General features: G+C 36.0%; 7 protein-coding genes across 11 annotated transcripts; 5 read left to right on the top strand and 2 right to left on the bottom strand.

The window, feature by feature from the left end:
- Window positions 1–291: 291 nt before the first annotated feature.
- On the top strand, window positions 292–7,267 carry LOC104113826 (NADPH-dependent diflavin oxidoreductase 1). 4 transcript variants are annotated; one of them, XM_018776871.3, is made up of 12 exons: window positions 292–476; window positions 695–772; window positions 875–979; window positions 1,422–1,513; window positions 2,453–2,637; window positions 3,016–3,137; window positions 3,615–3,689; window positions 3,772–3,882; window positions 4,723–4,860; window positions 5,080–5,199; window positions 5,853–6,069; window positions 6,169–7,267. In XM_018776871.3, the coding sequence occupies exons 1-12, from the start codon at window positions 330–332 to the stop codon at window positions 6,696–6,698; spliced, it is 1,920 nt and encodes a 639-aa protein (XP_018632387.1). In that variant the 5' UTR covers window positions 292–329; the 3' UTR covers window positions 6,699–7,267. The 4 variants fall into 4 exon arrangements, with proteins under 4 accessions (XP_018632387.1, XP_009622418.1, XP_033516588.2 ...); XM_009624123.4 differs by having other exon boundaries at window positions 3,043–3,137; XM_033660697.2 differs by lacking the exons at window positions 292–476; window positions 695–772; window positions 875–979; ... (3 more) ...; window positions 3,615–3,689; window positions 3,772–3,882 and adding an exon at window positions 5,336–5,489.
- Window positions 7,268–8,179: 912 nt separating this feature from the next.
- On the top strand, window positions 8,180–9,892 carry LOC104113829 (small ribosomal subunit protein cS23-like). Its single transcript, XM_009624125.3, has 2 exons — window positions 8,180–8,649; window positions 9,030–9,892. The coding sequence occupies exons 1-2, from the start codon at window positions 8,401–8,403 to the stop codon at window positions 9,318–9,320; spliced, it is 540 nt and encodes a 179-aa protein (XP_009622420.1). The 5' UTR covers window positions 8,180–8,400; the 3' UTR covers window positions 9,321–9,892.
- Window positions 9,893–10,606: 714 nt separating this feature from the next.
- Window positions 10,607–12,472, bottom strand: LOC104113828 (uncharacterized). The gene is made up of 5 exons (XM_009624124.4): window positions 12,012–12,472; window positions 11,812–11,915; window positions 11,509–11,680; window positions 11,253–11,415; window positions 10,607–11,167 (listed from the first exon to the last, which is right to left on the bottom strand). Exons 1-5 carry the CDS (start codon window positions 12,270–12,272, stop codon window positions 11,106–11,108), a joined length of 762 nt encoding a protein of 253 aa, XP_009622419.1. The 5' UTR covers window positions 12,273–12,472; the 3' UTR covers window positions 10,607–11,105.
- A 1,057-nt stretch (window positions 12,473–13,529) lies between these two features.
- On the bottom strand, window positions 13,530–25,371 carry LOC104113830 (ubiquitin receptor RAD23d-like). The gene is made up of 12 exons (XM_070195155.1): window positions 25,049–25,371; window positions 24,078–24,239; window positions 23,836–23,889; window positions 23,388–23,470; window positions 23,218–23,274; window positions 22,931–23,108; window positions 14,893–15,045; window positions 14,745–14,810; window positions 14,623–14,670; window positions 14,428–14,534; window positions 14,200–14,278; window positions 13,530–13,859 (listed from the first exon to the last, which is right to left on the bottom strand). The coding sequence occupies exons 1-12, from the start codon at window positions 25,112–25,114 to the stop codon at window positions 13,743–13,745; spliced, it is 1,170 nt and encodes a 389-aa protein (XP_070051256.1). The 5' UTR covers window positions 25,115–25,371; the 3' UTR covers window positions 13,530–13,742.
- Window positions 25,372–27,750: 2,379 nt separating this feature from the next.
- Window positions 27,751–35,181, top strand: LOC104093727 (probable dolichyl pyrophosphate Man9GlcNAc2 alpha-1,3-glucosyltransferase). Of its 2 annotated transcripts, XM_009599524.4 has the most exons (6): window positions 27,751–28,287; window positions 28,383–28,566; window positions 28,668–28,775; window positions 29,735–29,896; window positions 34,262–34,514; window positions 34,621–35,181. In XM_009599524.4, the coding sequence occupies exons 1-6, from the start codon at window positions 27,890–27,892 to the stop codon at window positions 35,058–35,060; spliced, it is 1,545 nt and encodes a 514-aa protein (XP_009597819.1). In that variant the 5' UTR covers window positions 27,751–27,889; the 3' UTR covers window positions 35,061–35,181. The 2 variants fall into 2 exon arrangements, with proteins under 2 accessions (XP_009597819.1, XP_070051257.1); XM_070195156.1 differs by lacking the exon at window positions 29,735–29,896.
- A 19,417-nt stretch (window positions 35,182–54,598) lies between these two features.
- LOC104093726 (3-ketoacyl-CoA synthase 5-like) lies at window positions 54,599–56,713 on the top strand. The gene is made up of 2 exons (XM_009599522.4): window positions 54,599–56,010; window positions 56,350–56,713. Exons 1-2 carry the CDS (start codon window positions 54,744–54,746, stop codon window positions 56,571–56,573), a joined length of 1,491 nt encoding a protein of 496 aa, XP_009597817.1. The 5' UTR covers window positions 54,599–54,743; the 3' UTR covers window positions 56,574–56,713.
- Window positions 56,714–68,364: 11,651 nt separating this feature from the next.
- On the top strand, window positions 68,365–69,631 carry LOC138904624 (uncharacterized). Its single transcript, XM_070193128.1, has 2 exons — window positions 68,365–68,764; window positions 68,856–69,631. Exons 1-2 carry the CDS (start codon window positions 68,365–68,367, stop codon window positions 69,629–69,631), a joined length of 1,176 nt encoding a protein of 391 aa, XP_070049229.1.
- The last annotated feature ends 736 nt before the right edge of the window (window positions 69,632–70,367 follow it).

Here is a 70,367-nt window from a genome sequence, read left to right on the forward strand (position 1 = left end):
CTTAGGAAAAAATTATTAAAAACACAAAGAGTCATAGCAGGAATCATTCAAGTGATTTTAACGCAATAGAAGAAGAAGAAGAATAGGAAGAAGCGCAATAGAAGAAGGGAGCAACGGAATGGCTAAAATTTAAATATTCTATAAACGTCGGTTATAATTTTAACAGCAGCCTTAAAAGTGGCTACTGGTGCACATCGCTCTAGAACGCTGTCGTTTCGTTAGCCCAATAGCCTCCACGCCCATGCGCATGACACTTGTGACTTGACTTCCTTTAATTTACAATTTACAAAGACTCCATTTTTATCTCTTCAATAGCAGTAACCAAATCAATGGGGATGGAGGAGAAGCCAAAGAAGATATTGTTTTTATATGCATCTCAGACAGGTAATGCCATAGACGCCGCTGAGCGTGTTGGCCGTGAAGCTGAACGCAGAGGATGCCCCGTCTCTTTGCTCTCCATTGACGATTTTGACCCTGTAACTTCTCCTTTACCCTAAACTATTACGCCTCAATCTTAAACTAGTTAAAATTCAGTTTTGTAATAGTTGTTATTTTCTTAGATTATTTTTAGCTGACTGTCAATCTACCGGACCCAATGCCAAGTTCATGTTTTTTTTTTTTTCGTTTTCTTATTTGAGCTTATAGATTGTGATTAATGACTTATGTGTGACTAGTTGTTAATAATTTTTGTTAGAGTTGTCTGCCGGAGCAGGAAATTGTAATATTTGTGGTGTCAACTACAGGTCAAGGGGACAACCCTGATTCTATTAAGGTTTGTTTGTCAGTATCTCTTTTAAGCTTCTCCTGTGTTTATCTATAGACATATGTGTACATATTTTAACCTTTTTTGTTCGTTTTATTAACTTGCTTGTAGGTGTTTTGGAAGTTTCTCTTGCAAAGGAATCTAACCCAGAATTGGCTTGCCAGTGTCAGCTATGCTGTGTTTGGTTTGGGTGATTCCAGCTACCAGAAGTATAATGTATGCGCTGACTCTACCTAATAAATTCTATTTCATAGTTTCACTGCCACTTAAGCATAAGATTCTCTGAAAGCAACTCACTATGATCCAAAAAAGAAAAAAATCAACTGTTTCAAGTCCACCAGAGGATCTTGATGTCCCTAAGCTTTTACTACTCCAGCTTTTTCTTAAATATAATTCTGGTCTATGCATTTCTTGTTGGGGTTTTAGGCTTATCAGTTCATTATTAGGAATTGCTTTTCAACTTTGTCTTTCCATAAGATATGTTTAGTCCCTTTATTGCAAAGACGGGTCAATTTCTGTACTTTATGTGTTTCTAGATGATTTTTTGCTTGTCGTTTGCTTTGTCGTCCAACCAAATATTTAATCTAGAGAATATATTAGCTTTATGTAATTATGTATTCCATCTTTCAATGTTGATGTATGAATTTTATTTCTGCAGTTTGTTGCAAAGAAACTTGACAAAAGACTTTCAGATCTTGGTGCTACAGCAATTGTGGAAAGAGGTCTTGGAGATGATCAGCACCCTTCAGGGTAATGTTATGGTTTAATCTTGTAGAGAAATAGTTGATTCATTTAGTCAGTGAGGTGCACGTAGGCTGGCCCGGACACTACGGTTATCAAAAATAAAAAGTATGGATTTTGTTGATAGTGTACGGCACTAAGATGGTGCGACACTTCTGTACTGGTATAGCAAAAAGCAAAAGTATTCCCTTATATTTCTGTAGGGATTCCAATTCCATGAATGCTAACGGTGATTCAGCCTCATTTACAAATTCCTTTCTACACCAAAGTAAAACAAAATTATGCAATTAAACTTGATCTTTTTGATTGAGTTAGCACTATCTTCAAAACACCTTATGTTTCCTTCTGTCCAAACTATCTTATCCACCAGATGCTGTTGTTTTCGTCTTTTAAAGCTGTTAAATAGGAGAATCCAATTTGATATGCAGGATGATTATTTGCCCATTTATTTGTCCAAACCATAGGGATTGGATAGCATTAAATTTCTTCTATCTAATTTTTCAGGAGACAGATCTGAAAGAATTATAGGATCATGAATCTTCCTAGCTTTGTAAGAAATGGTGTTTTATATATCCCGAAGGTTTTGCCATCAAGGTGATTGAGGTGGAATACATGTGTTGAAGCCTCTTTACTTTAGGGCTAGAATAGCTTTACTACTTTGGCAAGGCTCACCTACTTATGTTGAATACACCTCTTCCCTCGCCTCTTCTAAAATTCTGCAAATACTCGAGTGGAATTTCAGGTTAAAGGATGAGGGAGGTTGAAGGAGGTAGAGGGGCAGGACCATTATCCACCGAGTTTCGATGATGAAAACAGCGGATTACTTGGTTATCATAACAAAGAATTTTGTACTTTATAATGCTGTTGGTTATCATGGCACCTGAAGAGTGTCTTGTTAATTAGCAGTTGTTCTAGTAAAAGCTCTAATAAAAAAAAATCTTTTTGCAGGTATGAAGGTGCTCTGGATCCTTGGATGTCCACCTTGTGGAAGGCATTGTACCAAAAAGATCCGAAACTATTCCCTAAAGGTCCAGAATGCATGACTTCAAATACGAGTTTGATGGATCAACCTAAAGTACAGATTACATATCATGATGTTGATGAAGGGGCTTTACAATTCTCATCTATCCCAGGTAACTTGCTAAATTGGACTTCAGCAATCAACATCATTTTCTCCTTCAGGTCATTGTCGGTTCAGAGTTCTGGCTGATAGTCAATAAAATATCAATGCATGAAAGCATTTACATGCATGGATTTATAGAGAAACTTACCCCTAAAAGTAAGGATCAATGTCCCCCTCTAAAACCTTGATTGATACAGAAGAGAACTCACCCATAAGTTTATCCTGAGATTTTTACTTTATGCTTTCACTATGGAGCTTTGGAAAATCATTTTCTTGATATCATTTTGATGCACAAGTGCATTTCAATATTGTTCCTTGTGCTTTTCATATTTTGTTGTATGGTTTTGTTGGCCGAAAGGTTTTCTGCCAGTTGTCTTCCAACATGTAGTAGTGACGAAACATCTGAAACTTGCAGATTTCAAACTTCTTGAGATGCAGATTGAGAGCACGCGCTTCATATTACCAGGAAAACTTTCTGGAAAGCACCCACCTGATTGCTTCTTAAAGATGGTAGGTGATCTCCATTTACATTTCTTTTGTTATGTGTCAGGGCATGCAATGGAGCTGTTGCCTGCAAAAGTTAAGGAACTCCTTCCCTCTGAATCAGGGAGTTCGGTTGTGGATCCACTTGTGGTTTATACCAAGCAAAAGTGGAGTTCATTACTCAAACGCATCTATTCGTGTCCTTAACCAGGAAAGTCGATAGTGGAAGTTAAGTGATGTGACAAATTGATAGTATCTCACTAGAAGTAGCACATATACTGAACATCTCTAAGCTTCCACAGAAATGAGATGTGAATGTATCATAACTAGAAGAACAGTTTCTGAAATGAGTCCTCTATTCTACAAAGCACTGGCGTATATTGTGCATTTTCAGAAAGGCTGCTTTTATGATCTTACTTGGAGGTGTAAGATCATTCTTCTCGTCAATGCGATGGTTGTGATCTAGGCATTGACATGTTTTTCTTATTAACTCTATTGATGTAGGGTAAAAATGATCCATTAAGTAAAGCTGATTGTGGAAAAGATGTCCGCCATTTTGAACTTGAAGCTATTTCATCTGTAAGTCAAGTTGTACATTCTTATATCTCTTTTACTCCTTCACTTTATACAATACATCTAATGATTTCCTTTGTAATATCAGTCTATTGAGTATGAGGTTGGTGATGTTGTTCATATTCTCCCTGGGCAAGATGCTGCAGCAGTTGATGCTTTCATAAAGCGCTGTAATTTGAACCCTGAATCATACATCAGAGTATGTACTTGTCTTACGTTCTTGACAGTTGACTCTCTTGTTGTCACTAGGACCCTGCTAATCTTCAAATCTTCCTCCTAGATATTATTTTGTGTTCATGCATCTTTGAAGGTTATTATTGTGTAAAATTTCCGTGGAACATGATTCGTATGGTTTACATTTCCATGTTAATATGGGTCTATTGTCCTAATAAAAAAAATTATCATGTGGATTGAAAAGTACTCTGAATTGTTAAGTGTCTCTGGAAGGAGAAGTGTACAAGTATTGCAAAGCTTTAGGATGGGAGGGATACCCTAGTGGTAAAGACCCTCCACCTCTAAGTTGGGTTCTGTAACCAAGGGAGCAAGTGGGAAAGAACCATTATTGGGCTCCCATGAGATGGAACCTCTTTAAAGTTGAAGAAATCAAAAATAGATAGGTAAGCAGCAGCAAAAACTGTTACAACAGAGGCACCACCAAGACCTCCCTTGTAGGAGAGCTGATATAAAGAGATTTGGGGGGTGGGTGGGGGGGGGGTGGTACTTCTTGCATGGGTATCATATCGAAAAAATCGGTAGATTACTTCAACATCTAGGATAAGTTCCTGAGCACCAGAATCAAGGCCTTGTTAGTAAAAGCATTGAAGTACCTGAAGCTCATTTGCTTTGGTTTAGTTAACGAGAACATGTATACAAATCTGTTTTACAATGTCGAATTTGAGATTTGTTGTCTCTTTTCTTTTATACCTTCTTTGTGGTGAGCTTTGGATCTGCAGTGTTGGCTATTACATCAATTGAAAGGGCAAATTTATCATGTATCAACTCTTGAATTCTTATATTACTAATATGAACTTTTTTTCAGGTTGAGCCTAGAGATAATAAAGAAAATGGACAAAGTCCTGACTTGAGAAATACATTGAAGGTCCCCATAAGATTAAAAACTTTTGTGGAACTGGCAATGGATGTTGCATCAGCTTCCCCTAGACGATATTTCTTTGAGGTAACACAATGGAGTGTGTGAATTTCTTGTCTTTCAAACAGTAATATCCGATGACATGGTATATTTGATATTTTCTGCTGTTGTCTTTATTATTTGCCTGTACTTCACTGATGCATGTTGTGTTCATCTTCCTTGTTCTGCTTGTGTAGTAGCACGTTATGCATGATCACCACATATCAGAGTAATTTAATAAGCCATTTGGATCGTTCATTTCTTCAGGTTATGAGTTATTTTGCCACTGCCGAACATGAGAAGGAGAGGCTTCAATATTTTGCCTCTCCAGAAGGAAGAGATGATCTTTATGAGTACAATCAGAAGGAACGGAGAACTGTACTGGAGGTGATGAAAATATTTCCACTCTTTGTATAGATTAATGAAGTTGCCTTTGAGTGGTCACTGACATTTTCCTTTATTGTTGGATTCTTCAATAATATGGTTTCTCTTATGGTAGATTTTTGTTTCATGAAATGTATAGGTACCATAGTTTAAGAAGACATACTAAGACGCAAGAAGTTGGCCCAGTTCTTTTGGAAGTGAAACTGGTTAGCCAACACCAACTCTGTCATACGTTCACATTACAGCATCTTGATTGTCAAATTAGAAAACTAGTCTCTATAAATGTGAAATCTGTAAGTGAGTATCTTGCACTAGTCCTTTTACTTGTAAGCAATAGAAGCTTGATACCTTAGTTAGGTTACCAACACTACGTTTAGCAAGCTACAGAATTCTAAATTTTTTGCTTTTTGAAATTATGGAGGCCCCTGGTCTTCTCCAATGGAATGATCCTTCTATTAACCAATAATGCCTTTTTATGGTTAACTAATAATGCCGTTTTATGGTTAAGTTATTGATTCACAGGAGATAATTTGGAAATGAACTGTAAAACCGTTTCTGCTGTTATCTGTTACCTTCTTCGGAAAAAACTGTTTCTACTGTTAATATCTCATTTTCTTTCGTTGTTTGATTTTTATACTTTCCATATTGCAATGCAGGTATTAGAGGATTTTCCATCCGTTCAGATGCCATTTGAATGGTTGGTTCAGTTGGTACCTCCACTTAAAACTAGGGCTTTTTCCATCTCTTCTTCTCACTCAGTTCATCCAAATCAAGTACATTTAACAGTTAGTGTTGTGTCATGGACAACACCTTATAAGAGGAAGCGTGCAGGTCTTTGCTCATCATGGCTAGCTGGAGTTGATCCTCAGAAAAGTATGGTTTTTGGAGTAATTTATAATTAAAATGCCTCATTCATTTACTCATGCACCTCTTGTAGCTCTCTGATGATGGTTTTTGGATTATGCTAAACAGGAGTCCTCGTACCGGCTTGGTTTCAAAAGGGTTCTCTTCCTGCCCCTCCGCCTTCACTTCCGGTTATTGTTGTTGGACCTGGCACAGGATGTGCACCTTTTCGTGGATTTGTGGAGGAAAGAGCCCTGCAGAGTCAATCGGGTCCAACTGCTCCCCTTCTTTTCTTCTTTGGTTGTAGAAATGAAGAAAATGACTTTTTGTACCGAGATTTTTGGTTGTTTCATTCACAAAAAGGTGGAGTCCTTTCTGAAGAAAAAGGTGGAGGCTTTTTTGCTGCCTTTTCCAGAGACCGACCACAGAAAATCTACGTGCAACATAAAATGAGAGAACAAAGCGTTAAGATATGGAATCTATTAACTGAGGGTGCAGCTGTGTATGTCGCAGGCTCTGCCAACAAAATGCCTTCTGATGTGCTGTTGGCATTTGAAGAAATTGTATCTAAAGAAGGCGGGGTTCCAAAAGAAGCTGCAGTAAGGTGGCTTAGGGCATTGGAAAAGGCAGGCAAGTATCATGTTGAAGCATGGTCTTGAGCACTCCTTGGTATTTTTTCCAGTTTCACCTTAAAATCTAGGGATGATTAGCCAAAAAACCGTGCCCTTCTCAGTCATCTTATTTCTACATGATTCTTTTAAACCATATTCGTTAGTGAAATTTGTTTCTAGTGTTCTCAGAAAGAAGCTGGCCTATTGAGAGAACAGTCACTAGTAAGACAAGTCAGTTATTCCCAAGGATGAGGTCTCTTATCAATTTGGAGAGGGTTTTTATCTGCTTGTTGGAATAAGTTCAATATGGAGTTTCCAATAGGAGCTCTAAATCGAGAGCAAACCTCAGTATGGTGCAGCATTTATGTTGGGGGAGATTATTTATGATATGAGTATTTTGTCTGTGTGAGATTAAGAGATTTTGAAGATGTATTTCTCTGGCAGGAATCCAGAGGCATAAAAGAAATAAGATTGAACCGATAGAAAGTATCTCAATATTTTCAATTGGCTTGGTTGATTTCTTTAGCATGATAAGAAATGTAGGAGGATTTGGCTAAATTGTATAATTGATCTACTATTTGGTCATTCTCCTCTTCCTATTTTCAAGCTTAAGACTACTTGACAGATTCTTTTATTTGATTAAGAATGAAGATATATGAAGCACAGTTTGGAGAGTGATTAACAATCATTTTCTTTAGAGATAGGGTGGTCAAGGTTACAAGTTAAATTGTAACGCACGCTTATTGGATGTTGAGAAATTTTTGGGAGTAACAGGTATTATCGGGAGAAATTCAAAAATAGCTAGATTTATAAGGGGTAATTGAAAAATAGCTACAGTTTCAAAATGAATCGAAAGTTAGCCACGTTTCATGTAAAGATAAATTTGAATGTAAACACTGTTCAAAATTCAGAAAATATTCTAGTATAATATACTGGAGTTCCAGTATAATATACCGGTTCAGCATAATATGCTGAAAGTTCATACGCAGGTGCTCCAATCTCCAGTATATTATACTGGAACTTTTCGCGTGTTGGACTTCCAGCATAATATGTTGGAAGTTCATACACAAGTGCGTCAATCTCCAGTATATTATGCTGGACCGGTCCGTGTTGCAGTAAAATAGTGGCTATTTTTCAATTACTTTTCAAATGCCGGCTATTTTTAAATTACCAGTCTGAAAACTGGCTAGTCCGTGCTATTTTTACGGTATTATCCAGATGATGAAATATGTTAATAGCCGTCACTAATTGTAGGGAGAAAGTTTATAATAATATTAGTATTAGAGGGTATTTGGATTGACTTATTTTAAGTATTTATTGGCTTTTAAGGACTTTTTTAGTTTTTGTGGTGTTTGACAATGATAAAAAATGCTCAAAAATATTTATTTTTTGGTATAAAAAGTACAAAAATAAGCCAAAAGACAAATTGGGTATTAACAACTTATTACTTTTGTTTTTTTAGCTGATAAGCTACTTTAAGCCAATCCGAACACCCTCTTATTTAACTTGCCATGCCTATTCGAATTCTTTTTATAAGAGAAACAAAAATGCAGTTCTCAAAAGACTACAATCTAAATCGAAATATTGCAAAGTATTGCGCTTCAGTTAGGTACTTTAGGTTGTCATTGTGGTAGAAGGGAAACTGAGCTCTCTTATCCAGAATTCCCAAGTCTCAACCAGAGGTTTCCACTCTCTCTTTCTCTCTGTCTGAAACTTACTGATCAACAGATAAAAGCGGTCAAGACTAAAGATGATGTTATCAGTAGCAACACATCCCAAAGTAAACTTGGCTCACTGTGCGTTTTCTTCTCACAATCTTTTTCCATCCAAAAATATCATCTTTCCCAAGCCCCGCTCATATTCTCCGTCATTCCATATCTCTGCCTTGAACCCCAAAAGAAATCTTGGCGTTTTTGCTTCCAAAGCTGCCGGTGCCGTAGCTTTTGCGGAAGAAACCTCAGCTGATGGTTCTGCCCCCTCAGCTCTCCTTCAGAAAGAGGTCTCTCTCTCTCTCTCTCTCTCTCTCTAGATACACATACTTCATCTGAAATTGCTTGGCATTGTTTGAATGGACGAAAAGATGATGACTTTGAAATCATAAAGTTATGTCTGCATAAATCACCATATATATTCTTGTACCAAACAATTTGTTTTTGCAATCAGTTGGACCTTCAACAGCTTATGTCTATGTCAAAATGTGAATGTGAAAATTAACTTTTTTCTAACTATAAAATGTGCCAATTTTGAGGGGACAGAGTGAACACACACATTGTGTGTGCGTGTGTATAATATATATGTATATATCTTATAAGTAGTATAATCTAGTATGATTCATTTTGCTGCTCTTGGTATTGTTGTTATAACTGTTACAATCTGTAGGATGTACATAAACTCGGGGTGATGGTGAAGCCAATGGAGAAACCTAGGATAGTGTTGAAGTTTATTTGGATGGACAAGAACATTGGAATTGCGCTGGACCAGGTAATTCCTGGTCATGGTACAGTTCCTGTGAGCCCTTATTATTTCTGGCCTAGAAAAGATGCTTGGGAGGAGCTTAAAGTTTTGCTGGATAGTAAGCCCTGGATATCCCAGAAGCAGATGATCATTCTTCTTAACCAGGCCACTGATATCATCAATTTGTGGCAACAGAGTGGTGGTGATTTAGCGTAAGCTGTCATCGAACAAGATTTATCTTGCTGCCACTGAATGTCATAATTCTGTTTGTTGTAACTTATTTCACTTAAAAAGGTTAGTACCTATTAAAAAAAATCACTTAAAATGTTAGTCAATCGTGTGCAATTGATTCTTGTAGATTTCCTCAATTCTTTTCATATTATGAATTGCAATTTAGACCTTGTAATTGATGATGTTACAGAGTTTTTGTAATCCCAAGATGATTTCTTTTTTCCTATGTGGTTACTGCTGGTTTTAATTCTACTTCATGAAGATTAATATGAAACACACAAGGATAAATTTATATTAATTTACAAATTTGGCTGTAACCGCTGTTGCTGATTATATTAGTGATAACAGATAAGATTACCTGTTGCCTCCTGTAACTTTTTGTTTTGCTTTTTATTAGGGTTCTGTTTTGGTGTAAGTAGTATGGTCACCTATTGGTGATAGGGTTCTTTTATAGTTGTACTGGTTGTTTTGTAAGCTGAATGTGGTCGATGCTTGTTTCAGAACTTCTGAAATTTGCTCTATTTCAATTAATATTACTGACTGATTCAGTTTTAAAATTTAAAATCATCAAAAAGGAAGGAAGAAGAGTTTCTCTTGGCCATTTTAGGTGCAATTACATCTTCTATTTACAATCAACATTAGTAAAATCAGCGAGCCTTAAACTTGTATTCACTATTCACCAAGTACTTGTAATATGTTGCTTAGATCTTAAATGAAGAAACTGTTTGCGTGAAACATCTAATTGTGAATCTTGCTTCTGTTCTTTTGGATTTCATTATGATCTATTTCCTACATGAGATCCCCATCTGAGGAACTCTTACAAACTTAACTAACATCAAACCCTAATCCCATAAGTGGGGTCTGGGGAGGGTAGTGTGTACGCAGACCTTACCCCTACCTTATAAAGGTAGAGAGGTTCTTTCCGATAGACGCTCTGCTCTCACAAACTTAACTATCTTTCAAAATTTCATGATGTTACTTATCTGATTGGAGAAAATCTAATTGCATTTTCTTTATCCAAAACTTGCTATTTGATTCACTTATGTTCCAATTGATTGTAATCATTGTGTAATACTCTCATGTTAAGAAGGATAACTAGACGTCAATTCTGATGCGCCAAACAAAAGATGAGAATGTAATAAAGGTATTATCTCAACTCTAAGTCTGCAGAACGAATGTGATTGTTTACTGATCTATATCTAAAGTATGTCTGTCTGCAGAAATGATCTAGTTTAAACATAAAGCTAAGATCTCCCCCCCAGATCCCCCCCCCTCAAAGCAAGTTCCGATCCTAAGAAAAATAATATGAAGAAAGCTAAGTGCTCAATGTAGCACCAATGAATAAGATGATTGGAGCTAGTAGTTCATCCCTGAATAGCTTCTGCAGAAATGATCTAGTTTAAACATAAAGCTAAGATCCCCCCCCCTCAAAGCAAGTTCCGATCCTAAGAAAAATAATATGAAGAAAGCTTGGTGCTCAATGTAGCACCAATGAATAAGATGATTGGAGCTAGTAGTTCATCCCTGAATAGCTTCTGTCGCATGCAGCTGCTCTATTGATGTTTCCCTAGGAACCTTGTCTGATGCTGCTTTTTTCTTTCTGGGCCCTGTGGCATCTCTTCACGACTCTGTCCCTACTGAAAATGTATGGTTGCATGATTGCAAAGATGCTTGCCAGTCAACCATGCCTTAATCCTTGCTCTTATTAGGCTTGGATAGATCCAAACAATTCTTGCTGGTAGTGCTGCTGATAGAGAAGCATCAGGCATTTCATACTATCTGACTTTTCTCCAATATGATCACTGAAGCTGCTTCTGTGCCTCCCTCTTCACCTATAATAGTAAGAAATCTCAGGCCATTTGAAGTTTCAATCATAATTAGTGATTGCCATTAAAATAGTTCTTTAAAAAAAAGTACCTTGAGAACATTCCTCTTTGCTGTTAACCTTAACTTCGATTATGATATCTGAAGTTTCTTCATCCTCTGCACACAGAGTGACACCACAATGGGCCGCAATATCATGAAGCATATTCCTTCTTTTCCCTGATCCTGTATGACGTTTCGATAGCTTGGGTATCATCTGGAGAAATGTCATGATCAGATTAGTTTGAGAAGTCAATCTCCTGTAGATTTTAGGGGCAGGGGGATAAAGTGCACATCATTCAGCTCCTACCTTAGGATGCACGCTACAATTATTTCTTAATTCAACACATTGAGCCGCAAATTCATTCCCATATCTCGAGGTGAAAATCTCTCGAAGTTCATGCAGCTCTGGGAATTCTCCCCATCTTGAAGCTGCAAAAATCAAGCTTGAGATTGCCTCTGCGAGCTCCTCAGGACATTGCCTGTTTAAAAATTGGCGGGTACATCGTCAAGCATTGTAAAAAAAGGAGGTAGGATTCTTCTAGTAGTGGATAGCCATCCGAGAGAGGCCCAATCTAGTTGTAGATCTCGATAAGATAGGAGAAGTACTCACCCTTTAGTTTGTATCAGCACCCTTTTTTCGATTAGGAGATGGCAGTAGATTTCCATCATTGCAAGTGCATCTAGTGTGTTCTGTTCCTTGATAACATGTTCGACCTGTGAAGTAAAATTGATGAGAAGTTGAATTGCTTGAGCCTTGAGAAGAAACCATCATGCAAGAAAGGGGGAGTAGGGTATATCATTAGAACCTACTCGATGAAGGGCATCTTCTTGGCGACCAAGATGGAGTAGTTGGATAACGTCAGAACGGGTAAGTGAGCACCTAACTTGGTGTTGATTTTTGAGAATGGCAATCCTTGAGATGGCAAGGTTAGACAGTGTTGTAACTCTTGATGCCTTGAATTTTCTTCCAAAAAGTCCCATGTTTGTTCTTTGTTTCGTTTGTATGAAGCTCTTGAGATAGGCTGCTGATGGAGTGAAAGCTTGTTTATATATAAGCGAGCACGCACACATGCAAATTGAAGGAGTCTTATTTAGGAGAAGCAGCTGTTGTGGACAAGTTGATATCTTAATTCCCTTTGTTTGATAACGTATTAGACTCTATTATTCCAACCTTTGAAGTTGTCAACGACATTGTTCAATTCATGGATGATCGACGGCTGTTGTGGAACATGTCAAATACTTCAATTCGATAGCCTTCCATTTGATAAACTAAAACTACTACTATTAAAGAACAGGCGAGTGCTAGAAAGACCTGGCAGCCTTTTTACACTTTTTCCTGTTTATTTTTTGATTAAGACGTTTTCATGTTTATTAACTAATCCAACAGCTATTTCGTGCTGACTTGTTCAGCATCATTGGTATCGTTCTTTTTTCAACTTTTCACTTTTCCAGTTACATTTTTCTTTCTTCACTCAGAAAATAAATGTTCTAGAAAATTATTTTATGATAAGAACCATGTAAAAAGCAACCAATGGGACTAAAAAATCTAACCAGGTATCTAAAATTTCGAATGCACAGCCAAAACTATTTAATGATGTCTTCTTTTTCCGCTGGAGTGGCCATTAAGCAGGAAAATATTGGTCTGTGTTGCGATATACGTTTAAATTGAAACTTGCAACCATTCACTTTAGATGCACATTACTAAAAGTTTAAAGTGAGATAAGTTGGTTTCAATAGTTTCAGTCAAACTTTTAAGCAATAAAATTTGACATAACGGGAAAGACAGTGGATGTAACAACATTCCCACTTTGTGAAAAGCAACAGAAGAACAGACGAGATAAAAAAGGACCACAATAATGCCACTTTCCGTGGAGACCAGCTTGTCTTCCATAGTAGTTCTTTGATTAAGAAGTTGAGAAAAACAAAGAAATTTGATTGTTAAAGGCAATAGAGATGCTCTTGTTATCTCACCATATTCTGTAAACGAGAACATTCTATTTCGTTTAACGTTTATACATTTGATTGGATAGTTAAGAAAAAGGACTAAATAGTAAATTATCCACCAATGTTTTTCTCCTTTCACTTTAGTAAAAGGTTATTTATGTACGAGAGAATTCTATCTGTTTAAGGGGAGCGAATTCTCGTACACCTTCCTTGCCCCGGAAGTAGGAATAATAGTATTGTGGTCTCATGTCCCAGCCAATTAGTTAAGTAGCTATCAGCATTTGAGACGATGATATTTTTTTCTACAAGGGACATTCTGTAAATTAAGCACAAAAGATACCGAGGTAAGGCAAGAGCCGATTTGGCAACTGGGAAAAAAGTACCTAGTCTAACTTTAGGGCACGATTTTACTGATATAATATCCATTATACAAAAGGGTCCGAGTATCCAAGATTTGCCACTGGGAATGAGGAAATAAAATGTACTCCACACGGCAAGATATATAGGAAGGAAGTCACACACATTTAAAATGAAGAGAAGAAAAACAACGTATAATGGAAACTATAACAGGTCAAATAGCACCCAGTTCAATCCATGTCATTCGTCAAACTCATGCATGTGATCTAATAGATAGTTTGCAGCCAGCTCCTCATTTTTGTTGCACGCAAAGTATACTTCCAATACTAAAGCTCGATCAAACCCCATAGCTTCAAGCTGCCAAAATAATATCACTAACCGTAATAGACAATACATGAAATTTATATTAGCTGACTATATATCTTGCATAGCTGGTCCATCAGCATTTTCAGCTATCAAAGTAAAAACATTCGCATTAAAACATCAATAATTGCAAATGCAATCTTTCTCAGAATGATTGTGACACAATTCAAAACCCAACTCTCAATATGGCCTAGTGTTACGTCAAAACATTTGCAACAGTTAATTACCCATTTAAGTTCCCCGTGACATTTTAACCTTCTAGATTCTATTATGAAATAAGGTCTACCATTGACGACTTATTTGATGAAAGCTAAAGGATAACTAAATAACTTACACGTTCAATAGCCTCACGCTCTTCAGGTGTAACAGTCACCGCTTGTGGTATTGCTCCTGCCATCTGCCCGAGCGCATTCCTTGATACACCATATAGTGAGAAAATCAGTCTTGCATACATGCTCAAGATGGTAAAGAAAGGATCTAGAATAGATTGACTAAGACACATATAGAACAAGCTCTAAAATGCAGAAAAACAGTTTAGGCGGGTAATAACAGATGTTCTCACCCCTCCCCTTCAACAGGTTCATTGATGAGGCGCAGGAAGTCGGGTTGATGCTCTTGAATAAGCCGCATCAAATGCGGATTTTGCTTACCCAACTCCTGGAGCATAGGCTGCAGATAAACAAATGTCATGGTTCTAGCAAGTCTGAAAGTACTTGGAGCAAACAAACAATTAGTCATAGCATGTATAATCCAATACCTGCAAGATTTGTGGATTGGCTTGAACCATTGCTCGAAGGGCCTGGAACTGTTAATGGAGAAGGATATAAAATTATGCTTTCAAATTTATATAATCTATTTTGGAGAAAGTGTATAACCCACCTGTGGACTATTGCGTAGAAAATCCAAATTTCCAGAACCGGCATTTGAACCCACATTTGGTAGACCCTGATTGGGTAAATACAAATTTAGGATAAGGCCAGAACGAACAATAAGTAAGCAAATTTAACCTTCCAGGTATACTTACTACCTGAGGAAACAGATCCAAAGGATTAGCATTTGGCCCACTGGAAGGAACTGTGGGTAGTGAAGCCTCTTGCGCTGAAGGGTTTACAGCCTGTCCGCTGGCAGGAGCAGCAGCTGTAGGGGCAACAGGCGGAATTTCGGCTTGTTCAGGAATACCCTGAAAGAAAATCATGTGTTTTCAGGATAGGCTAAAGATGCAACCACAGAAAATAAAAGAACATAGCGGTGTACACTTTAATAAGACAACAAACGAGGACGGAGGACCATATAAGATATTTTCTTAATTCATTTATTAGTCCCATTTCCTAAGCATAACAGCTTAAAATGGATATTAAGAGCCCGTTTGGATTGGCTTAAAAGCTAGTCAAACCAGCTATTAAGCACTTTTTAGCTTTTTGGAGTGTTTGGCAAAAGAAAAAACTGCTTAAAAAAAGCCAAAAGTTGGCTGAACCTAACTTCTCCGTTTTTAGCTTAAAAGTCATTTTATTTTGACCAACGAAATTACTTAGAGCCCGTTTGGATTAGCTGGAAAAAAGTAGCTTATTAGCACAAGTGCTTAAAAGCAGCTTTTAAGTACCGGAGCTTGTTTTATAAATAACCAGTTACCTGTTTGGATAAAAGTGCTGAAACATAAAAAAAATTGTTGAAGTGTTTGGTAAACAAGTGCCGGTAAGCACTTTTTTCTATTAAAACGACAGAAATATCCTTAAAGTTGTTTAACATTATAAAAGAGCTGATTTCTACAATATATTTAATTTTGAATTAATGCAAATAAATAATAATTTAATTTGATTACTTAAGATAATTTTATAAATATAATTCTTGAACACACATTTTCCACCAAGTAAACTTCCATAAAATGAAATGAGCTCATTGTTCTTCATAAATAAGAAACAACAAAAATGATGCATTCTAACTTCTTGTTCTGAAACATTTCATAAGTTAAAGCTAACACTTCAAATATATTTTTAAATTGATTCAAATAATTACAAGCATCAAGCTTCACAAATTTCATTAGCAATCAAATCACGAAGACCCATCCAAAGGAGATCACTTTGTTCTTCTACATTTCCCGCATCTATATTGTTATTAGCTCTTGAAGATGTACCAATATCAATAGATGGAACACATCTCTCATTCTCAGCTGCTCGGAACATTGCATTTTTTTCTAATATAGCTGTGAATGCCATAGTAGCCAGTACGATGTCTCTTTGAGTGTCTGTGAGAAGGCACGGGAGAAAATATGTTATTGATATTAGATGAACAATACAATACAAGAGGTCCTTATTTATAGCTATACTATACAAGGACATACTACTCTTCTACCAATGTGGGACAATACTACACTATATACATGCTGTAAACTAACACTCCCCTTCAAGCAGGTGCATACAAATCATATGTACCGAGCTTGTTACATATATAACCAATACGAGGACCAGTGAGAAACTTGATAAAAATATCTGCAAGTTGATCATTCGACCTCACAAACTTTGTAGCAATCTCTCCTGAAAGTATCTTTTCTCTGAAGAAGTGACAATCAATCTCAATGTGTTTAGTTCTCTCATGGAACACCGGATTTGATGCAATATGAAGGGCAGCTTGATTATCGCACACAAGTTCCATCCGACTGATTTCACCAAATTTCAACTCCTTGAGCAATTGTTTGGTCCAGACTAGCTCACATGTTGCCATAGCCATTGCTCGATATTCTGCTTCTGCACTAGACCGAGCAACTACATTCTGTTTCTTGCTCTTCCAGGACACCAAATTTCCTCCTACTAAAACACAATATCCAGACGTAGAACGTCTATCAGAAGGTGATCCTGCCCAATCAGCATCTGAGTATCCAATGATCTGCTCATGACCTCGATCCTCAAAGAGTAACCCTTTGCCTGGAGCCGATTTTATATATCGAATAATGCGGACAACTGCATCCCAATGACTATCACAGGGAGAATTCATAAACTGACTTACAACACTCACAAGATAAGAAATGTCGGGTCTAGTCACTGTGAGATAATTTAATTTTTCAACCAGCCGCCTATAGCTTGCAGGATCGCTAAGCGGCTCCCCCTGTCCTGGCATAAGTTTAGAATTCGGATCCATCGGAGCGTCAACAGGTCTGCAACCTATCATCCCCGTCTCCTCAAGAATGTCTAAAGCATATTTTCTTTGAGAAATAACAACACCTGAGCTAGACTGGGCAACCTCAATACCTAGAAAGTACTTCAATCTGTCTAGATCCTTAGTTTGGAAGTGCTGGAAGAGATGCTGCTTCAGATTGGTAATACCATCCTGATCATTGCCAGTAATAACAATATCATCAACATAGACTACCAGATAAATACAGAGACTTGAAGCAGAGTGCCGATAAAACACAGAGTGATCAGCTTCACTACGAATCATGCCAAACTCCTGGATAACCGTGCTGAACTTACCAAACCAGGCTCGAGGAGACTGCTTTAGACCATAAAGTGACCGACGCAAGCGACATACAAGGCCACGAGACTCCCCCTGAGCAACAAAACCAGGTGGTTGCTCCATATAAACCTCATCCTCAAGATCACCGTGAAGAAAGGCATTTTTAATGTCCAGCTGATAGAGGGGCCAATGACGAACCGCAGCCACGGATAGAAAAAGGCGGACTGAAGCCACTTTAGCCACGGGAGAGAAGGTATCACTGTAATCGAGCCCAAATATCTGAGTATATCCTTTAGCAACAAGACGGGCCTTAAGTCGATCAATCTGTCCATTGTATTGGTTATATATGTAACAAGCTCGGTATATATGATTTGTATGCACCTGCTTGAGGGGGAGTGTTAGTTTACAGCATGTATATAGTGTAGTATTGTCCCACATTGGTAGAAGAGTAGTATGTAAGACCTCAGATATATCATGGTGGTCAGCAGAGGTAAATAAAGGTTTAGACTCAAAAAATGTGACGTCAGCTGACATAAGGTACCTACGAAGATCGGGAGAATAACAACGATATCCCTTCTGAATTCCCAAGAGCTAAGTTATGAACAAAACACATGCTCCCAAAAACACGAGGTGGAAGAGAGTATAAGGGTGACTGGGGAAACAATACTGAATGCGGAATCTGATTCTTGATGGGAGATGAAGGCATCCGATTAATCAAATAACAAGCTGTGAGAACTGCATCGCCCCAAAAACGCAGCGGAACACGAGATTCAATTAGAAGCGTGCGAGCAGTCTCAATAAGGTGCCTATTCTTTCCCTCAGCAACTCCATTTTGCTGAGGGGTATAAGGACAAGATGTCTGATGAATAATTTCTTGAGAAGTCATAAACTGCTGAAATTGAGAAGATAAATATTCTAAGGCATTATCACTGCGAAAAATGCGAATAGAAACACCAAATTGGTTTTTGATTTCAGCACAGAAACTCTGAAATATAGAAAATAACTCAGAACGATCTTTCATTAAGAAAAACCAAGTACATCTTGAATAATCATCAATGAAACTGACAAAATAACGAAATCCCAAGGATGAATTGACTCTACTAGGACCTCACATATCAGAATGAACTAAGGAGAAGACAGACTCTGCATGACTCTCAACACTACGCGAAAAGGAGGCTCGGGTATGTTTCCCAAGTTGACACGACTCACAATCTAATGTAGACAAACTAGATAAACTAGGCACCATCTTCTGAAGTTTGGATAAACTCGGATGTCCTAAACGTCTGTGGATTAGATCTGGAGGATCTGTAACTAGACATGTTGTGGAAGGACTGAGTGAGTTAAGGTAGTAAAGGCCTTCCGATTCACGTCCTGTACCAATTGTCTGTCCCGTACTGCGGTCCTGCATAATAAAAGAATCGTCAATAAAATATATACCACAATGGAGGGCACGAGTCAAACGACTAACAGATGCAAGACTAAAAGGACAGCCAGGGACATAAAGAACGGAATCTAGGGTGATAGAAGACAAGGGATTAGCTTGTCCAACTCCTTTTGCCTTAGTTTGACATCCATTGGCTAAAGTAACAGTGGGAAGAGACTGTGAATATACAATATTTGACAAAAGTGATATATTACCAGAGATGTGATCAGAAGCGCCGGAGTCCATGACCCATGGGCCAAGAGTGCTAGACTGGGAAACACAAGCAAAAGAATTACCAGTAACAGAAGTATCAGTCTGAGCAACTGAGGCTACTTGTGGAGATGTCTGCTTACTTGCTCGATACTGAAGGAGCTCATTATATTCTTCTTTAGATAAAGAAAATCCTTGGTTACCTGGAGTCTCGGTCTGAGCAATGTAAGCATTTTTGGGTGGACGACCATGTAAGGAATAACACATTTCACGAGTGTGTCCAAGTTTGTGACAATAAGAACACTTGGGTCTAGATCTTCCAAAACGACCTCCTCCTCGTCTATGCTCCATAGTTTGAGATGCCCGAACATCCATTGTCTGGGATGCAAGAACAGAGGAATCAAGTATCTGTGATGAGATCACTGGTGGACTTGGTGCTGCAGCAAGGCGGAGTAATCGAGAGAATAATTCATCAACTGTCGGGACAGACGGACTAGCCAAAATCTGGTCGCGTACTGAATCAAGATCATTAAGAAGTCCAGCGAGGGTAAGAACGAGAAACATCTTCTGTCGCTGCTCTTGTTGTTTTTCCACACTAGCAGAAACTGGCATCAACTTCTCAAATTCCTCCATGACTGCCTGTACTTGACCCAAGTAAGTAGACATATCCAATTCCTGCTTCTTTAAGTTTGTCATCCGTGATATCACATCATAGAAGCGAGATATGTCATTAGTGTATAAGGTGCGTGCCTTTGCCCAAACCAAATAACATGTCTGGAATGGACGAAACAAGGGCATCAACTTGGAATCAATAGATCGCCACAAGATGCTACATAACTGAGCATCGATTTTTGCCCAAAGTGCTATTGTCTTTTCATCTCCATCGCTAGACTGTTTGATTAGATGATCTTGAACACCTTGACCTCTACACCATAACTCGACAGATGAAGCCCAAGCTAAGTAGTTTGAACCTCCCATTAAAGGTTCCGAGGTAATAATAGCACTAGAGCTTCCAGAACTCATGTTTCTAAACCCAAAAGCATCAAATCCCAAAGACATTGTTGCAAATTATTACCAAATAGGAGAAAGAATCAACGGTAATCCACTGAAACAGTGTACGGAAACACAGAAACAGAATACAGAAATATTGTAGCTGCCGGAATCTATTGTAGCTATCGGAATAGTACTATAGCTGCCGGAAAAAAACTCAACGTTGTCGGAATGAAATGAAAACAGTAGGGGTAGGATCGGAATTACCAGGCGACCCAACTGTTCTGAAGGAAGATTTTCAAAAAATGACCGGAAGTGGTCGTACGCGCCGGCGCGTGAGCTCACGCGCGTGAGCTTCTGGTGGCGCGTAAGGAGGCTGCTGCCGGAGTTTTTCATTGGGGTTTGGTTACCGGACAGTGACGACTCTTGTGGTAGTGTTGGATTTTGCACAACACTGACAGAAATGAAGCAGATAGAAAATAGCCTTAAAAAAAGTACTGATTTCTCTTTCCCGGAATCGCTGAAATTTATGCACAGCGATTTCTCTTTCCCGGAATCGCTGGAATTTATGCACAGCGATAAGTCTCTCACAATTGCTCTGATACCATGTGAGAAGGCACGAGAGAAAATATGTTATTGATATTAGATGAACAATACAATACAAGAGGTCCTTATTTATAGCTATACTATACAAGGACATACTACTCTTCTACCAATGTGGGACAATACTACACTATATACATGCTGTAAACTAACAGTGTCAATATGATAGAAAGGCTTGTCTCGCAAAATAGACCACCTTGCTTTCTATACCCCAAATGTGCGCTCTACAATATTTCTACAAGAAGAATGCAAATATTTAATTTAATTCGTCCTCTTGGTTCTCGCAATTGTCGTGTCGCACCGTGGCGAAATTATGCTAGGTGGCATCTCACATTATCTCCTTTGTGTGAAGTCATATATCCTTTCATGTGTGGATATCCTGCTCAAGCCATGTAACGGACGATATCTCCCTTTCTTTAAATTAAGGAACAATCGTTACACAAGTTGAAGGGATATATAGCTCTATATATCCGCACATGAAGGGATATATGGCTCCATACAAAGGAGATAATGTGAGATACCACCTAGCAGAATTTCGCCGCGGTGCGACACGACAATTGCGAGAACCAAGAGGACGAATTGAAAATTTAACTATTTGCATTCTTCTTGTAGAATTATTGTCGAGCGCACATTTGAAGTTTGGAAAGCAAGGCGGCCTATTTTGCGAGACATGCCTTTCTATGACACTCAAAGAGACATCGTACTTGCTACTATGGCCATTCACAACTATATTAGAAAAAAATGCAATGTGGATGATGCATTCCGAGCAGCTGAGAATGAGAGATATGTTCTATCTATTGATCATGATATTGGTACATCTTCGAGAGCTAATAACAACATAAATGCGAGAAATGTAGAAAAACAAAGTGATCTCCCTTGGATGGATCTTCATGATTTGATTGCTAATGAAATTTATGAAGCTTGATGCTTGTAATTATATGAATATTGTATTTGAGTCAATTTAAAAGTATATTTGAAGTGTTAGCTTTATGTTTTAGCTTTAATTTATGAGATGCTTCAGAACAAGAAGTCAAAATGCATAATTTTTGTTCTTTCTTTTTCTTATTTATGGAAGACAATGAGCTCGTTTCATTTTTATGGAAGTTTACTTGATTGAAAGTGGTGGAAAATGAGTGCTTAAGAATTATATTTATAAAAACTATCTGAAATAATCAATTTAAATTGAAATTAAATTAAAATATAAATTATTATTTATTTGCATTAATTTAGAATTAAATATATTATAGTAATCGGCTCCTTTATAATGTTAACAGCTTTAAGGATATTTCTGTCTTTTTAACAGGAAAAAGTGCTTACCAGCACTTGTTTACCAAACACTTCAACAGCTTTTTTTAAGTTTCAGCACTTTTATCCAAATAGGTAACTGCTTATTTATAAAACAAGCTACAACACTTAAAAGCTACATTTTTCAAGCTAATCTTAACGGGCTCTAAACCCTAGAAATGAATAAACTAGAAAGGCAATGCAATACACAACGTGAGAGAGTGCATGTTTTGGATGACCTAGAAAGAAATGCAACAGAAATTTGAGGAGTTGGAAAAACTCAATGCTACACAGTAAGAACATTATGTTATTTTTGTGTATGTTTGGAGTACACAGCAAACCCCATGTTTATATAGATGATTGGATAGGATTTTAGAAGCTGTTTTTGTATAGTGAACTCTCTCTTGTATACAACTTGTAAATCGGGGCTTTCAATAAAAGCCTCTTTTGTCAATAAAAGCTACTCCCTGTAATTTCAATTTATCTCTCTCTTCATTTTAGGATGTTCCGAAATGTTTTGATGCTTTTCCATTTCTATCTATCTTTCACAACTTCCATGAATTCAAATCAATTTGATATGAGCTTTTGTTATTTTTCGCAATAGTTTACCTAACACTCTATTGGTTTCATCCACTACGACTAATATACCACACAAGTCAAAATGAGTATTATAAACTCCATGCCCAGTCAAACACCGTTAAAAAAATTGAAAGAGGGGATAACTCATTAATCAAAAAACAAATGCACAAAATGAAGAAAAGGGAGGGAAGGTTCTCTCCAAGGTCAAGAAGGTGAATTAATCCGCATCTCTCACATTAACCAGACAACTAGATTCATCATTTTAACCAATTAAGTGAGAAATTGCAGAAGAAAAATATCCTCGTGGAAGACAAACCAGGGAAAGAGAAGGATAACATAGAGAGAGAAGGAAGGTGATCATGCAGAAGGAGAAGAAAATCAACACTGTACTACATGATACACAGATACTCCTGCACAACCAACTACCACGTAAGTTTGAATTTACCACATAGAAAGTCCAACCAGGAATGAGGTGCAAGAGAATGAACATGGACAAGGATCTCAAAAGCAAAATTAGCTGCAGACTCACAGAATACAAGTAGTCAACAGCTCTCTCCGGATTGTTATATGCTGCACGTAAAGCACGCACAACTGTATCCCTATCCCAACTTCCACCACCCATATCAAGAATTTGTTGAACTGTGGCCTCCAAGTTACTTCCAGCAACAAGGTTTGACGCTGCTAGGTCATACACATCTGTTACAGTACTGTTTGACAGAATGGAGTAATACTCAATAAAGACAAGACTAATCACATAGTAAACGCGAGCATAAATAAAAGGGAGGTCCCTAAAACAATCATGTCATATGTATTCACCTAGCATCACCAGGCACAGGGGCAGGAGCAGTAGCAGACTCAGAAGTAGATTGTGGACTGCAAAGCAAACAAATCTTAAAACTAAACCAACAAAAACAACAAAAGGGAAAAGAAATTTCAAGTAAAACCTACCAGTGACGAAACCAAAGATACCAGGAAGAGAAACTTACGGTGCAGCACTTGCAGCGGGAGCTTGAGGTGCTGTTATTGTCTGTCTAGCTTGGGCTTGCCCAGTGGAACTAGCTGGTTGTGCCTAGTCAAACAGTTGTTATCAGCTCTCAAAATCTAGATTGACATAACCATCTTTCAACTGCTTGAATAAAATATTGTTACACTTGCAGTGCTACACGGAAATGGCATGGGAATCGATATTCTACAAGAGAAAATGAAAATATAGCCATTACTCAAAGCCGTATCTCTTTCCGCAATAAGTTATGTGGCAAAAATTACTTAAATGTAGTCTCAACCATCAAACCAGGGCTGAAGATCGCCACACCAAGCAATAGATAGAGGTGCATAAATGCATCTAAAGCGAAGATATATTTTATTCTGAAAGCAAAGAGTGTGGTGGTGATGCAAGCAAGAGAAGAGAAACTTAGGAAGGTATTAAGCTCTCACCGTATCTGAAGGAGCTGCTCGAGAAGACGAGGTTCCAGTTGATGAGGCCTTATTCTACAATAACCACGAAAATATGGACAGTACCAACATCAGCCAACAAAACAAAAGACATATTCACACAGCTCACAGAAGAAGAACTGCCCTTCCAATTTCAAGCCCCTCCCCCTAAACTTTTCTCAAGTCAAGCTAAACAATAGAAGAGCCTATTGCTCAGCACATGCTTGTAACTGCACAGTTGGTACCTTGGAAAGCATAATGACCACGAAACTATTTTCAGCAACTTTGTTTTCCTCAAGCGTTGCAGTGTCCTTTAGAACTTTACCCTGATGAATAAGCATCTGTTGTGCAGCGGGGTAGAAATCTTGTCCCTGAACTGATTCTATGTTTTTCTTCACATCCGCAACCTGAATAATCAGCCATTTTGGTCATCAGCTTATGCAAAGGAAAGGGCAAGGGAGGGAAAGGAGGGGAAAAGAGGGAACATTACCAGAGAAATGATACATAATGCAACACTAAAACTAATAGTAGGATTAATACATTTATATTCAAACATATATCCCCTATTTCAACTAAGTATGATATGGCCGCATGACATGCCTGATCAGGCAACTTGATATAAGAAGTCTTAAAACCAAAACACCTATATCCACAACCACTGTCCCCAGCAAATATAAAAAAGCTAAGTAATTCAGATCACCTCCCTCCTCCCCCCCCCCCCCCCCCAAAAAAAAAACCCCACACACACACAAAAGAAAAGATAAACTATATCGAAGCTTGCACCTCTTGAACAAACCACAAGTTGAAGCACTTTTTGCAACCCAACTTTTATGCAACTAGTCCAACTACCATGGCCATTATGCAAAATGGTACAGGGAACATTTTACAACACCAGCAACAAGTAATTGATCGTCAAGTACTGCAATATTTGCAGTACAACAATTAAAAACTAATGAGAAGTAAACAATTATTCGGGAAACGCCAAATTCAAGTACTATTTAAGCAGTAACATAAGCATGACCCAAAATATTTACTAAGCAGCATTCAAACGTATACTGAAGTGGTTCCCTAAAACAACATGAGCTGCAACTAAAACCCTAATCAGATTACAATGCCGCTAGAGCTAATTAATTTGACGCTCAAATTAGATTGCTAAAAATTAAAATTTTCGAGCAGCGTATACGATATAAAATAAGAGAAAAAGGTTGATAATTACGGTGTCTTCCGGTTTCACTTCGATCTCAAAGTGAGTGCCTTTCAAAGTCTTCACAAAAATCTTCATCTTCAAGCTACTGTTTACCCGTTCCTCTACTCTCTTTTTTTTTTTTTGGAACCGGCACGTGCAACTTCCGGCCGCCGGCCGTCGCAGGCGGAAAGATTGCAGAGGGAAGAAAATCTGAAGTCGGAATCACAGTGAAAACCGTAGCTGACTTCTCTGTCGTGCTTTATATAGCCGATGGAAAGGCAATTATTTGGTGAACGCCCAAACTTGACAGCTCATATTTGGCCAATAATATGATGCCGTGTGGAGTGCAGCTTCCGCCAGTTTCTTCGGTTTACTGTTATCCGCAGTATCTACAGTCTTCTAATTTGACAAAAGAGGATCCAAGAAAATAAAAAAGACCAAAAGAAAAAAAGAAAGATAAGCAAGTCTTTTAATTAAATTTAAGAAATTGTAGAGTGCTCTATTTTAAGCACTTCATATGTTAAAATACTTCTTTGGTGTTGCACGTACGAGTGTTCATAGTTCGGTTTGGATCGATTTTTCTCTAAAAAGAAACTAAATCAAGTAAGTTGGTTCTTTAAATACTGAAATCAAACCAAATCAATTAAATCGGTTTTTTATCGATTCGGTTTTTGTCGGTTTTTCGATTTTTCGGTTATTTATTATTTTTTTTCTTAAATATGAGACATATACTACCAAACACATATTTCGGTGACTACATTTTCAACGTAACACTATCAAACCAATTGATCTTTGAGAAATCTATTATTTACCAAGATATATTGATGATAATTGAATCAAATAGTGATGAATAATTTAATTACTCAATTAAAAATCGATTATTTTTAACATGAAATAAATTCTTGTACTTAGCAAAAGAAAAATACAAATCAAACTAGAATGTAAAAGCAAAGAATTAAATTATTATAATAGCAAAGAACTAGACTAAAAATATAAATGACTAATATGTATCATAAAATTTTAGTAACTTTATATAAAAAGATACATATATATATGTGTAATAATAAATTTAAATAGCTACTTCTATAGTCGGTTTGGTTCGGATTTTTTCGGTTATTTATTTTATTAAAACCAAACCAAACCAAACTTGATCGGTTTTTAAAATTCAAAATCAAAACCAAACCAAACCTAAAAAGTATCGATTTTTTTGTGGTTTGGTTCGATTTTCATGACACCCGTAGTTGCACGAATGTATCTTGTTGTAACAGTACGGTGATTCCTATTCTTAATGCTACATAGTAGTGAAACAAATTGTCTCTTATTTTCTTGTATACTGAATTTTTAAAAATTAAAATTAAACAATATATGTATATATAGAGAGAGTTTTCTTAAGATAAAGCAAAATCGTCGTGCAAATAAGTTGCTATTAAGTGCATGGCATCTTCTGTATATGTAGAGTAGGTTTTAGCTGCCATAATTGAGTCGACTGTATGCGCCATATATGTTCGAAATAATTTTATAGTGATTTAAGTTATTATTGATTGTTTTGTGACTTGTGCAAATATTTTATTTTCAGTTGGGATATTAACAACCTACTGTCTTCCCATCCAAGTGATTTGTTAGATAATGAAAAACGAATTAGAGAAAATTCGAAGATAATGTGATACCACCTATTTAATTTACATATATTAATAAGCGTAGGATTTGTTTGGTTGGTATACTAAGAATATTTAATTTTCATACAAAATTTAACATTGATTAATTGTTGCGTCGCTGTTACTTTATTTTTCCAATAAATAATATGCGAGAATTTTTGCTATTTTTTGAGGGATAAATGCAAAATAAAATGAATAGCACATGGATTAAAAGCACTAAGATGGCAAATCTAATCCTTATAATAGTAAATAAAGTTTTATTCTATTAAAAAAGTAAACACATATTTAAATTATAATATGTATACTAATTAGTATTCTCTTTGTTTAATTTTATGTGATGATATTTGATAAGTTACGAAATTAAGAAATTAAAGAAGACTCGTAATATATATGTATACGGGTAAATCTGTGTAAATATTAAGGATATGGTATCCTTAACATTTACATTGCACACGTGAAGTTAAGGAGGTCATGTCCTTAATATTTACACTGCACATATGAAGTTAAGGACATGATGTCCTAAAGTTTAACAATGAAAGGTATAAATACAGGATACTTTGTCCTTAATATTTACACAACATTCATGAAGTTAAGGACACCATGCCCTTAATATTTACACAACACTCATAAAGTTAAGGACACTATGTCCTTAACATTTACACTGCACACATGAAGTTAAAGACACCATGTCCTTAATATTTACACTGCACATATGAAGTTAAGGACATGAAGTCCTAAAGTTTAACAACAGAAAGTGCAAATACAAGTTAAGGACGTCATGTCCTTAATATTTACACAGCACATATGAAGTTAAGAATATGATGTCCTAAAATTTAACAAAGGAAGGTGAATATACAGGACACTTTGTTCTTAATATTTACACATCATTCATGAAGTTAAGGACACTATGTCCTTATATTTACACAATATTCATGTCTAGCACAGGGGTATTTTCATCCGGATGGATAAAAATTTATTAAATACCGGCTAAAGATTAAATACATTTTAAATAGTGGCTAAACAGCTAACTGTGCACTTCCCCCTCATTATACAAAAGTCCGTCCCTTTTTATTTACACGAAAGGAGCAGCCCGAATTCCTTTTCGGGGTGATTGAATTCTTCCCCCCTCCGCCAACCGATTGCGCTCTCCGTCTCCGCCCAAATTGAGTATTAAGCTCCTATATTTTTTCTCTCCGGTGAAATCTCTCAGAGTAAAATGGAGAAGAAGAAAAAAGCAACGTATCCAACAAGTGACGATTCCGAATCCAACCTCTGGTCTTTTCTGACTCAAAGGGGCACTACAGCTTCCTTCGTTTGCATCACTCTCTTTGCAATTTTAGTCCGAGTAGCAGTATCAATCCACCCTTATTCAGGCGCTGGAACTCCTCCCAAATACGGAGATTACGAAGCTCAGCGTCATTGGATGGAGATCACACTCAATCTCCCGGTTAAAGAATGGTACCAAAATAGTACTGTCAATGATCTGAAATATTGGGGTCTTGATTACCCTCCTCTTACAGCGTACCAAAGCTACATTCATGGTCTCTTCCTCAGATATTTTGATCCACAGTCAGTTGAACTCTTCACTTCCCGTGGCTACGAGTCTTATATTGGGTATGACGTGGCAGATTAAAATCAAAGTTCTGGTTTTTTAGGAGTATCTACTGGAAGATGAGATAATAAAAGAATTTGATGTGTTTTTTATGCAGAAAATTGTTGATGCGGTGGACAGTGTTATTATCCGACGTCCTAATATTTTTTCCCGCTGTTATTTATTTTGTTACTGTTTATTACTCTGGTACTCATGACGGGCCGAAAAGTGGTAATATGTGGCACTTTGCCATGATTTTGTTGAATCCATGTCTCATATTGATTGATCATGGTCATTTTCAGGTACTATATCTCTCGTGGCCTGTGATTTGCCCCTTAGATTTTGAAGTTTTTGTTCATTTGTTCGAAAGCTTTGATTTTTGATTTCAATTTCTTTGATGCAGTATAATTGTATTAGCTTGGGGTTTACTGTTGCTGCTGTTTCTGCAATCCTATCTGATAGAGACATTTTTGGTTCTATTTTGTTCACTCTTGCTCTTAACCATAAACAGGTAATATATCTGTCTGTGCATATTTACCTCAAAGCAAATCTGAATATGTACTTTGTGCATATCTTTTCTTGTATAGTTGTATAAGGAAGTACCAAATTGTCACTTGCGGGAAACTCCTTGCCGAGGGCCTGTGCACCCCCGGGATTAGTCGGGGCTCAAAGAGACTCGGACACCCGGTACAAAATCAAAAAAAAAAAAGGAAGTACCAAATTGTGGGTGTTCACGTTTACTTTTCATTTCTGGTGGAAAAGCTATTTATGAGTGGTGACTGAATGGCTATGCTAATTTATATTTGGTAGTATCCCGTATGTCTTAGGAAAAAATGGATCTTTGACCTAACTCCACTCCAAAAGGTAGCTTATGAGGTGAGTATTATCCAATACCACGTAAAGAGAACCCATTCACACCCTCAACCAATGTGGGGCTCTAACAATATGAAGCCAATTTTAGAGATGAAAAGGATAGAGTTGCTAAAGAGAGGGAGTGGGGCCATTCTCGAGAGATGAAAAGGACAAAATTGCTAAAGTGAGGAAGTAGAGTCATTTTCCATAGATGAAAAGGACAGAATTGCCTAGGAGAGGAAGTAGGGTCATTTATGAGTTTGATAGATCTGAATACATTTATATGTCCTCAAGCTGACTGGTTGACACATCAAAATCTTCATACTTAGTATACCTCCTTGTACGAAATTGAATGGTATGGTAATGACAAAAGTATGCTTTGAATTGTATGGTAATAATTACTTGGAATCATATTTAGCTACGCGCTTTTAAGTTTGATGGTGAATTTATGATATCTTGCTTGAGTAACTTAATGTGATTTTAAACTTATGCCAAAGGTTTGTTATCATGATTGACTATCTACTAGGTTTATTGGGAGTTACTCTTTAAAGTTATTGATGTGTGGTTCTTAGCTCTGATGTATTATCAAATATTACTTACAGATCATGATTTATGCAGATGAGTGCCTATTTTGCACCTGCATTTTTTGGCTATCTCTTTGGTAAATGCTTAAGGCGGCAGAATCCTTTTCTTGAGGTCTTGAAATTGGGCTTGGCGGTGTTAGGAACGTTCATTGTTCTTTGGTGGCCATATCTTTATTCTTTGGAAGCACCTTTGGAGGTAAAAGAATGGTGCTTTAAATTACAAGTACATTGAATCATGATTTACGTGCTTTGGGTTACTGGCTCCATTGGTTTGAAAGATGACATCCAATATCCTAAAATCTCCTCAGTTAATAGTTGGAGGAGTTACGATTATTATATTTGCTTTTTCAAAATACAGTTTCAGGACTCGTGCTAAGGCTTGCCTTGGTGAATGGCGAGCTGAAATTGCTTGAGGTAAAGCAAAAGCCTAAGCAAGTAACCTTTTGGCCTCAATTTTGTTAAAAAATAATGAAAATAGATGATACACTTATGTTGAAAATCTTTTTGAGAAAAAAGCGAAATGGGAAAAGAATTGGGTGAAGACATGAATTCTTATGTCTTACGATATCTTTTTATAGGCACATTGTACAATGTGTATAGCTATGTTTGTGACATCGGAGATTAACACTATATGAACATATGAGTATTTTACACTTTACTATCTAACAATCTTATCATAAACATTTGCTTTAAGTTTAACTTTTGGTGAAAAAGGGGAGAGCAAAAGAAAGTCACGATGCCAATATTAGTGTCTAGGTTTATGTGAAAATGGAGCTTTTCTTTCTAAGATTGATAATTTTTTTGCCATTTAATTGATTTCTATGAGAAAAGAATAATTTCATGTAAAAAATTATTTAATTTAACATAGATTCTTTTTCCCCTAGGGCTTTGGTCTAGTGGTAAGAGCGCAACACGTGATGTGATGTGTGGAATAGGTGCATGTCACGGGTTCAAACCTTGCCACAGACAAAAGCTTGGTATTTTAATGGCAAAGGGTAGAAGAGTGGACCTATTATCCACTGAATTTCGAATCGTGCATCAGAGGCGGACCCACAATTTTTACGCGACGGGGGCACATTATTCTGCTCAACCAGTGCCTTTTTAGTATTCAGGGTGCCAACTGCTTTAAATTAACCATTTTCAAGATATATACGTATATATATATATACGGGATTTCGGCCGAAGTTTACGGGGTCCGGTGACCCCTCACCCATACACATGGGTCCGCCTCTGTCGTGCACCATGGGCCCAAGGGAATTTCTCGGTTATCAATAGAAAAATTTAACAAAGATTCTTTAGCAATGATGAGCATTATCTTGTTTCTAACCCTTTTTGGTATTTTTTCTTATTGAAATAGTATCACTGTACTAAATATATGCATTTTTAAAACTCTAGGCTGTCACGCCTCTTTCCTTAGGGTTTATATCCCTGCAGATAGAGGTTTGCTTTTAAAACAATGATTTTACCTTATTGTCTTGAATTTGCTTATTGCATTTGTAGAACTTGCATGTACAGTAAAACAGTTCAGGATTATCCATATTGATTACATTATAAATTCTTAATTACATACTAAAGATGCTTTAGCAGTTTTTTATTGCGCTAAATATCATTTTCGGTTTTATAAAAGAAGTAATGTTAGTGCCTCACAATGACGTTAGAGTGGCAACTGCAGATGTTACCATACCACCCAGAAGGGTAGGGATGGGAATGACTTATGCTGAGATGGGGTAATTTCACGCCCACGGTGGAATTTGCATATAAAAAAGAACAATTGATTTCTAGTCATATCTAATAAACGAATAAGGAAGACTGAGTTAGTGTTGAAAGGTAAGTAAACTTGATACTCTATAGTTACTATTTTATTTATTTTTTATTTCTATCAAAATATTCCATGACGCCAACTTGTTTATATCCAAAATAACAATAACACATTTTAGCAAAAAAACAAAACAAAAAACAATAACACATAAGAGGACATAAATCTTAATTCTTACCCTCCATTACATGGTATCAAATGATTTCGACCATTGTTGTGTACATTCGAACCCACAAACACTAACTTAAAGTTATAAGGGAAATTTTCGTAAATACAAGATTTATAAGAGTTAATTATATAAACTATAACTAATACATATATTATTTTCTTCGTCCTAATTTATGTGGTGTTGTTTGACTTGGTTGACTTTTAAAATTTGTGGTCTAAAACAAGTCTTACATATGTGTAGCTATAATTCATTTCATTAAGGGTAAATTAAGAAGTTTAAAGTTAAATTACTTCCAAATAAGAAGGCGAAATACATAAACGACCCCTTTAAGTTGTCCTCAACGATCAGACAAATACTTCAACTGAACCCTTTTTCATTTTAACACTTCAAGTGGCTATTAAGTAGGTCAAGTAAACACCCGAGTACAGCAGACCATATGCATGAGTTGCACTTGCCAATGACATGTCAAATGGACCAATCAAAAAATGACACGTGTAATTTTACCATAAGAATTTGACACATGTAATTACTAAAAAAAGAAACCTTCTTTTCCTAAACTAGCGCTCCCCACTTTCCCCTCCCCCCTTCTCCTTCTTCTTCTTCTGCCCGTCCCCTCTACTCAAATCCACCAGATTGTCCCAGAATAAAATGCATTCGGCGAAAAGATAATAGACTAAAACCAACAAATTGATAATTAAGAACCAATTCCCACAAATTGATAGACTGAAACTAACAAATTGATAATTGATATTTAAAAAACTGAATCTTGAACAAAACCTCCATCATAAATTCTCTTCTTTTATAATTCTTTGACTTGAACCGATCTTGATTTTGGATCTTGTGATTTCCTCAAAATCTTGTCTTTCTTTGAAGGGGGCAGAGAAAATGTAAACCTCCAGTAAATATATTGAAGAGTTGTATTAGCAAGTAGTTTCTGTTCAACCAGCTAGTGTATGTTGAATTGTATACTGAAGTGAAGGTATGGTGGAAAGGAATGAAACAGAAGGAAATTAAGCACGAGAAAATGGAGGCAGAGGTGATTTAGGGTAGAGGAGGGTGTCGATTGGTGGAGGATAAAATTGGAGGAGAAGGAGGTGTGAAAATTAGGTGGGGTCCACATTATTTTAGGAAAAGAAAAGAGAAAAACTTAATTTTAGGTAGGCAACTCATGTCCCATTTCACGCGATGTGGGCTGACATGGTCAGGTGTTTAGTTGATCTTCCTTTGTGAACAAATAAAGTGTCTATCTGGAAATGGCCTCAATTGTGGTGTTCAGTTCATCGATGATGACAACTTAAAGGGGACGTTTATGTATTTCGCCAAATAAGAAAGTACGACATTCTTTTTTGGACAAACTAAAAAGGGAAGTATGACACATAAATTAGGACAGAGTAATACATAAATTATACAACTAAAATTTTTACACATATTCCATTTTTATATACTATAATCAATATTGTTTCCATGAATAAAAATATAGAAATAAGGAGATTCCGTATTAACCCACCGTTTCGACTAATCATTTATATAACTACTGTTTACATTCTTCCTTTTCTTTATCCGTAAAATATAGGAGAATGAGAATGACTATAGTAGGAGCATATAGTGGGCTTTCTTATATTAGATAGATGAGTTACAACCTTTTAGAGGTAAAGTACAGGAGGAAAATTCCAAAAAGAGGTTGAGTGAATGAGAACACTAGTAAGATGATCATATACAGGGGCTACTGATTTGAGGTTTTACTTGTCTATGTAAACTTCTGCTGATTGTTTCATCCTTCTTGCCTTCTGATTTCTCATGAAAGTTCACCTAGTTGGTGAGTTTCTCTGTCTGAGGTGTATTTTCTTGAGGTTCGCAGGGAGGATTTGGTGGATAATACATGAAAACATTAAAGAACTAAAAGTTAAACTGAGACGTAACTGTTGTGATTACTAGGAGCAAGCATTGTCTCTCTTGTAACTTGGTAGATACTCCATTCGACATCCTCTCGACCCACTTAGTTCATGTCAAAATCAAACGCACAGAAGTCACAAAAGTCAAGTTAACATACCATTGAAGCCGTTTACCAATTTATGTTTTTCTTGAAAATGGTGATGTCTGTTTAGCTTGCGCCACCTAGACTATTCCACCGGCTACCTACTACCTCCCACCAGCACTAGTATCGGGTAACTTTCCCCACCAAGGGTTATGCAGATCGAAAGAAATCACCTAGCCTTTTTGCCTATGTTGGGATTTAAACTTTGGTCTTCCATGATTTTCATCCTACTTCATTGACTGCTAGGCGGCACCCCTGGGTTATCAAATTTATACAATGACCAGTAAATAATTGAACTTCAGGAATTTTGAGCTATACCTTTTAGTTTATAAAAAGTTGTTTGGGAAATTGTTAACAGTGCTAATACACTCTCATAGTCACAATGGCCCTAAAGTTGTAACCTGATTATATTTATATCTTACTTTTCTGAATAGAAATTGCCAACTTGATTGAGGGTTGAGTCCTTGTCCATCTTGTTTGACAAAGATTTCCATCACCATCTGCGAGATTATTAATCAGTTTCTTTTGATACTTGATGCAGGTTCTCTCCCGCCTAGCTCCTTTTGAGAGGGGCATATATGAGGATTACGTGGCTAACTTTTGGTGTACCACTTCAGTCATTGTGAAGTGGAAGAGATTGTTCAGTACGCAAGCACTAAGGATGCTTAGTCTTGTTTCAACTGTTTCCACATGTCTACCCTCAATGCTGCTGCTAATATTGGCGCCGAGCAGAAGAAATTTTCTGTTTGGACTGCTCAGCAGTGCTTTATCATTCTACTTCTTCTCATTTCAAGGTACAAAAAAATTAGTTTGTTTCCCTTATCTGCCTGTGTTTCTACTTATATGTGATTGGCGTCTTTCAGTATAACGTTAAATGATGCTTTTTTGGCCAAATTACAGTTCACGAGAAATCTATTCTGCTGCCTCTTCTTCCAGCAAGCTTCTTGGCGATAGATGAGCCTCTTATTTTTCGCTGGCTAACATATTTTGCCTTGCTCTCTATGTTCCCTCTTCTAAGGCGTGATGAACTGATTCTTCCATATATTGCTTTATATGGTCTCTTCGTCCTCCTGTACAATGCGCCTGTTCAAAGAAAAGACATAAGGGAGACCCGCTCTCGTTTTACAACTTTAAAATATTTTCTCATCGCCTGCTCTATTCTTCTGCATATTGTTTACTTGATGGTAACTCCACCAAGAAGGTACCCTTTCCTCTCTGAGGCAGTAATGATGCTCCTCTGCTTCTCTCAGTTCTTTTTTATTTTTATGTACACAAACATGAAACAATGGCAGTTTCTGAAGTTTTCTAGTCAAACAGTTGGAGAAAAGAAAAATATATAGTACTTTGGTGATTTTCTTGGAGTATATTTTTGGAAGGGTCCATATAGTTGTTTTGACAGAGAATTTGTAAATGAAAGATTTTAGTTTCACTTTCAAATATGAAAGATGCTTATAATTTCAAGTCTGCGGAACACTTGTGATTTATCTTGTACTGCTGAGCATAGAAGAACTAGTAGGAGGCCACTCTCTCCTATTTTAGCCCATTTCATGTGGATTTTGATTGGGCCTAATCTTAGTTTTCATTGTTTTCGAGTTACCTTTATTTCTTTGACCCCTACTCCTGCTCTCTATGATTGCACCACCTTTGTGTGGGTATGCTTGTTATCTGAATGTCATAAGAGGGATGGATATCCAGTAAGTGGTTCTCTTGTGTCTGACATGATTAACTACGTTTTCTACGTTGTTTTCTTATGTCTAAAGTGAAATGTTTGGTGACGAACGTTTTAGCTTCAAAGAGATCAGATACTTGGTGATAGAAAGAAACGAGTACCCCTTAATTGAATTAACCTTTCCCCAATGCATTGATCATGGTCATGGCTGGTCTTTCCTTCAATATTTGTGTAACTAAAGCATAAGAACGAATAGAATAGGTAGAGGGATGGATATCAAGTTCGTAATTCTCCTTTATTTTATTTTATTTTATTTTTTGGTGAGCGTAAGGCAGTATTGTCAAAGGCGTGCTTAAACCCTGAAGCGCAACTCAAAACATGTTGAGCGCTTTGCCTTGCTTTACGGGCGCTTCAATGTCGTATCAAGGCTCTAAGGCATACTTTTCCTGAATGTAATCTTGAAAGGGCGACACTAAATAATTGATATTACACTTTATCATAATTATTTTTTTAATTTTTTTGTCCATATATTTGTTATTTATGCTTATAATTATTGGTCTTGTACTACATATACATATTTTTATTTTTTCTCCAGTTGCACATTTTTTCATTAAGGCCCGCGCGAGGCGTTATCGCTGTTTTGTGCTTTTCGCCTTTGATAACACTGGCGTAAGAACTACTTGCCTAAGCTCTCTCACTTGCTCAGTTGCTCTATCCAAAATGTTTATCTCCTAGGAAAAACTGTTTGTCATTTTTATGAGCAATTGAAAATCCTGTGCTATGGCTTCAGATTGATATTATCATATGACGTAATGGAGATATAGTGCTTTGCAGAATTTTGAACTTAATGACAATACGAATAATATGTGCGGTAATAATATGTTACTCCTTTTGCTAAATTGTATCCACCCTCTCCTTTTTTCGGGAAATGGCTACAAATCACAAGCAAGTGATATATTTGTGGCGGGAGTCATTGAGGAGTTTGTGTTTGTTTCATTGTCTCTCCTTTTCTAGTTTTTTGAGGGATTCAGTTGGTTTACTGCTATAGTCGTTGTAATTGACTAATTGTATGTGTGAACGTGTGTAGCCGCTCACACTTTGAAGTCAAATTGAGGTGTCTTAAGTGAACAATGACAGCAGTTTCTTTGAAGTCCAGTTTGGTTTAGCCGTTTAGGTCCTTTTCCATTTTATTTCATATACCAATCAAGTTAATCAATGCTCCAAACTGTATTATTAGGAAAGTTGAAAAGTTAGGGGCTTTGAGGAGGAAGCTGACTTTAACTCTTCGTCCTATTCAGACCTTTTAGTTGAGAAGATTATTCTGTTTAGGGATTGTTTCATCTACTTCCAAATTTATTTGTTAATTTCATATCGAAAACATGTGTTGTGAAAGTTATATCTTAACATGATTCTGGGGTCTAGGGTTGTTTGATGTAGCAAAGAAAGCATGGTAGAAGTTGTTTGCGACTTGTTTTGACCCATTTGTTTGATGTAGCAAACAAAACATTTAGGCTAATCATTTTTTAACCCTTTTTTTCCTTGTGATGTCGTTTTTACACACCGTCAAAATGTGAAATTCCATAAAAGCTTTTTAGTAGTTGTAAATTTATGTACACTCGCGGAAAGGGTTGACTTGATTGAGATACCAAATATGACAAAAGAACCCCGTGGGGGAGGGGCAATAAATATGACTACCTATTGCCTACTCTATTAGCTTTATGATTGAAAGTGATCGTATTTTTGTATTGTACAGAAAGGGATATAAAGAAAAATGACGATCACGTTAAGTGGTTGGGAGTTGGATACAAGTCTAGAATCTCATTTTGGATGTGAATTACTTGATCTAATTAGCGTTGACATGTCAAATCTTGCTACTCTACTATGTCCTCTGCTCCCTCTCCTCTAAGCAGAAATGACAAGGGAGAAGGAAGATTCAAGATTTTAAATAAATGTGTGCGGTGATAACAAGATAGTTTAAATAAATACTCATGTGATTAAATTAAATGTCTTTCTTAAAGAGGGTGTGCAATAACATTGAAATACTCATTTGGGCCGTACGTGAATCGGGTTGGTTCGATTTTTATCAAAATCAAATCAAACCAACTATATAATGGTTTGGATTGGTTCAGTTTTGTCGGATTTTTCGAGTTTTTTGTTATTTAAATATTATTTCAATGTTACTTTATTAAATTCTTTATAAGTAAATATATATTTAGTAAAAATATAAAAAATTGACAAACATATTATCTATTAAAATTTCTTATGGGAAAATTTTCTTAGTAGCACATAATAGTTATTTTTTTAGTCGTCTGACAATAATTTTTCGTTGATGTACACTTTCAAGGTTAACCAAATTTAGTAATTAAACATAAAAATCAATATGATACCTAAATAATAATAATCATTTTACAAAATTCGAAAAAGATATAATAATTTAATAGATCTTAACATATGATATGAATATTGAAGAACAAAGAGATTGACGCATTTCAGTAACATTTGATGAGAAAGTGATCATACAACCCATTATTTAAGGTTAATAAATATGGAGCACTTCATATACTATTAAATATTATATCACGCAAGAGAATCCCAAATATTTCTAGACATTTTTTTTAGAAAATTCTATATAAAATCTTAAAAGTATATATAAAAATTATATATATTTATATGCGATTTGGTTCAGATTTTTTTATTCAATACCAAACCAAATCAAATCAAGCATAGTCAGATTTTTTTAATCGATTTGATTTGGCTTTTCGGTTTGATGCGGTTTTTCGGTTCGATTTGTACACGATTATATGGACTAGAAGGAGTCTATTTTGTGACAGTGGCTGCAACTTTAGTTATTCTTCTGTGCAGTAGATATATATTTTATATAAATATATATTAGAAATTTCTTCAATAGTTAAATTGGGACTCGCCCAGTTTGGTAGACCATCATATAGCAGCATGCATTTATTGGCCAGCAAATTTATTTATAATTCATTCATTTAGTTTTATATGGTGTGTCTTCTGTGTATATATATATAGCAGTATTTATGTGGCAATATATGCTACGACTGCCATTAAATGTAATGAAAGCATATACAGCAAATACTGGTTTGTTTACTTGCTTTTTTTCTTCTTCTGTAGGCCTTTACTGCCTTGCTGTTGTATTTTAAAACCACAACATTTGTGTCTTTGTTTGTCTTCCAACTGTAAATACCGATTGCAAGAATTGAAGTAGTAGAAAACTTGATGACACTAACTAAAGTAGTGTCCGTGGAAGAGAGGACAATGACATTAAAAGAAAAAAGGAAAAGGTATATTTAGCTATTTCAAATTCTATTATAATCAACTAATATCCTATTTTCTCTGGGTATTGACTATTTCCATATGCTAAGGAAAAATTAATTGCTAGATATTGAAAACAATTTTCTTTTTCTCATTTTACTTTTAAATGGTAAAGGAGAATGATATCATCCAGATTAAGAGGATAAAAATAATATCATACGACTTTTCTAAGCTAAAAGACAAACATAAAGAATATTCTAAAATTACATATAAGAAATTTAAGGGGAAAACTAACAAAAAAAGATATTTAAGAGCATTGTTCAAATGATTCCCGCTGCCTGGTTTCGAACCCGGATCCCGTGATTGATATTGGAATTGCCAGTGCTACAGCGGAACATGCTGTAATGAATCTGCAGAGAATTCTAATTCTTCTTTTTCGAAAAAATAATTTGGGAACGATTATTGGATTAACAAGTCCCTGCGGGACATCCGATAAAAGAAATTTGATTAAAAAATTCATCTTCTTATGTGACTTAAAAATGTTTTGATAGAAACGAAGAGTCTACCAAACAGTATAGAGAATCGGGTTCTCTATGAGTTCACACAGTAACACAAGCATTAAATAAAGAACACACGATATTTACGTAAAAAACTCTATTCTCAAGGGATTAAAAATCACGACCTACCCCGGTAGGATTTCAACTCCACTAAAACTGAGCAAGCTTCAGATTATAACCTATTGCAATTTAGGAATTAAACTTATAATCTCTCACCCCTTACAATAACTCTATTGTAACCTCTTTGCAATAACTCTATTATATAGCAACACTCTTGACTAACTCTAGTCAAACAACCAAAACAATAATGGTTAAAAGTGGTCCTACGAAATACTTTTGAAAAGTTGTGCAGTAATACAAGTAAAGAACAAAAGACAAAGACACAACAAACTTAAGGACTCAAGACATCTTCAGTATTGGAATCTGGTCTTTGGTTTGTAGCAGCTTTGTTCTTGAGTGCACTTGGAGAAACAATGGCTGTTGACGCTTGAATGATAGGGTTTTTCAGATTCTCAAGTATTAGGTCAAACCTTGTATAATGATGTTTATATATGAGAGAGCATGTGTAAAGAGATAAGGACATTTCAACTTTTGGTTTGGCCTCTAGCAGCAGCGACTGTGCCGTTGTACCGCTGCCAGTCGGTATAGTGAAATAACTTTTACAGTTGTAGAGTTGACTGTACGACAGTTGTGGGAACTGATCCCATCTATTCTCTTATCTATTCCTTTTTCCGATTTTTTGAGAGTTTGATCAAACAACTTAGCATGTCCACCGGGCGCAAAGGAACTGATTTGTATCAGGTTCCTATATCTAGTTCCTCAACGAAGTTTGACAAATCATCAAAATCATAATCACATAACTTATCATGTTTTTTGGAGCCAATTGTCGATTATACGATTAGCTTGGACATCAATATTATTTTCATTAGATTTTTATGTCGCTCAACCTGGATAATGCGCCTCTTCTTTTTTTTTTTTTCAATGAAGGGATAATGTCTCTATTCAACCCTATCATAACAAATATTTCTGACTTACCGTTTTAAAAAATCTTAATCATGAAATTCAAGTAGCTAGTTGGTTTAGATGTTGATTTTGGTTTGAATGGAAAGGAAAAGAAAGGAGTTCGATCTAAACAAGAAGAAAGTGGGATAAAGTTATTTACACTTAGCATAAAATAGTGATGGATATGAAATATTAAAATTACGGAATTAACAAAAAAAAGGGTAATCTACTTGAATTGATCAGAACAAATGTTTTAAGCACCTCTAATACCTTGTGTTCTTTTATTACTACCTTGGATGGCCATTTAAGTAATTAACTCATTAAAATGTATCTCCAAATTCTAATTCTATTTTTTTCTGCCTTAATAATTGACTAGTCGCAGTCATAACCCTTGATATGCATGTGACTCGGTCTCCTTTCTATGAAATTGCAAAAGTCTAAGTCAACTGAGTACAAACCACAAGAAAATCGAAGACAGAGACTTACTGGCTATTGCTGCACGAAATTAAATGGAATACAGATACTCACAGTAGTAGTACGTTACTTAGCTTACTTCATTACTCAAATGGCACGTATATACATACATATATATACATACATATATATATATATATATATATATATATATATATATAATATATATATCATCAGATCAAATCAGTTGAAAGATAAAGAGCAAATAGCATTGGTTGGTTTTTTCTTCTCGTAAATAAAACAACTTTGAAGATTGAAAATTTCAACGCATTAGGTTACTAAACATATGCATGCCTCAACAGAAAAAATTAGAAAAGAAAAATAAAATGGATTGACTGTATCAATAAAAATTAAGTGGATTGACTGTATTGTCAATTGAAAAGAAAAATTAGAACATATAATGACATAAAACGAAGTATATAAAAATTATATTAAACAAGTTTAATTTAAGATATTTCGTTAAGATTTAATTTTAATTCATCCATTCAATTGATCCGCCACCTAAGCAATTACATGTGAGATAGAAATACCCCTTTCGCTAATTTATTTATTTTCTTCTCTGGAGTGGTTAAGGGTAGGCAAAGGAAAATGGTAAGCTTAGAGGACCTTCGAGTTCAAGAACGAACCCTGATCATTGAACCAACCCCTTAAAACCCAATGGGTCATATACTTGTGTAAATTGATGACACGTGTGTAAGTTAATTAACAAGGTGATCTCAAACATCATGCAAGTTAGTGCATTTAGAACATTTTTTTATAAATAAAAGAATTTTACTCCCATAATAAATAGTTGTTTTTGCCATTTTTTTTGGTCCACGATAAGTGACCTTTTACATAATCTAGAAGAAATTAACTTTATTTTTTTTAAATTTTGTCCTTATTTACATATCCCAATGTGTTAAGTTAACAATATGCAATATTATGGGTAATTTAGTCAAAAAAGTTTTTTTTTTTCTAGGAGTTAATATTTTATTAAGGGGTGTGTCAAAGAATAAAAAATCACTTATTATAAACTGGAAATAGTATAAACTAATGAAAGAACTACAAGCAGAGAGAGAAGAAAATGCCGGAACCCTGTATCACAGGTACAACTACAAACAACACCATTACTACTCTAACTAATATTCTTGATTACTAGTTCTAGGCAGGGTAGAAATTCATAATGACACACCATACAAATTAACAGATGTAGTTTGAGGACCGTGAGATCCAACATATTGGGTCGAGGTCAACTTTAAACAGCTCGTTAATCTATATCTATATTTATACTATATTAAAAGCACAAAAACACTTAGTGAAATGTCGTTCGTCTTTTTTGCCCTTTAAAAATAAATTTCACACTAGATAAAAGTATAATTTAAGCTTTTTTCCAAATTTTTAGGAATTTAAAATATCATCTTTGTGTGTCCATAATTTGATAGAAAACGTTATTGAACTTATAGACAAATTTTATTCTAACCGAATTGTCATCATCTCTTTTCTAAGTATTTCAACAAATGATAATTTTTTATAGCAAAAAACCCTTAGCGAAATATCGTTTGCTTTTTTTACCTTTAAAAAATAACTTTCACATTGGACAAAATAGTTATTAAATTATTTTTCTAAAATTTAAAAATTTTAAAATCAACTAAAAAATTTGCACATTAAATCCTTTTATATATGAACTTCTATGCAATAGTCATAATATAAAGGGCTCAACCATGCTATAAGCATGAAGAACAAAAACAAAATAGTTTCACCCAAAAATGTCATCTTTAAATTTAATAATTAATTCTGTGCTCTAAGACCTCGAAAAGTACTATTTATCATTCCTCGACTTACGTGCGTAATCCGTAAAATTTTCTGAAAAGTTTTTATGTGAAAAATAGATTAAAATATGAATTAGAGCTTTAAAACTCAACTGAGTTGACTTTGGTCAATATTTTGAGCAAACGGACTCGGATAAGTATTTTAACAGCTTCGGTAGGTCTGTATCGTGATTTGGGACTTGAGCGTATGCCCAGAATCAAATTCCGAGGTCCCTAGCCTGAGATATGGAATTTTGATAAAAAATTAAAAGTTTAAGTTCAAATAGTGACCAGATATCAAATTATGTGCAAACGACCCCGGAATAGAATTTTGATGATTCCAACAGCTCCGTATGGTGGTTTTGGACTTAGGAGCATGATCGGAATTTTATTTGAAAGTCCGTAGTGAAATTAGACTTGAAATGGCTAAAACAAGAATTTAAATTTGGAAGTTTGACCGGGGAGCTGACTTTTTGATACCGGAGTCGGAATCCAGTTCTGAAAATTTTTATAGCTCCGTTATGTTATTTATGACTTGTGTGCAAAATTTGAGATCAATCGAACTTGATTTGATAGGTTTCGACATCGAATGTAGAAGTTGGAAATTTTAAGTTTCATTAAGCTTGAATTGGAACATGATTCGTGATTTTAGCGTCGTTTTATGTGATTTGAGGTTTCAAATAAGTTCGTATGATGTTTTAGGATTTGTTGGTATATTTGGTTGAGGTCCCGAGGGTCTCGGGTGAGTTTCGGATGGTTAACGGATCAAAGTTAGACTTAAAAAACTGCTGCAATTTTTCCTCTTTTGTTGGACATTCTGGGCTGTGATCGAGCCCATATATCGAGCCCAGGGTTGACGAGGCTCAGGCTCGAGCTTGTGTATCAAAGCCATGATCGAAGGTCCAGCTCGAGTGCCATGATCGAAGGCAAGGCTCGAGGGCCAGGATCGAGACCCAAGATCAAAGGTCACAATCGAAGGCTCAAGCTCGATGCCATGATTGAGGCTATGATAGAAGGACCAGGCTCGATGCCATAATCGAAGCCATGACCGAGGTCCAGGCTCGAGCCTGTGATCGAAGCCACGATCGAGGCCTAGGCTCGAGGGCCATGATCGAAGCCACGATTGAGGCCCCGTTCCGAAGGCTGTCTAGGCAGTTTTATAAAAAGAGGGCATTCGTCCCATTCGCCATTTTTAACAAATTGGAGCTTGAGCAGAGGCGATTTTTAATAGATTTTCAAGGAAAGACATTGGGGTAAGTGATTCTAACTCGGATTTGGTCTATAAACACAAATATATCATTTTTCTCATCATTTAATTAGTGTTTTGAGATTGAAATTTGGAAAATTTTTAGAAATCTCATAGAAACGAATTTTTGAGATTTCGGTATCGATTCGGAGTCGGATTTGAGTGAAACTGATATGGTTAGACTCTTAATTGAATGGGTTATCGGATTTCGTAACTTTCGCTGGATTCTGAGACGTGGGCCCCAAGTACAAAGTTTTTAATTAATTTTAAAATTTTTATTAAAAATATAGTATTTTCTTATAGAATTGATTCCTATAATTTTTAGTGATTGTATCGAATTATTTTGACTAGATTCGAGCCAGATAAAGTTAGATAATCGTGGAAAAGGCCTTTGAGTGGATTAAATTGGAGCAAGACGAGGTAAGTCTCTTGTCTAATCTTGTGAGGGGGAAATTACCTCATAGGTGATTAAAATTAAATAATTGTTGCTAATTGTGGGGGCTACGTACGCATGAGGTGACGAGAGTCCGTGCGTAACTACTATTAATCCTAAAGTCCGGGTAGTTTAGGACTCAAAGCATGAATTACTTGTGTAAATTGTATTCCTTGTTTAATTAATATTATTTGATATATATATATATATATATATATATATATATATATATATATATATATATATATATATATATATATATATATATAGAGCTAATCCATATTAAAGGATGAAAATCTCATATAGTTGATTTTCTGTTTAAATTAATTAATTGTTAAGAGAAATTATTCTTCCTCGTGAATTTATCTTATAATAAATATACTCTAATTCCGGAGGTACATAAGAAAATATCTTCCTTTCTTGTGGAGCGGGCCGAACGCCTCGGCATGATAGATGCATCTATGGATCGTGCCGCACGTCCCTCGGCAGTGTACACGAAACTCTGGATCGGGCCGTACGACCTCGGCAGAAATCGTGCTTAATAATAATAATTACACGATATTTTGATAGTTTATTGAAGCTTGTGAAGCTAATTGATAAATTAAAAATCTTTGGAATTTAATGAATTATTATTCCTGCTTGTTAAGGAATTATTGTTATTCCTGTAAATGAGACTAATTGATAAATTTGGAAATTTATTGAAATTGAAAGAAATTTAATTATTGCTACTGGTTAAATAAATTATTGATATATTCTGTGAATCATGCTAATCTAGATATTCTAGTTTTGTTTCAATTATTATTATTGACCCATAGCGAGTGTCAAAGTCGGTCATCTCGTCTCTACCACTTTGAGATTAGGCTTGATACTTACTGGGTACACGTTGTTTACGTACTCATACTACACTTGCTGCACTTTTTGGGTAGGACCTATCGTCTTACACCCACGTTATCGAGGGGCATAGTGGTGAGCTGCCTTTCTGAGCCGTTCTGCAGCTACCAGTGTCTCTCCTTGTATTTTTCATTCTGTCTATTTTTATTTCAGACAGTATTAATGATTTTGTATAATCTACTAGATGCTCATACACTTGTGACACCAGGTCTTGGCACACACATTGGTAGAATTTTGTGTCTTATTATTTTTCTTGGATTTAATTTTTTTATATATGTTTAATTTATTAGTTGACTTGCCTAGATATAGTGTTGGGCGCCATCACGACCTATAGATGAAATTGGGTCGTGACATTTCATTTATGAGAAAACTAAAACTTAAGGCTCAACAAGATGCAATTTTCTTTGTTAACCAATGAAAGAAGAAAGATATCATCGTTGGTGTCCTAATTTTAATAAAAAAAAATATATTCAACTTATAGACGAAATTTATTCTTAACGAATTGTCATCGTCTTTTAAATTATTTCAACAAATGACGATTTTCGATATTTCTATATATTTAATTATTTATTATAAAATATTAAGCCCACATTAGTAATTTTTAGATGTTTTGACTTATCCAATTTTTTATGAGCTATAAGCCAACATCTTTATTCCCAAAAGACCAAAATATTTAATTTTTAAATTTATTTTATTTGATAAATCTTATTATTTGTTTACTTAGGTCACAAATATATCAATAATTTTCATAAAATATTCTCCCAGAAGTCCTCATAATCACAATTATGTATTTGAGGACTTCTATGGCAAAAATTTCTCCGCGATCAACATTCATCTTTTTAGTAGCTTATACTTTTTTAACTTTTATTTTACAAGCCAATCACATTATTTAATAATATTTTATATTTTTTAAAATAATATATTCATTTGTATTGGGTATACGCGCAAAGCGCGTACCCTAAGACTAGTCTATACTATATTAAAAGTACGAAAACCCTTAGCTAAATGATATTCGCCTTTTTTACCCTTTAAACATAAAGTTTATACCGGATAAAATAGTCATTGAATGATTTTTTCTTAATATTTAGGACATTAAAAACAACTAAAATCGTAATTACTAAATCCTTCCTTATTTGAACTATGTAAAAAAAAGTCCTACAACTTAGGACTTTAAAATCAATTAAATTTTAATTTATAAATATTCTTTCCTTATTTAAAGTATGTTATCACAAACTATATTTATGAATCCTCATATTAAGACTTTAAAGTCAATTAAAATATTTATTCAAAAGCTTTATCTATCGTTTATTTATATTTCTCAATATTAGGAATACAATTATATTCCTTAACAAAATAATATCTTGACATACAATATTCTAGAGCAAAAATTTTGAAAAAGTCATACGAAATCTAAAAGGACTTACATAATCCGAAGGTATTCCTACTCAATCGTTTTTTAAGAACTTTTTTGTTCTATAATTATGCAAATCCTAGATATATATAACGAAATTCATAAGTACATATTTGGTTGGACAAAATAGTAAATACAAATACAGTTTAATTTTTACAAAAAATAAATCTGCCATATGACAAAAAATGAAAAAGAAGAAGAGAATAAGTGGAAACTCCTTCAATAACTATATCCCTAACAAAGAGCAATTGTCGTTGGTTTAAAAAAAGAAAATAAATTAGTTAATATCCCTATTAAGGAAATTCAAAATTGTCGTCGGTTCAAAAGGAAAAAAGAATAAAAGAACAAGAAGAAAACTTAAATGCAATATATTTATAAAATATCTTTATAGGAAACCGTAGTTAATATCTCACTTTTTAATTTGCTCTCTATGGACACTAAGGTTTAGTTTCCTTGTTGGTCAATGTATTCATCAACTTAATTTTATTTAGTGAACTTCTTAAATTAGGATTTTAAAAACGTTATCTGCTGAAATTGTGAAGGAAGAATGATAATTTTTGAATTTTAAGTGGTAAAATTATAAAATTAGAATAACTTTTTGACTGAACACATTGACGAATTATTGAGAACTTCTATGGAGCAGTTTCTTTTTTTATTGAGTTAAGTACATAGGATTAACATTTATCATTTTTAGAAAAATAAACTTTTATTTTATAGCTTAGAAACAATATTTCAATATAATATCTATACGACATTTTAGAATACTTTTATCCATTGAGATAGTATACACGCGTAACACACGTATCGTAAGACTAGTTATTATAAAAGTGGGAAGCCTTTAACTAAAAAGTTCCCTTCTAAGTAATTTAAATATTTTATTTTTACCAAATTTTTTAAATAAACACCAAATTTATTTGAAGGGATGTGATCCTTTACATTAGTAAAAGTGATGACTCTTCACAATCTTTAAATCTAAAGGCAAACGTTTTTGGTCGGCATTCAATTGAAATTATAAATAAGAAAATAACCTTAAAGGCAAAATTCTAGAAATGCAATTGAGATTAAAAAAGAAAAAAGTTCATGGTTTTGGTTCACATCTATCTGTGATATGGAACCTTCTTAGCAGATAAGTTTCTATGGACTCTTTCAATCCTTTTATTTTCCTTGAATATTGGCTAATGATTTGTATGATTATTATTGGCTTGCTTAGTCATATCAATACTATTTTTTGATTCATGATTTTATATCAACTAAAGTAATACTTACTATAATATAATGTATCTGTCGATTAGCATTCATTCATGAAAATTAGTCAAAGCCAATAACTATTCACGTTGGCTAATCTACTTTGTTTTAAAAAGATACTGACAATTAACCTAGCATATTAAAGTTATAAAGTTGTTTAGTAACTTTATTGTTGTCACAAGTTTATATATACATGTGTACATATGTAAATATATAACTATGTATTTATGGTGAGTCCAATTTTTAATGTATGTATTACGAAAAATTATGTGTATCGTAGTTGTTTATGTGACATTATCTATATTATTATAAAAGTGGGAACCCCAAAACTAAAAAGTTGAATCCCAAAATATCCTTCTAATAAATATATGTAGAAATATCATTTAATTACTAAAATATTATACTAAAAATAAGACTTAACGTGAAAGAAGGCAACCAATTAGATATGTCTATTTCCAAAAGTTGTGATGCTCCAGTTGATAACTAACCTTTTGAAAATCAGTTTAAACTGTTGGCGGTTTTAAATTCTAAATGCCACACCTATTTAAAGACTTATTGTTCTGTTGCAGCAAATGCACACAGATGAGTCATTTTTCTTAATCATCGGCCAACTCATTAACCAACGTTTAGAAATATTGACATTCATTTTTCCTAAGTCTTGTACTCCAATAGTAAAAGAAAAAAATGATGAAAAATATTCATTATATTCGTAGGAGTAGTCTTATTTGTTTTCATTGGGTTAAATTCTTGTAGTAAAAAAGTATTAAAGAGTGCAACTTCGGCCTCTTTAGTAGCCACTATATTCTGGCGCATAAAATACTAATGACAACTTCCTAAAATCCCTTTGCCTAACACCGATTTCGTAATTTCATCAAGTCTCTTACAATTATTCATTATTAAAAAAATGGTTGCACAATTTGGCTCTTTTAGATTCTTTTTCAATATTTATAGAACAATAATAATAATAATTATTTTGATTAAAAAGTGTGTTGTTTGTTTTGCAAGTTATACCAACATGTCCGTGATAGAGTAATTGTAGGAGTAATCGACCAATTGAGAAGGAAAAAGATAAAAATAATGAAAAATAAAGTGTTCAACACTGACATCACGTTGACGAAAGGGAGATTCATGAAAGAAAGCAAGTCCAGAATGTTGTAGATCCGCCGTTGATGGATCCCAATTTGAAGTTCATAATTTTTTGTTTCTCCATTTGTTTCTTATTTTGGTTTTTTCAGAATTAGCGCATGAATTATTAATATTATAAGATTTTATATATATATATGGCTTATTATTTTGACATAATTCTGTATATGTATAACAATGTGCACTCGCAAGACCATTCAGTGAAAGGGACTACAACGGTATCAAAATTTGTCCGAACTTTGGGAATAGCTCTGGTTCATGGAACTCTATGGAACACGAGAGAATGACATGAAAGGTTAGTTATTTTATTGAAAGACACGACTCTTTAGGAGAGAAACGATAAATCTATGTTTATTTTATGATAATATCATTGAATATAATAAGTACTATTTTATATAATTATTCAATGTGGTATTTATGATTGGTATTATGAACTAATAAATTAGTTTGTTTTATGAAGAAGTAATTTACTTTTTGTCCACCAAATGTACTGAATGTTAAAGAAATTAAACCTTGAAGGAAGAATGAGATTCAAAATGTTTATTTTGTCAAATTACATTGAAGAAGTGGGTGACAAGCTAAGAGAGAATGGAATAGTCAATAAGCACTATCGAGTCATATTTATTGCAAAAGACGTGCATATTCAAACTCAAATTATAAAAGACACATATTAAAACTCCTACAAAATTTGTAATTTGAAAACAATAGTTTTAAATTTGTGACACTTAATTATTTGTTAAAAAAATATCAAAGGGATATTGGTCGTTCTTTAATAACTATTTTAGCACTTGAACAATTACTACATTTTAAGTTCATAATCTAAATTTCCGAGTAAATGACTTAAATATTGGACCTTTCAAAAAGCTTATACAATAGTACATGGATGATTTGTAGAGGATATGACAACAATGTATACATGCAGAAATTATAACTGCTATCAAGCATGTGTTTATTCCAAGAATTTATTATTTTCCTCCGTGAAAATGAAGGATATCCTTTCAATTTTATCAGAAAATATTTTCATCTACTTTTATGTTTTGCAATGACGATAAATAAAACATACGTCAAACAAATCCCAATATCGGACAGTCTCTACCACATCGCGTTTTCACATAGCCAACTTTACATTACTCTTAAGGGAGATATCAACGCCGACAACAAGAATCATGATTATGACAGCGCAACCAAAACAGATGATAGTAATATACACTAGGAATATATATTTATACCTCATAAAATTAAAATTAATAAAAATAAGTCACCCACAATATCCAATCATCTTGACCTTGGCAAATAAGTGACTATACGAAAATCCACATTGGTCATTCGCCCGACTGATATTTTATTCATTCATATATAATTATTTATTCAAAAAATTACTTTAATAATATTTATATTATTCTAAAAATATTGTGTACTACATAACTCGGCATACACGTGCAATGCACGTGCCGAGAGACTAGTTACTTAAATGTCTAGTGTTTACTACTTGAATAATTAGACCCTTACAAAACCATGTTTGGCCAAAAGTATTTTTTTTGTTTGTTAAAAGTATTTTTTTCCCAAAGTTAAGGTGTTTCGTTAAGCTTTAGAAGGAAAAAAAAGTATTTTTGAGTAAAAGCATAAACATTTTTTGAGAAAGAGAAAAAAATAGCCTCCCCCAAGAGCATTTTTGAGAAAAATATACTTAGAAATATTTTTTAACTAAAAGCTTAGCCAAACACTAATTATTGCTCAAAAGTGATTTTCAAATTGATTAACCAAACACAAAATACTTCTCATAAAAAATAGTACTTTTTTGAAAATCACATTTCAAAATAAGCTGATTTTAGAAGTAGAATCATGCTATTAACCCATAGCATTTCTATGCTGAACTAATTTTCAGCATATAAATCTCAGCATACAACACATACCTAATTTTCAGATTTGACCTTTGAGGTTTTCGGTATTGTCCATTAAATCACTAGTGAATTTAATTGTCTCAAATTTGACTACCCTTTAGATTGGACACAGATCATGCTAGCTAGTACGTAGAAGTTAAAAACCACACGAAAAACCCAACTCCTACAACAAGAAAAGGGATTTGCTATTAATTTAATATGCATTATCAGGTTTCGTCGTGTAATTAAATATGTTCACAATATTTTCTTGGGCAAGGATGTCAAGTGAGTAATCTAAAACGTATATAATAAGTAGTAATTATATACTAATTCATCTCAAGTGCCACGTCTTAACGCCATACATAAAATAGTACCTTCCACTCCAAATTGCTGCACCATATCCTCTTGGAATTATTGTACACGTGTTTGCTTATGCAAAAACAGGTCCTATATTTCAATTTCTCTTCAGCTAAATGTATTGCAAGAATTAGTTACGTTGGGGAAAAAAGGAAGGAAAAAAAAGAAAGGTATAATTAGGACATGCATGATCAATCAGAGCATGGAGAGTTGGAGACCAAAGTACATCGTTACCTGAATTTTGTTTGTTGTAATATTTGCAAGTGTTATATGTGCACGCATTGAAAGAACATAGGCATGTGTACAAAGATGAAACATTAATTAATATTAAAAGTAGGTAAATGTCATATTTCTATCTAAAACTCATGAGTGGAAAAACTGTGCATCCCTTTATTTTTGGGGGTCATTTTTTTTTTTTTTTTCCATATCTTGAGATTTTGTTTGCTTAGAGTGTGAAAGAAAAAAAGACAAGAGAGAAGAGAGATCAAATATTTCTAGTAAACATCAACAAGAAGTGCACGTCTTCTAGAAAGAAAAAAACAAAATACTGAATTTTTTTAGCAACTTGTGTGTTTATCTTAGATGGCAAAATCAAAAGGCAATGAAAGTTTGATGAAATGTTAATTAAAAAGAGGGACTTCAATAGTTTCTGACTTGAATAATGGGGAATAATTGATTAGGGTTGGCGATCAGTACCTAGCGCATTCAAGTTTCACAACAGAAATGCAAGTGAAAATGGAGCCAATTTGTACCCCACAATATTATTAATTGAGCCAAAGGCTAGCTTCTCACAGCTCAAGCCATGCATCATAAATATTTCACCAAGTCAATGGTAGAGAGTTGGTGGACTTGTTCATAACTTATTTTTGCAGCACAGAAATATTTACAGTTTGTACAAAAGTTGTTGGTCATAATAATAATAATGGAAAAGTAGCTTTTTGTGAAACTTTACTAGTGGTTCAACTTGGTAAGCTTTTTATTTAGTTAACTTCAATCCAAAATCCATATTATTATTTTGGCATTGAAAAGTGTTTTAACTTTTAAGTAGAAATATTTCTTTGTCAGCGAATTAGTCATAACCAGCTTGTCCAATTAATATTGAAACACTATTAATAGTGCGATCATAGAGTCATTGACGACTATGACTAGTCATAACTTAACCACATGGTCATTAAATGAAACCATTTAGTCATCTGTTCTAAGACATGAGTTTTTTCTTCTCTTTTTTTCTTTTTGACTCATCGGTTCGATCGAAGTGCTGAATATACTAGTAATTACTATTATAGCTTAAAGAATAGAAAAAAAATTGACATCGACCGTGAAATAAATCATTGTGCTTAGTATCCAATCGATTGGAAGGGAATTTACGGATTCCTTTTTGGGATTGATTGTTCATCCTTTCCCAAATGCAGCATAGTGCATACGTTATAGAGTCCGTTGCAAGTTGCATTTTGCGCCCTTAAAGTGTTTTTTTTTTTTTTTTGATTTGCACGCTGTCCATTTTTTTTTAATGATTTGAACCCTAACCTCTTTAATTCCTTGCAAAACAATAAAATCACAATTTGTATAAATTCTTCATAAGGGCAAAATAGGAAATGGGGCTATAGATATATTGTCTATAAGTAATCAGGAGTGATTCTTTGACCAAATAACTCAAATGGGGCTTTTTAGTACCATTTTTCATTATTGCAAGCAATCAATCATAAATCTATTAAGGTACTTAATTTTTTTATTTGTTATCCATTTCTTGACTTCTTTTACCAAATAACCAAAATAGATTAGCAATAGTAATCCAAGTTCATAAAAAAACGCATATCTCACCAAGATATATATAATACTTTGATTTATCGGGCATCTAAGTTTATTTTTATATCATGTGAACTATATTCAAGCTTCTTTAAAATTTCCATATGTATAAATCATCATCCCTAATAAGAAGCTTGTATTAATAGGAGAGGCTCAAAAAATAAATTGTAACATATCATTGCATTTTACCCAAAAGGTCGATATTGTTAGCTCAATAATATATTGATGGTTAGCTGTACGCCTGTACAAAAGAATGGGGTCTGAAATTTAATATTGACAGGAGAAGGTAATGGTCAAGACCCCAACTTACAACTACCTCAACTGTCTACATTTTGCTTCAGTCTGTATACCTTAATTGCAATTAAGGGTAATGTGTCAACATCAAAGCTTATGCATAAACTGCAATTTAATAATACTTTGGTGGGGGGGGGGGGGGGGGCAATTTTCTTTTTTAATATCGTTCTTTAATAGGAAAGCAACTGGGCGTTTATATCCTCCAAAATAGTGAAAAATCAGTACATTAATTATTTTCCTGAATCCTTTCGTTCTGAAAATCAAGACCCCCCCACCCCACCCCCCAGGAAATAAAAGACGGGCCCCTAAAAAGAGTGAGAGAAAAAAAACAAAACATACCAGTTCATGTATGGTAATGCATGTCTGGAATTCTGGAAATTCTCAAGTTATTGAAAGAGTTGATGATTAGAGAGTTAATGGCATGGGCCAGGAATTTGTTTTTCCTACTTCATTTTATATTGTTAAGGTCACTGCTCTCTGTGGCAAATGTGGAAAGCACCCATATATTCTTACTTCTATTTTTCGATGTTTTGGCTAGTCCACAAGAGAAGAGTTTTTTATTTTTAAAAAAAAAATACAAGAAAAAAAAAAAAAAGAAGAAGAAGAAAGAAGAAAGAAGAAAGAACAGAACGTGGAAGTTAGAGCATCTAACCTTGAAGTTGATGAACAATATACCTATGAATTATGATTGTGGTTCATTCCTTCAGCCTGAAGCCACATCTTTCCATTAAAAGTAGACGAATTTTAATCATAAGAATATTTGTTTAAATTATTCTTTATCTCCTTAAACAACTTAAGTAATTAATTAACATTACACTAACTTGAACAACAAAGATAGACTTGGGACGAAAAAATTAATAAATGACTTCTTATTTTTCAAAAACATCAAATATTTTGAAAAAATATTAGTTTGATAAAACGACAAGTATGGGATCGGAGAGAGTAATAAGGAATTCATTTCATCTCAAACTAAAAATAATTATTCTACTCTTAAAATCAAACGTAATGTGTAAAGTTCATGACACACATAACCATATCCAAAGGTAATTATTTATTCTTTCAGTACCATATAAGTTGATATATCATTCTTAAAGATGATATAATTAGAACTCTCTAGTAGTGGTTGAAACTTGAAACATAAACCTTTCTTTAATTAAATGCGTCTGATTAATAACACAAGATAGAGTAAACCTTTTGGTCCTTGTATATCATTTTTTTTTAAAAAATACGCGTATTCTAATCTTGACAAGATACTAAGAAATTGACAAATATAAATTTTAAAAACAAGAGACTGATTGAAATATAAATGATCACAGGGACAAAAGAAAAACCTCCAGCTAAGAGGAAGTTGTGTGACGTGAAAGTTGTTCATTTAATCCTCTCATCTGCCCTCCTTTCATTTAATTTCTTTGCCCTCTCATTTTGGTCTCACCACCCTTCATTTTAGTCTTTAAATTCTCACCATTTTCCCCTTCTATTGTCCGAGCTACTACAATCTAATTTCATCTCCCTCAAACTTTCTCTTGTTAATTTGTTTTTTCTTGTTGTCAAAATGCCAGAAACAGTCCCAAATTTGTCCAATTCTGTGAAGCTCAAGTATGTCAAACTTGGGTACCAATACCTTGTCAATAATTTTTTAACTTTCTTGCTTGTGCCTATTATGGCTGGTGTCACTCTACAGTTAATTAAATTAGGCCCTGAAGAAATACTAAGTATTTGGAATTCACTCCACTTTGATCTCATCCAAATCCTATGCTCTTCTTTCCTCATCATTTTTATAGCCACAGTTTACTTCATGTCAAAACCAAGATCCATTTACTTAGTAGATTATTCATGTTACAAAGCTCCTGTCACGTGTAGAGTACCATTTTCAACTTTTATGGAACATTCACGTCTAATCTTGAAAGATAATCCTGAAAGTGTGAAGTTCCAAATGCGAATTCTTGAAAGGTCAGGACTTGGTGAAGAAACTTGTTTGCCTCCTGCTTGTCATTACATCCCTCCAACACCAACAATGGAATCTGCTAGAAATGAAGCTGAAGTTGTCATATTCTCAGCTATTGATAACTTAATGAAGAAAACAGGTCTAAAACCTAAAGATATCGATATTCTTATCGTTAACTGCAGCTTGTTTTCTCCAACTCCATCTTTATCAGCTATGGTTGTGAACAAATACAAGTTGAGAAGTAACATAAAAAGTTACAATCTTTCTGGTATGGGATGTAGTGCTGGTTTGATCTCTATTGATTTGGCTAGAGACCTTCTTCAAGTTCTTCCAAATTCATCCGCTTTAGTTGTAAGTACTGAAATTATTACACCTAATTATTACCAAGGTTCAGAGAGAGCAATGCTTTTGCCTAATTGTTTGTTTAGAATGGGTGGTGCTGCTATACTTTTGTCAAACAAGAGAAAAGACAGCAGTAGAGCTAAGTATAGATTAATGCATGTGGTTAGAACACATAAAGGTGCTGATGATAAAGCTTATAGATGTGTTTTTGAACAAGAAGATCCACAAGGAAAAGTTGGTATTAATCTTTCTAAAGATCTTATGGTTATAGCAGGGGAAGCTTTGAAATCCAATATTACTACAATTGGTCCTTTAGTTCTTCCTGCCTCAGAGCAGCTTCTTTTCCTTTTTACTCTTATTGGAAGGAAAATATTTAACCCTAAATGGAAAGCTTATATTCCTGATTTCAAACAAGCTTTTGAACACTTTTGCATACATGCTGGTGGAAGGGCTGTTATTGATGAGCTTCAGAAGAATCTCCAGTTATCTGATGAACATGTTGAGGCTTCAAGAATGACTTTGCATCGATTTGGTAAGTTATTAGTGAAAACACATTTTCGATTATTTAGTTATATTATGTACACCTAATCTCTTAAACTAAAAATAGTCGGCGTATATATAATATCTGTATAATTCATATACTTAATATATGTATAATTATATATAATCAATATATTCTATGTATACCGGCTAGAAAAAGTAAGTATTGAATCTGGCCAACTATTTCTGTAACAATCCCTTAAAATAATTGAACGTAGGATATTTTGGTACCTCTAATACCACGTTAAATTATATGATCATCTCGTCTAAAAGTTTAAAACTATTAGAAAACAGAAATCTAATTAGTTTATTATGTTATGTTTCAAAACAGGTAACACTTCTTCTTCATCACTATGGTACGAAATGAGTTACATTGAGGCAAAAGGAAGGATGAGAAAAGGTGATAGAATTTGGCAAATAGCATTTGGAAGTGGATTCAAGTGTAACAGTGCTGTTTGGAAGTGTAATCGCACAATCAAGACAGGAACTGATGGACCATGGGAAGATTGCATTGATAGGTACCCAGTGTTCATCCCAAAGATTGTGAAGCTGTAACAAATTACATTCCCCCTTTAATTCCAAAGCTAGCTATATATATTCAATCAAAGAATTAATATTAGGGTGTTGTTAATTGAGCAAGTTTGTCTTTGTTAAAATTCCTTAAAAATTATGTGATGATTTATATTTCTTCTTCCTTTTGCTGGAGTAGTTTTTTTTTTTACTTTCTTTTCTTCCCTACGCGTGTTAATTGGTAGTTGGTCAAATGATTCTACAACATACCATTTGCATTTAGTTTGTAGGGCAGGTATTTACTACTGTGTCCGAAAAAGCTGTATAATTATTTATTTTCTCAGCTACTACCAATTTATATCATGTACCCCTCCTTTCAGAACAGTTATAAATGAATCATACACCAAAGCAGAAAGATGGAGTAACAGTTTTCTTGTAAGCCGTGCCGTTCTGCATCGCGGAATTTGTCTTTTACCGCTGAAAATTGTTCATGCGAGCAGTTGTTAATATGTAACTCTCTTCCTATATTAGATTAAAATTAATTACTAGTGAAAAAGCACGTGCTTGCAAATGAGCTTTGTCCGATCCGAAAACAACAAAGCAGGAGGCGCAACGACAAGTAGCTCTGAGAATTCAATATGAAGGAAAGCAGCAAGGGAAGTTAATTATGAGAACGTACCAAAAATTTGGTAAACATTAAATAGAAATGAAAGCAGTGAGATATGTATATATAGGGGTGGCAAATGGGCGGGTCGGACCGGATATGGACGGGTCAAAAACGGGTAATGTAAAAATGGATAAATTATACGACACAATCTATATTTAATACGAATAGAAAATGGGTTAACTAGCGGATAATACGGATATCCATATTATCCATGACTTCTTGAATATGATCACTTTTGGGAGAATTCCTAATCTCCCAAACTTGAGTAACTCCCAATTTGAGTCTTTACAAATGTAAAAGTTAAACCCATTAGTTATATATCCATTGGTTATTCATTTTCTAAGTGGATAATATGATTTTTATCCATATTTGACCCGTTTTTAAAAAGTTCATTAGCCAACCCATTTTATAGCGAATTATATAGATGGATAACTATTTTTTTTATCCATTTTGTCACCACTGCGTATATACAAGAGCAAAGACGATTTAAAAATTCAGAATTTAGAGTCATAATTTTATTTTTTATTTTGCATATGTTTATATGAATATAAAGTTGCAGGTAAGATAATAGTAGTAGACTAGTAGTAGCAGGGGAGAGTGGTTTAGCTGGGTAATTGACCTTTGTTTCCTAGCTACTTGGGCGCCATGCACTTGCATAGCATTGAATACGACCAATGCAGAGAAATGTTTGCTTGCTCGAATGTTTGAATGCTTTGGTCCTCCTTAATAATGTTTAAAAAAAATAAATCAAAGTTACATGAGTTGACCTATGAAAGCTGTAGAAGTACACTGAAAGAAAATGAAGTAAAACTACTCTATAATTATAATGAAAAGGACCTAGTCTTCTACAAGGTAGAAGCAAGTCCGATGGCAGCAACTTTGTCTTGAGCATCAGGGTCTGCGCGTGCATTGCTGTCGGTACGCGCGTCACTATTTGGATCTGCCTGCGGCTGGGCGCTGGCGCTTGGCATTGGATCTGCGTGCGCGACATTATTTGTGCGCGCGGCGCTATTGGCAACATGATGGTCTGTGCGCGCGAAATTGTTGGCATTCGCTAGCTGCTGGGTGCTGGCAATGATTATCGGTGGAGCGATAGAGGCACATGCACGCTTGTCATTTGGCGGTGCCGAGACCACGGGGACGACCGTGGCGCTAGGCATTGGGAGGCTTGCCAGGACGCCACAGGGTGCGTCCAAGGGGTCATGGGTCGATGATGGAAAGCAGCCCATGATGTTCTCCCCCACCTGAGTTGGCGACGTCCTCGGAGCCTTCCCTGCTGGATGATGATTGGTCAGGCTCTTATTGGCTGGGAGGTCTGTTCCCCTCGGTCTTGTGAGGTTGCTTTCTGAATGATGTTCCATGTATTTTTGAAATGATCCGAGGCGGCTGACATGGAAGACTGGATGAATTTTCCACCAGGCTGGTGTATTCAGCTGGTATGTGGATTTCCCAATGCGTCTTTCAATGGACAAGGGTCCGACGTATCTTTGCAATAGGCGAGGGTCATGGGTCCTCTCTGCAAACAAGTACTGCTTCGGGATTCTTACCATCACTTTGTCTCCTGCTTGATGTTGGACAAAGTGAAGGTTTTGTTCGGCATACCTCGTTGCCCTCTCTTGGGCTTTGACAAGATAGCTCCGCACTATCTCCAAAGTTTGCTCCCATTCTTTCAAGAAACTGGCAGCTCGAGGCGATGTTGGCATGTTTGGTGCATTCACAGTCTGTGGGAGTAGCGGTTGCTGTCCGGTAACAATTTCAAAAGCGCTTTTATTTGTAGGGGTGCACTTTTGTGAATTGAAACACAACTGAGCAGCATCCAGAAGCTTCACCCAATTCTTTTGTGATCCGGTTGCAAAGTGGTGGAGATATTCCTCCAGCATGTCATTGAACCGTTCTGTCTGGCTATCTACTTGTTGATGGAAGTTTGAGTTATGACTCAATTTGGATCCGAGGCACCTGAAGAGATGTGTCCAAAATTTGCTAGTGAAGCTTGAGTCGCAGTCACTAATGATGTCTTTGGGCAGGCCCTAATATTTGACAATATGAGAGAAGAAGAGTCAAGCTGTATCTTCTGCCGATATGTTCTGTGGGGTTGCTATGAAGATACCATACTTGGAAACCGGTCTACTACCGCCAAGATGGTTGCAAGATCTCCGACCTTGGGTAATCCTGTGATGAAATTCAGGGAAATGCTTTCCCAAGGTCTCTGTGGGACAGGTAGCGGCTCCAAGAATCCCGCTTGTGCGGAGCGATCCGACTTGTCCTTTTGGCATGCTTGACAAGTCTTCACACACTGAGGGGCGCCATGAGTTGTTTGACACCGATGATATGGTTGTTGATTCTTGATGTTGAGGGCTGCCGGAACCATAGGTTCAGCTCTTTTGACTCCCTTCTTTGACTGCATGGCCGAGATGTTTTCAGCGGCCATCTTTATGGGTATGAATTTTATGATGTGGGGTTTGGCCCCATTGTCTCCCATCATCAGGAGCATGTCAGCATATGGTACCGGTATGGTGTTGGTTTGCCTCAGGAATTCCGATCCCACTATCAGCTCGAAGTCATCGATGGCTGCTATGCGGAGGGGGAATCTTCCTTCGTATGGGCCAAGCTTCATTGGCACTTCTTTGGCTATTCAACTCATTGGCTGGGATGCTGAGTTGATAGCCTTGACACGGCCCTTGCATTTTTGCACAACTAGACCAAGGCGCTCCACCTGAGTCGATGCTAAGTAGTTATGGGTAGCACCCGAGTCTATCATTTCCCGAATGGGTTTGCCGTTTACTTTCATGTCGACGAACATTAAGGTCCTCTTTGGTGTGATGGGAGGCCTCTCATCCGCCTTCTGTTTCCCTTTCTTGGCGATTGGGCATGCGTTCTTCTTAGGGTTACTAGCACTGGTTCCCGCTAAGGTATCAGGGATGGAGCCAACAATTGCATTGAAGGCACCTACTTGCTCTGCGTCGTCTGAGTCGTCATGATCTGACTCATCTTCAACAGTCTGTTGAGCATTGATCTGTGTATTGGGGCATTGATTGTTCCAATGTTCCCCGCCGCAATGACGACATTCTGAAGGGGGCTTTCTCTCATGATTGTTGTTGACTGATGCAACACTGTTGTTGTTTGAGGAAGGAGTCTTAGATTTGGATGCACCTCGATCTCCTTTGTTTCTGTTAGGTCCACCGTTGCTAGGCTGGCTCCCGTTATATACCCCACGGATAGGTGGTTGGGGCATATCCTTATGAGTTTCTATATAATAGTCCCCAAGGCATTCTGCAGCTTGGATTGCCTTGGGCAGGGTATCTACCCTTTGTCTTTGCAGCTCCATACGAGCATGAGGTTTCAAACCTTCTATGAATGCGAATAGTTTGTCTTTGTCCCCTATATCTCGTATGTTTAGCATGAGTGCGGAGAATTCCCACACGTAATCCCGCACTGACCTGGTCTGGCGGAGTTCACGCAGCTTTCTCCATGCATTGTATTCCACATTTTTGGGGAAGAACTGCATGCGTATGGCTGCCTTCAGTTCTGCCCATGTCTGGAGAGTATCTTCACCGGCCCTGATGGCTTCGTATTTCACTCGCCACTAGAGTTTAGCATCACCTTGAAGATATATGGCAGTAGTTGCTACCTTTTTGGCTTCTTCCAACTGTCCTACTGCATCAAAGTATTGTTCGATGTCGAAGATGAAATTTTCCACTTCTTTAGCGCCCCGAGCTCCGTTGTATGGCTTTGGCTCCGAAAGTTTCAGCTTTTGTGGCACAGGGGCAATGTTCATGGCACCCCTGATTTGGTTTTCGCCCTTTTTAAGAAGGCTTTGAAGGGAAACATTGACAACATTGAGCTGGCCTGTCAAATTGTCTATGGCTTGCTGCATGGTAGTCATTCTGTCTGCCTCTATATCCCGATGGGCTAAATCCTCGGCACGCTCCTGTTGGAGGTCCTCGAATTTTCCATGAATTTCGGCTGCCTCTACGACTGCCGTTTGTCAGTCTTTCTCAGAGTCGCTACTGGTGTTTACTATGTCAACTTCGGCCTGCCGCATTCTGCGGTCTAGGTCGTCCAACCTTTGCACTAGGCTGGTTTTTAGATCAGGCACTGTATCCACGATGGGCCGTAATACGTTAACCATCTCTTGAAGGGTCGCGATGCGATCCCCATAATTCACCATGGTCAGAAAATGGTGGTAATGGCAATATGTTCCCTCGTCCGATGTCGAGCCTAGGCTCTGATACCAACTGTTACGCGGCGCCTTCCTGAAATTTCTTGGAAAGGCGATATAAGTCTAAGCAATCGATGTCAGTGCGGTTGGTGTCCGCCAACTGAGGCCCCCTCCGTATGCTAGACTAGAATGTCAGTGCCGTACGGGAAAACCAATGTCGTGAGCAACTGAGAGAACTGAAATAAGCAATTGATGATGAAAGCTGATTGTATTGATGATGATGAAAGCTATTACAAAATGATATGCGATGTCGGGGGGAGAGAGGGGGAGACACCAGTACAGAGAAATGTTTGCTTGCTTGAATATTTGAATACTTTGGTCCCCCTTAATAATGCTTAAAAAAAACCAAAGTTACATGATGTTGGCCCAGGTGAAGGTTAGTTTTGAAGATTGACAAAGGAAGCTCAGGCATGAACCAGATCCACCCCTTGTGTGCATAGACACGGGCCGATTCGAGCATGTGGGATGCACGTGAAGGAGATAAGCTTAACTTGGTATAATTGATATCTCCTGATCGAAAAGGTTGCATAATTGATAAGGAGAAGGACTCCTTGATTAAAAGAGAACACAATCCAAGATAAGGGAGGAATTAGAAGTTGAGATCAACTAGAACTCTTCCACCAAGGAAGAGTAGCATTAGAACTCTAGTTATTTTTCTACTCTACTAACTCTATAAATCGCAGGATTATTCTCATTCTACATGGATGCACAAAATTAGAAGTTAAACGTGAATTGAGAGCAAAATAGCAAGGCATTTTGCAAGCCATTCGTGGGTGATTTAAGTGTGCAAACCTAAAGCTACATGAACCAGATAGAAGAACCAACTCCAAGTGTCTGTCTTTTATTCTAGTTTAATTGTAGTAGGTGTTCTCATATTGTACCTTTCAGCTTTATCTAGAGGCAATTGTAATAGGTACTCAGAGTATTCAAGTTAGAGTTAACTTGAAGTTGTCGCAACAGTTAGAGGTTGTTTGCCACAACGAGATTAGAGTTAATCCTAGGTTTACAAAAGTATTTTGTAAATGCAGTTTTTTGGCTTAGTGATTTAGTGAATAGTTTGGGAAAATCCTACTGGGAAGTAGGTCATGGTTTTTTCACCTTTTGAGCCAGGTGTTTTCCACGTAACAATCCTTGTATTCTTTAATTTCTGCATTCATTATTCCGCAACAGTAGTATAAGGAATATATAGAAGAACCAGGTTCTTCTATAATCTGTGCACACGAAAAATTGGACACCACATAAATCACCCCCCTCTTGTGTGGTATTGAAGTTAAAACATCAATTGACATCAGAGCAGGTTATCCTTGAAGAGGCTAATACCTTAGGAGAAGATCAAGATGAGTGCACCACCTGGAAACTGGGAAGGGCAATCCACTGCTAGGCCACCACTCTTCAACGACCAGTATTATTCTTGGTGGAAAAACAGGATGAGAGATCACATCATAGGAGAAGACTATGAGCTATGGGATATTGTCACAAATGGCCTACTGGTTACCATGAAGATAAATGCCGAAGGAGTAGAGGTGCCAAAGACAAGAGCTGACTGCACTGTTGACGACTTGAGGAAATGGGAGAAGAATGCTTAAGCCAAGAAATGGCTTGTTTGTGGACTTGGTCTAGATGAGTACAGTAGAATCCAAAGCTGTACCACTGCTAAGGAAAACTGGGATACTTTGCAAGTGGCCCATGAAGGAACATCTCAAGTGAAGAGGTCCAGAGGAACATTACTATATTCTCAATATGAGAATTTCACCATGAAGGAAGGGGAAACCATCCAAGAGATATATACAAGGTTCACCACACTGACAAATGAACTTAAGTAACTTGGAAGGATTATATCTGAAGAAGACAGAGTTGAGAAGATTTTGACAAGGGTTCTGCCAGTTACTTGGGAGAGCAAAATCACTGCCATTCAGGAATCAAAGAACATTGCCACTCTTAAGTTGGATGAGCTAATTAGAAATCTCAGTGCTTAAGAACTTAGAAGGTAAACCATGAAGATGGATGTACCTAAGAAGGAAAGTAGCCTGGCACTCAGAACCACTGAAGGTTCTGATCTAGAAGATGATGAAATGGCTATGATCACAAAGGACTTCAAGAAGTACCTAAAGAGAGGAAAGGGTCCTTCAAGAAGTGGAAGCTACAGCAAACCAAAGGCTCCTAAAAGGCAAACCAATGAGGGATGCTACAAGTGTGGTAAGACTGATCACCACATCAAGAACTTCCCTCAATGGGAAATTGAATGGAAGAATGAAAGAGCTGAACGAAGAAACAGGAAGAAGGAACAGGTTCAACCTAAGAAGAACAAAGGATCAACAAAGGCTATGGTTGCTGCTTGGAGAGAAAGCTCAGATGATGAAGATAGAGATGAACATGCACTTATGGCCATTGGAGAATCTGATGAGGAATCTGAGGTAAGTGTAATTCATCTCAAAGACAAGATTAGATTTTTGTCTAAAAAAAGGCTATCTGAATTACTTCTAGATTTCATTGATAAATCTGAGGATGTAAACAATGAAAACAAACATCTGTCTAAGGAATGTTTGATTTTGAAAGCAAAGTGTAAGAACCTAAAACTTAGGGTTAGTGATACTATAAGTGAAAATACTACATTAGAGAATCAGGCTCATGCATTTGAATCAAATGTCCTAGAACTTAGATCTGAAAACCTAAAATTAAAATTAGGAACAAGTAAGAAGACAACTGATTTCACACAACTCACTCTAGAAGAAAATGTAGGTAAACTAAAAGATGAGTTGTATAAGAAGGATGAGCATGTTAGAATTTTGAGAGAAGATCTAGGCAAAGTCAAGCATGAACTAGACAAAACTTGTAAATGGAACAGGTCCTCCGATGCACTTTCATGGCTACAGGAACATCATAGTAGCAATAGAAGAGGACTTGTCTTTGGAAATATTCCACCTAAATGGGATCCCAAAAGTAAGTACCTTACACTTCCTGAGAACAATATTGGTACTCACTGTGGTAAAACATGTCACTATAAAAGTGAATGCAATGCAAAAGAAAAGACAAGCCAAAAGAACAAAGAATTTGTTCAAGGGAAGAATAGGCTACCAAGTTGGGCTAAAAAGAATCTGATTCATGCTTTTGCCTATAGAAAGGGACCCAAACTAGTTTGGGTTCCTAAGACTAATCCCTGATTTCCTTTTGCAGGTCCAAGTGAAGGGGAGCATCCAAATATGGTACATGGATAGTGGCTGCTCAAAGCACATGACAAGAAGCAAGAACCAGTTCCTTTAACTTGAGGACCTCAAAGGAGGTAATGTCTCCTTTGGAAATGGAAAGAAAGGTGAGATCATTGGGGTTGGAAAGGTAGGTAAGAATGATTCTCACTCTATTGAGAATGTCTACTTGATAGATGGCTTAAAATATAGTCTAATTAGTGTATTACAACTGTGTGATAGAGGTAACTTAGTAGCATTCACCTCTACCAAATGTTTTGTGATTAATCTTACCAATGACAAGATTGTTTTGCAAGAAAAAAGAGTGAACAATATATATATTGTAGATCTGTCCACACTTTCAGAAAATGAACTCACTTGCTTAAGTGTGTTGGATAATGATCCCCTCCTTTGGCACAAAAGACTTGGACATGCCAGTCTGAGTCAACTCAACAAATTAGTCTCCAAGGACCTGGTGATAGGGTTTCCTAACATCAAGTTCAAGGAAGACAAAGTTTGTGAGGCTTGTGTAAGGGGGAAGCAGGTAAGATCCTCTTTTAAATGCAAGAAAGTGGTAAGCACTACCAGGACGATGGACTTAGTCCATATGGATCTCTGTGGTCCAATGAGAACATTAAGCAGAGGTGATAAAAAATATGTGATAGTGCTTGTTGATGATTACTCTAGGTTTACTTAGATATTGTTTTAAACATCTAAAGATGAAGCATTTGACATGTTCACTTATTTTGTTAGAAAAACTCAGAAACAACTAGGTAATCAACTTGCATCAATTAAGTCCGATCATGGCACTGAATTTGAAAATACTAAATTTGCTAAATTTTGTGATGAGCATGGCATAGATCATAATTTTTCTGCTCCTAGGACTCCACAACAAAATGGAGTAGTTGAAAGAAAGAATAGGACACTTGAAGATATGGCTAGGACTGTGCTTCTTTCTAGTAAACTGCCCCATAGCTTCTGGGCAGAAGCTGTAAATACTGCATGCTACATCATAAATAGGTTCATGACTAGACCTCTTGTAGAGAAGACTCCCTATGAGTTACTTAAAGGGAGAAAACCAAACATATCCCATCTTATGGCATTTGAATGCAAGTGCTTTGTGCATAATAATGGTAAAGACTCCCTAGGTAAGTTTGATCCCAGAAGTGATGAGGGAGTATTCTTCACATAGCAAAGCTTATAAGGTCTATAACAAAAGAACAATGTGTGTAGAATAAAGTGTTCATGTGGTTTTTGATGAAACTAACATTCTTTCTAAGAGGCACGAACATGATGATGAAGCAATTGGGCTGGTAAGAAACTCAAATGAAATGACAGCCCAGACTGAAGCTGCACTAGAGAAAGGAACAGGTGATGGAACATGTTCTTCCACCTAGGGTAACATGACAGGGGGAATAGAACAAAGAGGAAAGGATTCTCAAACCTCAAGGAAACCTGTCCATGAACCTGTTCCACAGCAACAAAGTATTGAAGGAACATAAAGGGGAAACAAGTTGGTTGTAAAATCTTACAAGTATCAAAGTTCTCATCCCATTGAGAACATAATCACTGATCTAACCTCTGGAATCAAAACCAGATCTTCATTAAAAGATCTTTGTGCTTTTGATGACTTCTTATCTCTTATTGAACCTAAAAATGTTGCTGAGGCTTTGCAGGATGCAGACTGGGTAAATGTAATGCAAGATGAACTCAACCAATTTGAAAGGAGTTAAGTTTAGCATCTGGTACCAAGACTCAAGGACAGATCAGTAATTGGCACAAAATGGGTCTTCAGAAATAAACTTGATGAAGATGGAACAATTACAAGGAACAAGGCAAGATTGGTGGTTCAAGGATATAGCCAAGAGGAGGGCATAGATTATGATGAAACCTTTGCTCCAGTTGCAAGGTTGGAAGCAAAAAGACTCTTCATAGCCTTTGCTGCTTACATGGAATTCACCCTTCACCAGATGGATGTCAAGAGTGCCTTCCTCAATGGCTATCAAAAGGAATAAGTATTTATCAAGCAACCTCCGGGGTTTGAAAGCAAGAAAAGTCCTGATCATGTGTACAAACTTGACAAAGCACTTTATGGGCTCAAGCAGGCTCCAAGAGCATGCTATGAAAGATTATTAAAGTTTTTGCTTGAGCATGACTACAAGAGAGGTAAAATTGACAATACTCTGTTCTTGAAAGAAAAAGGTAAAGATCTCTTAGTAGTTCAGATATATGTTGATGATATAATCTTTGGAGCAACTACTGATAAGTTAAGTAAAGAATTTGCTAAACTAATGGGGAGTGAATTTGAAATGAGCATGATAGGTGAGCTTAATTTCTTTTTAGGCTTACAAATTAAACAAAATTCAAATGGTACTATGACCCATCAGCAGAAGTATGTAAAAGAGTTACTTAAAAGGTTTAAAATGGAAGATTCTAAAGAAATTGACACTCCTATTGCAACAGCTACAAAGTTGGACATAGATGAACCTGGTTCATCTGTTGATCAGAAACTGTATAGGGGAATGATTGACTCATTGTTGTATCTCACTGCTAGTAGACCTGATATTATTTTCAGTGTAGGCCTTTGTGCAAGATTTCAGGCAAATCCAAAGGAGTCTCACTTGACTGCTGTCAAGAGAATTTTGAGATATCTAAAAGGCACCACTGATCTCTGTCAATGGTATCCAAAAGGTAGTAATTTCAATTTAGTGGGACATGCTGATGCTGATTATGTAGGTTTTCTAGTGGATAGAAAGATCACCTTAGGTATGGAACACTTTCTTGGCTCATGTCTTATGTCTTGGGCTACCAAAAAGCAAAATTCAGTGGCCTTATCTATTGCTGAAGCTGAGTATGTTGTGCTCAATTGTTGTGGATCAAACAATAATTAATGGACTTTGGAATTGATATTGGTTGTATCCCCATTTTTTGCGATAACACTAGTGCTATTAGTATGACCAAGAACCCGGTTCATCACAAGAGAACTAAGCACATAGATGTTAGGCATCACTTTTTGAGGGATAACTATGAAAAAGGGTTGATCACTGTGGAATTTGTGCTACTGACAAGCAAATAACTGACATATTCACAAAAGCCCTAAATAGAGATCACTTTGAGAGGAACATGTTAGAATTAGGGATGATTAAGATCACCTAAAAGGACCAGTTCAGAATTCACAACGAGAAAAAAAAACATCAATTTGTTTTTGGTTAGAAAATCTGAAGATGTGTATATAATTAGATTAATTTTTTCTCAGACTCATACTTTCAATAGTATACTCTTGTGCCATGTGTTAAAATGACTAATTAATCTATAATGATATTTTCTCTATTTTGGCAAATTTAGACTTACACAAGAGAATTATCAGTGAAGAACCTGGTTCATCAAGATAACACGGTATGTTTTCTACACTCTACATAATTTGAAATAGTAATATTTGGATTATGAGCAGAGTCCTACCTAAGTCCAAATTCCTTTTAAACTTATCCAATATAAGTGAACCAGTTCCGTTCAAAAGAATCCTAACCAAATTAAACCACCTAGATACTAGGGAAAGACTCCACCATCTCTTCAAAACTGATAATTCAGTTTGATTAGACTTCTAAAAGTCTGAAAAGCCTACCGTTACCCATTAATTCCCCCTTTAAATTGATCATCATCAAATCTGTCTTCATTCCAAAATTTTCAAGCCGTCTAAATACTCTCCATCTTCTCTCATCCTCCAAATTTCAATCTATCTCTCTTTTTCTTCTAGAACCAAGCATAGCAATGGCTAACCCTTCTGAAAACCCCGGCACACCCCCACCATGCTCCTCATCTTCAACCACTCCTCAGCCTAAGAAAAGAAGAGTCAAGATGCTTGCTCGCAAGATAGTGGCTGGGAGTGAATTATCAAAGAAATTAGACGCTCAATTGAAAGCTAGCCAAGACCAAGAACCCCAGAACTCTGAAGAATCCTTCAAGTCTGCTATTGAGGGGGAAGAAACCGGGTCTTCTGATACAGAACAGGTAACCTCTGGTCCAAATACTACTGCTAAAGTCATTTCTGAGTTAGCTGAGAATCTGGAGAACATGCTTATTCTAGTTGGATCTGTGGTTGATGTAGAATCTTCTGAGTCCAGAAGGATTGGCGGTAAAAATAAAAAGGAAAAAGAAAAGGAGAGTGAGGGTGCTCGGAGTGAATAAATGGGAATGGGTAAAAGAGTGGTTGATTCTTCACCCACTCCTGATACAGGTATAATGGCTGTATTTTGGAGCAGAATCAGGTCAAATAGAAGAAAGTGTGAAGAAAAATGGGGGAAGTGGGTCTGGCGAAGCCGCTGAAGGGCTGGTTAAACTTGGGAAAAAGATAAATGAACCTGGTTCATCGGTAGAAGAAACCCTCACAGACCTATTGAAGAAAGTGAGTGAGAGTTACAACCCAAAGAATAAGAGAACTTCCAAGGCTAAGATCCCTGGCACTGCTAGGGCTAACAAGAAAAGGAAGGCTCCTCCTTCTGATTCTGCTGAAATTCCTCCCACAAGAGGAAGAGCCACAAGAAGCCAGCTAAAGCAGAGTGAGGCAGATTTGCAAAAAGCCTTAGAAGAAAGCAAAAGAAAAGCGGTTGCAAAAGGGAAGAAGAAGATGGCTGAGCCTGTTGAGGCTGTTGATGTTGATGAGATGGACCTGGTCCATCAAGATAAATATGTGATTGAAGAAGTGGAGGTTCAGACTCCCAAACCCAAGAAAGCCAAAACGTCCACTAAGAAGTCTATCTATGTGTCAAAGTCTGCTGAACCATCCACCCTAGCAAAAAGGACCAGGTCTGCTGTGAAGACAAAACAAGTGAAAATTGTTGAGGAAGAAGAATGGAGTGGAGAGGAAGAGGAAGAGGAAGATAATTCAGATACTGAGAAGGACAAGATGGCCAAGTTTGGCAAAAGGACAATTCTGAAGGGTAGACTCCTGGGATTTAGAAGAGGAAGGGATGGTGCTATTGTTGGAGAAATTGGGATTGCAAGGCTGGAAAGACATGGTCCTTCGGATGGATGGTAGGTTGACCAGGAGTGAAATTGTTGAATTTATGGCAAATGCTGCAGTGAAGGATGGACGGGTTACCAGTTTGGTTAAAGGGGTGCTAATCTCTTTCAATGTGAAGGGGTTGGGTGAAATTTTAGGTGTACCTGCTGAGGGGTACAATGACTACACAAAGCTTAAGTGGCCAAACCTAGAAAACCTTCCTACTGCCGTGTCCATTACCCGAAAATTCAGTGATAATGAGGAGGAACTTGAGCCCAAGGCTGTGTACAAGAGTGAGATGAAGCCATCCCACAAGGTGCTGTTCGAATTCGTCAACAAGTGTGTTCTGCCTAGGCAGGAAATGAGGCACATTTCCAACTTTATGGACTTGGTTCTGATGGAGTGTTTGAATAGTGGGAGGCAGATCAATTAGCCTGGATTTATAATCCAGCTTCTTGATAGGGTTATAAATGGCTCCAAGACTCATGCTATTCCCTATGGCTTCATTCTCACAGCTGTGCTTGCACATTTTAAGGTGCCTTTGAAGAAGTGGGAGGTGGCTACAAGCAAAGATCACTTTGGGGCAAATACTCTGATTGCTTGTGACTATGAGGTCCATGCCACTCCTAATGAACCTGGTTCATCCAAGAAGGTACTAGTCAATAGCAAGGTCAGATCCTTGGTGCAGGAGAGTGGGGCAATGGATGCTGATATTGAGAGGCTGAAGAAAAGGTTGGCTGAGGTGGAGACTGAGAGAGATGCTCTTAGAACT

Source organism: Nicotiana tomentosiformis, chromosome 2 (genome assembly GCF_000390325.3).
Source record: "Nicotiana tomentosiformis chromosome 2, ASM39032v3, whole genome shotgun sequence".
Classification (NCBI taxonomy): Eukaryota; Viridiplantae; Streptophyta; class Magnoliopsida; order Solanales; family Solanaceae; genus Nicotiana; species Nicotiana tomentosiformis.

Bases quoted from the DNA above. Each gene is read 5' to 3' on its own strand.
- LOC104113826 (XM_018776871.3), top strand. From the start codon at position 330: ATGGGGATGGAGGAGAAGCCAAAGAAGATATTGTTTTTATATGCATCT. The intron at 477-694 runs GTAACTTCTCCT...AATTTTTGTTAG, and splicing joins CCATTGACGATTTTGACCCT to AGTTGTCTGCCGGAGCAGGA. The intron at 773-874 runs GTTTGTTTGTCA...ACTTGCTTGTAG, and splicing joins ACAACCCTGATTCTATTAAG to GTGTTTTGGAAGTTTCTCTT.
- LOC104113829 (XM_009624125.3), top strand. From the start codon at position 8,401: ATGATGTTATCAGTAGCAACACATCCCAAAGTAAACTTGGCTCACTGT. The intron at 8,650-9,029 runs GTCTCTCTCTCT...TACAATCTGTAG, and splicing joins CAGCTCTCCTTCAGAAAGAG to GATGTACATAAACTCGGGGT.
- LOC104113828 (XM_009624124.4), bottom strand. From the start codon at position 12,272: ATGTGTGCGTGCTCGCTTATATATAAACAAGCTTTCACTCCATCAGCA. The intron at 11,416-11,508 runs GTAGGAGCTGAA...ACATTTCTCCAG, and splicing joins ATTGTAGCGTGCATCCTAAG to ATGATACCCAAGCTATCGAA. The intron at 11,168-11,252 runs GTACTTTTTTTT...TTACTATTATAG, and splicing joins CAAAGAGGAATGTTCTCAAG to GTGAAGAGGGAGGCACAGAA.
- LOC104113830 (XM_070195155.1), bottom strand. From the start codon at position 25,114: ATGAAGATTTTTGTGAAGACTTTGAAAGGCACTCACTTTGAGATCGAA. The intron at 14,535-14,622 runs GTATTGGATTAT...GTTTATCTGCAG, and splicing joins CCAATCCACAAATCTTGCAG to CCTATGCTCCAGGAGTTGGG. The intron at 13,860-14,199 runs GTAAGTTATTTA...TTATTTTGGCAG, and splicing joins AGCGTGAGGCTATTGAACGT to CTTGAAGCTATGGGGTTTGA.
- LOC104093727 (XM_009599524.4), top strand. From the start codon at position 27,890: ATGGAGAAGAAGAAAAAAGCAACGTATCCAACAAGTGACGATTCCGAA. The intron at 28,567-28,667 runs GTACTATATCTC...TCTTTGATGCAG, and splicing joins TTGATCATGGTCATTTTCAG to TATAATTGTATTAGCTTGGG. The intron at 28,776-29,734 runs GTAATATATCTG...TGATTTATGCAG, and splicing joins TTGCTCTTAACCATAAACAG to ATGAGTGCCTATTTTGCACC.
- LOC104093726 (XM_009599522.4), top strand. From the start codon at position 54,744: ATGCCAGAAACAGTCCCAAATTTGTCCAATTCTGTGAAGCTCAAGTAT. The intron at 56,011-56,349 runs GTAAGTTATTAG...GTTTCAAAACAG, and splicing joins AATGACTTTGCATCGATTTG to GTAACACTTCTTCTTCATCA.
- LOC138904624 (XM_070193128.1), top strand. From the start codon at position 68,365: ATGGCTAACCCTTCTGAAAACCCCGGCACACCCCCACCATGCTCCTCA. The intron at 68,765-68,855 runs GTGCTCGGAGTG...ATTTTGGAGCAG, and splicing joins AAAAGAAAAGGAGAGTGAGG to AATCAGGTCAAATAGAAGAA.